General features: G+C 39.7%; 1 protein-coding gene and 1 long non-coding RNA gene across 2 annotated transcripts in view; both read left to right on the forward strand.

Moving 5' to 3' along the window:
• Positions 1-29,117: 29,117 nt before the first annotated feature.
• On the forward strand, positions 29,118-40,811 carry LOC309392641 (scavenger receptor cysteine-rich domain-containing protein DMBT1-like; the record flags this gene model as incomplete). Its single annotated transcript, XM_081954071.1, has 5 exons — positions 29,118-29,397; positions 33,546-33,617; positions 34,788-35,099; positions 39,248-39,319; positions 40,489-40,811. The coding sequence occupies 5 exons, from the start codon at positions 29,118-29,120 to the stop codon at positions 40,809-40,811; spliced, it is 1,059 nt and encodes a 352-aa protein (XP_081810197.1).
• Positions 40,812-65,064: 24,253 nt separating this feature from the next.
• Positions 65,065-72,089, forward strand: part of LOC309393433 — a 13,895-nt gene continuing 6,870 nt past the window's right edge. Inside the window, exon 1 of the long non-coding RNA XR_014175587.1 lies at positions 65,065-65,089. This is a non-coding gene — a long non-coding RNA (uncharacterized lncRNA). The remainder of the gene's footprint in view (positions 65,090-72,089) is intronic.

Genomic DNA, 72,089 nt, shown 5'->3' on the forward strand with positions numbered 1-72,089 from the left:
TCATATTTCAGTCACAAATATGAAGATACATCAGTAAAGAAAATGGACTTCATGAGTAATGTTAAAAGGTTATGTGCTAATATTAGTTCTGCAAATACTAGTATAGAAATATCGTTAGAAATGTCCAGAGATTCAATGTTTTTTCTCTGGATATTTTGCCCCTGCAGCTTTATACTGTGGGGGAAAGAAAATTTCACTAAGTACCAGTATATATCATTTTTAGTGATGAACTATAGTACTGTTACCCCAAAACTGGGAGTAATTATGCTCCACTATAATTAACCTAATTATAGATTTTATGCCATATTTCTTTTCTTTAAAGTAACTATTTCACATGATGCTATTTCACACTCAGAAAAGTTGCCTGGTAAGTCTGCATAAGAATTCTAAAGTTGAATACTATGAACTATGAATACTAGGAAGTAACATATATTATGTTTTTCATAAAAGAAGTTTATACTAATCCTAATTAATTGGCAACATTTTGAAAAATTGTTTGCTCATCTTTAGAGCATCAAATGCCTCATTATTTCCAGTTTCACATTCAAAAACATGGATTCTGACTCATCTTTCTCAGATAAATCTATAAGACTGGTCAATGGAAAAAATATGTGTGAGGGACGTGTTGAAATCTTACGCGATGGATTGTGGGGGACCGTCTGTGATGACTCCTGGGATATAAAGGATGCAAAGGTCGTGTGCAAGCAGCTCGGTTGTGGACGTGCTAACAAAGCATTTCAAGGAGCTTACTTTGGTCAAGGCTCAGGAAAAATAACTATGGATGATGTGAATTGTAAAGGGACTGAAGACAGATTGGAGAAATGTTCTCATAGTGGATGGTTCCGTCATAATTGCAACCATGGAGAAGATGCTGGTGTCACGTGCTCAGGTATCTTCTGAAACATAAGGACACAACAGGAAAGAAAATGCAATGTGTTTACATATTTTTCTTCCAATGGAACAGGTTTAATGTTTTGAATATAGGTATGTATGTATTTGTGTTACAACCCCTGGTATGCCCAAATATGGGAGGGAGCTCACTACTCCCCCTTTCTGTCCTTCGGCTCATTAAAGAAGACCATCCAGGCAGAAAACCATATTTTTATTTTTAATGTTGCCTTTACAACACACACACACACACACACACACACACACACACGTTTTGTAATAACAGACAATCCATTTAATTCAATTCTTATTAATAATTGCAAAGAACCACCTGTTGACACTGGAGAAACAAAGCAGAAGCAATGAATGTTACCTAAAGAAAACTGCCCTTCAGGCTCCGGAAACAGCAAAAGCCTGAGAAAGAAGCTCAGACTGACTTCCTCGTAACTTTCTTCTGATAGCATCTGAAGGAAGGAAAGAGAGCAAAGTTGTTCAGTCAGGCCTTGAAGACTGATATCAGCCCTATAGGATGAAACAGATTAAGAAACCACCTGGTACTGTAGTGCTATAGCTACATACACAGATTCTTGAAAGCCTGACGAGAATGTGTCTCCTCTTCCTTATTATACTGAATTAGGGAGGAATCAGTGCAGGGGTGGGTTCCTGCCAGTTCAAATCTACCATGCCGTTTAGTACTGGTTCCAGCTCCCTCCCCCTGCCCATCCGCACCACGCTTGCCCCGCCCACCACTCAGTGAAAACAACAAATTGGAAGGACCTTCTATGGCTATTGGTAGAAAAGCAATTGAAAAGCAGAGAAAACAACTGAGATTTGTTTATTTATTTGTATCCCACCTTCATTATTTTTCCAAATAACTCATAACTACTATCTAAGGGTATTGGGCAAAGACTGATATATATTTTTTTCTTATCAGAGGCTTTCACAACTCCATTGCCAAGAGCTGACCTCACAAGTAAGTTTATACACTCAATCTATAATTTTTCCAAGAAGTTCAAAAATTATTGTTTGCAAGTAATAAGTAAACTAAACTAAATAATCAACTAAATAATAATAGAATGACTATGGGAAAAGAAAGCAAATGTAGTAAGCAACAGTGGTGGGTTCCTACCAGTTTGGACCGGTTTGGCTGAATTGGTAGTGATTTGGCAGACTGGGTCACCGGAACCAGCAGCGACCCAGGCCTGCCACGCCCCCGAACTGGTTCTCCGGGTGCCGCCGTATGCGTGGCCATCTTGTTTTTTGCTTCTGCGCATGCACAGAGCAATTTTTATTGCACTGTGCATGCACGCATAGCGTGCATCAAGTACATGTGTGCGTGCTGCACGGCCATTAGCAAACCAGCAGTAGCAACTGCCAGAACCCACCCCCGGTAACCAATAGTAATACATCGATTGGATGCAATCCCAAACCAACTGGAGCAAATTCATCATCAGTCAACTACAAAAGACAACTTTACTTGGAACAGCGTATATCCTGCGACAATATCTGCAACACAATCGAACATCCACATCTGCCTATGCCAAGTCCTTGGAAAGGACTCAAAAGATAGACAAAAATGCCAAATTCACGCTGACTGTGTGATGAATCAAAAATTGTCAGGTTTACTTTTTGTTCAGTAATTAAGAACAATGTATACAATTCAAGAGGGCTACATTAAATAGAACAGGCTCTCAAGCATGACCCTTAGTCCAGAGATTTCAACAATATTACAGAACTCTGGGTTTATCTTGCTTCTGGGAACTTCAGCCCTATTCCATTTGGGGAAATCCATGTTAGGAAAGCCTGCCATTTTACTCTGAGGAGTAAATGAGTTTTAACTGCCAATCATTCAGATGCACATTACTGAGATGTCTATTTCAGGACCACTCCTCCTTCATTCTTCCAATCCCAAAACAAAATCACATATGGAAAATATAGGGCATTGGATTCCTATTTTGTGGGAATGTTCTAAATTGGGAAATGTGACCATATTTCTGCCTTTGTTATTTTATTTTTCTCTCTTTCCTTCCTTCCATTCTGTCTTTACATTGACCCTCATGATGTTTTTGACAAAATTCAGTTCACTATCACACTTTAGTTGTAATCATACCAGATTTTAGTGACTGTTTATAATAGTATTGACAATTAATACAAGTGATATTATTTACATATAATTGTATTTAATTTTATTTTCTGAACAGCTCGTCCTGAAGAAACAAGTGGTAAGTTTAATAACCCCTTTTTCATGTCTTAAAACCAATTCTTTCTGGTTAGTTACTCTGTTTAAATGATACCTTTAGTCATTTAAATAACTGATTTAAAAAACCCTCATTGAAGAAATATTTTTTTGGCAGAAAAAGTCCAAGAGTATCTCTTTCCTCAAAATTAGGAATAGTTAGTTGGATATTAAACCACAGACTGTTAATGCAATATTCAGTAGTAAAAAATTACTTCTTTCTTTAGCAATAGCACTTAGACTTATATTCTGCCCCATAGTGTTTTACAGCACTCTCTGTAAAACACTACAAAGTCAGCATTATTTACATATTGGCCGAAAAAATCTGGATCCTCATTTTACTGATCTCAAAAGGATGGAAGGCTGAGTCAATCTTCATTTTACTTTTCTTTATTGTTTGTTGGATATGAATTGCGTTTGTTCCTCTTGTTATGTAAATGCATGGCTGGATTTGGAGGGGCATCAAACCTTGCTTCCATGTGAAGGTACCTATTGTTGGTTTGGAATTTTCCTGGAAGCAACCAAGTGGCAAATGTGTGGCACATTCATTTCTCATTTTTTAACTTCTCTTTATACCAAAGCAGTTCATCTGATACCTAAGAAAATATACTCTACAGACAGCTTAATTCTCTGTTATATCTAGAATCTGTAGCAGTTTGTCTCATGGTATGCATAAGGCTTTGCTGTTTTAAATCCTGGTTCTACTCAAGCATCAATAATGAATCTATAACCCCCCCATGACCCTTCTGGATAATCTTCAATCATCCTGAAGGAATGGCATTATCTGGTCTTAGATGCTGTCCTTCCTTACTGCAATATTTGATCTGATTTGCTTATTAAAAATGAAGTAGTGTATCTTTAATATTGATCTTCTAAAAGATCTTAGCACATCTTCTTCCCCCATCCCACCCCTTTTTTAATGATATTGATTCTTCAGATAATTATTCACACCACCTTCCCATCAACTAACGCAATGTCTGAGTAGCACATGGGGAACTTTGTTTTGCCATGCGTGTTAAGGAAGACGTAAATGACTGCAATATGAAATTGCCTCTTCCTTGTGGAAGAAATAGCCACATATGTCTTATTATGCTGCCCATTCTAAATGACTTGATGATTGGCCATTTGATATTTGCCTAGTTAACGATTGTCAAATTCCATCAATAGATCAGAATCGGAGAAAGCTCTCCTGGGGGGCACACTTGTTGCCAGAAATTTATAGAAATATACAGTAGAATACACATTGCTTTTCAGGAATTAATAGTAAAGGTTTCATTTTTAAAACAGACTTTAAAAGTATGTGGGTGCATCTCAGTGGTGGGTTCCGGATCCCGTTGCAATGGAGCCCGGTATCCTCCACATGAACGCATGTGGCACAGCGCGTGCATGTGTCTTACTTTCCAGCAACGCCTCCGCAAGCCTCCACGATGCTCCACCTGCTCGGCGGAGTGTCGCACAGGCGCTGTTTTGTATTATAAATGTTAGATACTTGTTCTAACTATAGTGGTTTCCACCAAGGTCCCGTTGGAACAGAGGTTTAATCCTATTGGTCGAAGGGTCTGACAGCTCCCTATAGAAAGGCTGGTGTCTGACTCAACCTTCGCTGGATTGTTCTCACTTGTACTTAATAAAGAGGTGTTGTTACCGTTGAGCCTGTGTGTGCCTATCCATTACCTCATCTAACAATAAACATTGTAAATGTCTAGCATGCAAAATCCTTCCTTAGTAAGTGCTTATATATAAGCCCTTTATATCCTTAGTAAGTGAACATATATAAGCCCTTTACTACTAAAGATATCATCCACAGTCTCATACTGGGGAGTAAGGCAATTTCACGTACTGTATACAATTTATTTCGTGCCTGTATTCATTGTTATTATCTCATAAATATGTTCTGGGTTTTTTGGGTGCATTTTTAGCTCCAGATACTCCACCATCACCTCCTATCAAAACAACTATCAAAACTGTCATCACGCCAGAAGTGGCCCCTAGTAAGAAAATTCACACTTTTATTTTCTATAAGAATGCACTGATGAGTGATCAAAAATGTAGTCTAGTAATAATTGTTATATTCACATCACTTATTGCACTTCAAGTGACAAGGATCAAAGGAAGGAACATGTAGGAAGTCTTGGGGGGGGGAGTTATAAGCCACTTGGAGAGGTAATTCTCAATCAAATGAGAGAAGATTAACAATATTCTATGAAACAAATAACTAAAGTTATATCTGACAACACACGTTTTGTATCTTCCCATACTTTTTCAGCACTAATTTATTGTCAAATTATAAAATAAACATAAGCTATCTTATTTTTTTTTCAAATAAGAATGTTATATACAAAAGGATATATTAAAATAGATGCATGAAAGCTGACCATTCTTCATGACAGAGAACTATATACTTGCCATATGAACCTTCTTTAATTAATTTTGAATACAAACACAGAGACAGACATATATACACACATACATGTATACACATACATATATTTACACACACACGTGCACACATACAGGGAAATTTCCTTTTCCACAGTATAACATTGAAGGAAAAGTTTATACGTATGTAAACTTAGTACAAGATCATATTTCAGTCACAAATATGAAGATACATCAGTAAAGAAAATGGACTTCATGAGTAATGTTAAAAGGTTATGTGCTAATATTAGTTCTGCAAATACTAGTATAGAAATATCGTTAGAAATGTCCAGAGGTTCAATGTTTTTTCTCTGGATATTTTGCCCCTGCAGCTTTATACTGTGGGGGAAAGAAAATTTCACTAAGTACCAGTATATATCATTTTTAGTGATGAACTATAGTACTGTTACCCCAAAACTGGGAGTAATTATGCTCCACTATAATTAACCTAATTATAGATTTTATGCCATATTTCTTTTCTTTAATGTAACTATTTCACATGATGCTATTTCACACTCAGAAAAGTTGCCTGGTAAGTCTGCATAAGAATTCTAAAGTTGAATACTATGAACTATGAATACTAGGAAGTAACATATATTATGTTTTTCATAAAAGAAGTTTATACTAATCCTAATTAATTGGCAACATTTTGAAAAATTGTTTGCTCATCTTTAGAGCATCAAATGCCTCATTATTTCCAGTTTCACATTCAAAAACATGGATTCTGACTCATCTTTCTCAGATAAATCTATAAGACTGGTCAATGGAAAAAATATGTGTGAGGGACGTGTTGAAATCTTACGCGATGGATTGTGGGGGACCGTCTGTGATGACTCCTGGGATATAAAGGATGCAAAGGTCGTGTGCAAGCAGCTCGGTTGTGGACGTGCTAACAAAGCATTTCAAGGAGCTTACTTTGGTCAAGGCTCAGGAAAAATAACTATGGATGATGTGAATTGTAAAGGGACTGAAGACAGATTGGAGAAATGTTCTCATAGTGGATGGTTCCGTCATAATTGCAACCATGGAGAAGATGCTGGTGTCACGTGCTCAGGTATCTTCTGAAACATAAGGACACAACAGGAAAGAAAATGCAATGTGTTTACATATTTTTCTTCCAATGGAACAGGTTTAATGTTTTGAATATAGGTATGTATGTATTTGTGTTACAACCCCTGGTATGCCCAAATATGGGAGGGAGCTCACTACTCCCCCTTTCTGTCCTTCGGCTCATTAAAGAAGACCATCCAGGCAGAAAACCATATTTTTATTTTTAATGTTGCCTTTACAACACACACACACACACACACACACACACACGTTTTGTAATAACAGACAATCCATTTAATTCAATTCTTATTAATAATTGCAAAGAACCACCTGTTGACACTGGAGAAACAAAGCAGAAGCAATGAATGTTACCTAAAGAAAACTGCCCTTCAGGCTCCGGAAACAGCAAAAGCCTGAGAAAGAAGCTCAGACTGACTTCCTCGTAACTTTCTTCTGATAGCATCTGAAGGAAGGAAAGAGAGCAAAGTTGTTCAGTCAGGCCTTGAAGACTGATATCAGCCCTATAGGATGAAACAGATTAAGAAACCACCTGGTACTGTAGTGCTATAGCTACATACACAGATTCTTGAAAGCCTGACGAGAATGTGTCTCCTCTTCCTTATTATACTGAATTAGGGAGGAATCAGTGCAGGGGTGGGTTCCTGCCAGTTCAAATCTACCATGCCGTTTAGTACTGGTTCCAGCTCCCTCCCCCTGCCCATCCGCACCACGCTTGCCCCGCCCACCACTCAGTGAAAACAACAAATTGGAAGGACCTTCTATGGCTATTGGTAGAAAAGCAATTGAAAAGCAGAGAAAACAACTGAGATTTGTTTATTTATTTGTATCCCACCTTCATTATTTTTCCAAATAACTCATAACTACTATCTAAGGGTATTGGGCAAAGACTGATATATATTTTTTTTCTTATCAGAGGCTTTCACAACTCCATTGCCAAGAGCTGACCTCACAAGTAAGTTTATACACTCAATCTATAATTTTTCCAAGAAGTTCAAAAATTATTGTTTGCAAGTAATAAGTAAACTAAACTAAATAATCAACTAAATAATAATAGAATGACTATGGGAAAAGAAAGCAAATGTAGTAAGCAACAGTGGTGGGTTCCTACCAGTTTGGACCGGTTTGGCTGAATTGGTAGTGATTTGGCAGACTGGGTCACCGGAACCAGCAGCGACCCAGGCCTGCCACGCCCCCGAACTGGTTCTCCGGGTGCCGCCGTATGCGTGGCCATCTTGTTTTTTGCTTCTGCGCATGCACAGAGCAATTTTTATTGCACTGTGCATGCACGCATAGCGTGCATCAAGTACATGTGTGCGTGCTGCACGGCCATTAGCAAACCAGCAGTAGCAACTGCCAGAACCCACCCCCGGTAACCAATAGTAATACATCGATTGGATGCAATCCCAAACCAACTGGAGCAAATTCATCATCAGTCAACTACAAAAGACAACTTTACTTGGAACAGCGTATATCCTGCGACAATATCTGCAACACAATCGAACATCCACATCTGCCTATGCCAAGTCCTTGGAAAGGACTCAAAAGATAGACAAAAATGCCAAATTCACGCTGACTGTGTGATGAATCAAAAATTGTCAGGTTTACTTTTTGTTCAGTAATTAAGAACAATGTATACAATTCAAGAGGGCTACATTAAATAGAACAGGCTCTCAAGCATGACCCTTAGTCCAGAGATTTCAACAATATTACAGAACTCTGGGTTTATCTTGCTTCTGGGAACTTCAGCCCTATTCCATTTGGGGAAATCCATGTTAGGAAAGCCTGCCATTTTACTCTGAGGAGTAAATGAGTTTTAACTGCCAATCATTCAGATGCACATTACTGAGATGTCTATTTCAGGACCACTCCTCCTTCATTCTTCCAATCCCAAAACAAAATCACATATGGAAAATATAGGGCATTGGATTCCTATTTTGTGGGAATGTTCTAAATTGGGAAATGTGACCATATTTCTGCCTTTGTTATTTTATTTTTTTCTCTTTCCTTCCTTCCATTCTGTCTTTACATTGACCCTCATGATGTTTTTGACAAAATTCAGTTCACTATCACACATTAGTTGTAATCATACCAGATTTTAGTGACTGTTTATAATAGTATTGACAATTAATACAAGTGATATTATTTACATATAATTGTATTTAATTTTATTTTCTGAACAGCTCGTCCTGAAGAAACAAGTGGTAAGTTTAATAACCCCTTTTTCATGTCTTAAAACCAATTCTTTCTGGTTAGTTACTCTGTTTAAATGATACCTTTAGTCATTTAAATAACTGATTTAAAAAACCCTCATTGAAGAAATATTTTTTTGGCAGAAAAAGTCCAAGAGTATCTCTTTCCTCAAAATTAGGAATAGTTAGTTGGATATTAAACCACAGACTGTTAATGCAATATTCAGTAGTAAAAAATTACTTCTTTCTTTAGCAATAGCACTTAGACTTATATTCTGCCCCATAGTGTTTTACAGCACTCTCTGTAAAACACTACAAAGTCAGCATTATTTACATATTGGCCAAAAAAATCTGGATCCTCATTTTACTGATCTCAAAAGGATGGAAGGCTGAGTCAATCTTCATTTTACTTTTCTTTATTGTTTGTTGGATATGAATTGCGTTTGTTCCTCTTGTTATGTAAATGCATGGCTGGATTTGGAGGGGCATCAAACCTTGCTTCCATGTGAAGGTACCTATTGTTGGTTTGGAATTTTCCTGGAAGCAACCAAGTGGCAAATGTGTGGCACATTCATTTCTCATTTTTTAACTTCTCTTTATACCAAAGCAGTTCATCTGATACCTAAGAAAATATACTCTACAGACAGCTTAATTCTCTGTTATATCTAGAATCTGTAGCAGTTTGTCTCATGGTATGCATAAGGCTTTGCTGTTTTAAATCCTGGTTCTACTCAAGCATCAATAATGAATCTATAACCCCCCCATGACCCTTCTGGATAATCTTCAATCATCCTGAAGGAATGGCATTATCTGGTCTTAGATGCTGTCCTTCCTTACTGCAATATTTGATCTGATTTGCTTATTAAAAATGAAGTAGTGTATATTTAATATTGATCTTCTAAAAGATCTTAGCACATCCTCTTCCCCCATCCCACCCCTTTTTTAATGATATTGATTCTTCAGATAATTATTCACACCACCTTCCCATCAACTAACGCAATGTCTGAGTAGCACATGGGGAACTTTGTTTTGCCATGCGTGTTAAGGAAGACGTAAATGACTGCAATATGAAATTGCCTCTTCCTTGTGGAAGAAATAGCCACATATGTCTTATTATGCTGCCCATTCTAAATGACTTGATGATTGGCCATTTGATATTTGCCTAGTTAACGATTGTCAAATTCCATCAATAGATCAGAATCGGAGAAAGCTCTCCTGGGGGGCACACTTGTTGCCAGAAATTTATAGAAATATACAGTAGAATACACATTGCTTTTCAGGAATTAATAGTAAAGGTTTCATTTTTAAAACAGACTTTAAAAGTATGTGGGTGCATCTCAGTGGTGGGTTGCAATGGAGCCCGGTATCCTCCACATGAACACATGTGGCACAGCGCGTGCATGTGTCTTACTTTCCAGCAACGCCTCCGCAAGCCTCCACGATGCTCCACCTGCTCGGCGGAGTGTCGCACAGGCGCTGTTTTGTATTATAAATGTTAGATACTTGTTCTAACTATAGTGGTTTCCACCAAGGTCCCGTTGGAACAGAGGTTTAATCCTATTGGTCGAAGGGTCTGACAGCTCCCTATAGAAAGGCTGGTGTCTGACTCAACCTTCGCTGGATTGTTCTCACTTGTACTTAATAAAGAGGTGTTGTTACCGTTGAGCCTGTGTGTGCCTATCCATTACCTCATCTAACAATAAACATTGTAAATGTCTAGCATGCAAAATCCTTCCTTAGTAAGTGCTTATATATAAGCCCTTTATATCCTTAGTAAGTGAACATATATAAGCCCTTTACTACTAAAGATATCATCCACAGTCTCATACTGGGGAGTAAGGCAATTTCACGTACTGTATACAATTTATTTCGTGCCTGTATTCATTGTTATTATCTCATAAATATGTTCTGGGTTTTTTGGGTGCATTTTTAGCTCCAGATACTCCACCATCACCTCCTATCAAAACAACTATCAAAACTGTCATCACGCCAGAAGTGGCCCCTAGTAAGAAAATTCACACTTTTATTTTCTATAAGAATGCACTGATGAGTGATCAAAAATGTAGTCTAGTAATAATTGTTATATTCACATCACTTATTGCACTTCAAGTGACAAGGATCAAAGGAAGGAACATGTAGGAAGTCTTGGGGGGGGGGGAGTTATAAGCCACTTGGAGAGGTAATTCTCAATCAAATGAGAGAAGATTAACAATATTCTATGAAACAAATAACTAAAGTTATATCTGACAACACACGTTTTGTATCTTCCCATACTTTTTCAGCACTAATTTATTGTCAAATTATAAAATAAACATAAGCTATCTTATTTTTTTTTCAAATAAGAATGTTATATACAAAAGGATATATTAAAATAGATGCATGAAAGCTGACCATTCTTCATGACAGAGAACTATATACTTGCCATATGAACCTTCTTTAATTAATTTTGAATACAAACACAGAGCCAGACATATATACACACATACATGTATACACATACATATATTTACACACACACGTGCACACATACAGGGAAATTTCCTTTTCCACAGTATAACATTGAAGGAAAAGTTTATACGTATGTAAACTTAGTACAAGATCATATTTCAGTCACAAATATGAAGATACATCAGTAAAGAAAATGGACTTCATGAGTAATGTTAAAAGGTTATGTGCTAATATTAGTTCTGCAAATACTAGTATAGAAATATCGTTAGAAATGTCCAGAGGTTCAATGTTTTTTCTCTGGATATTTTGCCCCTGCAGCTTTATACTGTGGGGGAAAGAAAATTTCACTAAGTACCAGTATATATCATTTTTAGTGATGAACTATAGTACTGTTACCCCAAAACTGGGAGTAATTATGCTCCACTATAATTAACCTAATTATAGATTTTATGCCATATTTCTTTTCTTTAATGTAACTATTTCACATGATGCTATTTCACACTCAGAAAAGTTGCCTGGTAAGTCTGCATAAGAATTCTAAAGTTGAATACTATGAACTATGAATACTAGGAAGTAACATATATTATGTTTTTCATAAAAGAAGTTTATACTAATCCTAATTAATTGGCAACATTTTGAAAAATTGTTTGCTCATCTTTAGAGCATCAAATGCCTCATTATTTCCAGTTTCACATTCAAAAACATGGATTCTGACTCATCTTTCTCAGATAAATCTATAAGACTGGTCAATGGAAAAAATATGTGTGAGGGACGTGTTGAAATCTTACGCGATGGATTGTGGGGGACCGTCTGTGATGACTCCTGGGATATAAAGGATGCAAAGGTCGTGTGCAAGCAGCTCGGTTGTGGACGTGCTAACAAAGCATTTCAAGGAGCTTACTTTGGTCAAGGCTCAGGAAAAATAACTATGGATGATGTGAATTGTAAAGGGACTGAAGACAGATTGGAGAAATGTTCTCATAGTGGATGGTTCCGTCATAATTGCAACCATGGAGAAGATGCTGGTGTCACGTGCTCAGGTATCTTCTGAAACATAAGGACACAACAGGAAAGAAAATGCAATGTGTTTACATATTTTTCTTCCAATGGAACAGGTTTAATGTTTTGAATATAGGTATGTATGTATTTGTGTTACAACCCCTGGTATGCCCAAATATGGGAGGGAGCTCACTACTCCCCCTTTCTGTCCTTCGGCTCATTAAAGAAGACCATCCAGGCAGAAAACCATATTTTTATTTTTAATGTTGCCTTTACAACACACACACACACACACACACACACACACGTTTTGTAATAACAGACAATCCATTTAATTCAATTCTTATTAATAATTGCAAAGAACCACCTGTTGACACTGGAGAAACAAAGCAGAAGCAATGAATGTTACCTAAAGAAAACTGCCCTTCAGGCTCCGGAAACAGCAAAAGCCTGAGAAAGAAGCTCAGACTGACTTCCTCGTAACTTTCTTCTGATAGCATCTGAAGGAAGGAAAGAGAGCAAAGTTGTTCAGTCAGGCCTTGAAGACTGATATCAGCCCTATAGGATGAAACAGATTAAGAAATCACCTGGTATTGTAGTGCTATAGCTACATACACAGATTCTTGAAAGCCTGACGAGAATGTGTCTCCTCTTCCTTATTATACTGAATTAGGGAGGAATCAGTGCAGGGGTGGGTTCCTGCCAGTTCAAATCTACCATGCCGTTTAGTACTGGTTCCAGCTCCCTCCCCCTGCCCATCCGCACCACGCTTGCCCCGCCCACCACTCAGTGAAAACAACAAATTGGAAGGACCTTCTATGGCTATTGGTAGAAAAGCAATTGAAAAGCAGAGAAAACAACTGAGATTTGTTTATTTATTTGTATCCCACCTTCATTATTTTTCCAAATAACTCATAACTACTATCTAAGGGTATTGGGCAAAGACTGATATATATTTTTTTCTTATCAGAGGCTTTCACAACTCCATTGCCAAGAGCTGACCTCACAAGTAAGTTTATACACTCAATCTATAATTTTTCCAAGAAGTTCAAAAATTATTGTTTGCAAGTAATAAGTAAACTAAACTAAATAATCAACTAAATAATAATAGAATGACTATGGGAAAAGAAAGCAAATGTAGTAAGCAACAGTGGTGGGTTCCTACCAGTTTGGACCGGTTTGGCTGAATTGGTAGTGATTTGGCAGACTGGGTCACCGGAACCAGCAGCGACCCAGGCCTGCCACGCCCCCGAACTGGTTCTCCGGGTGCCGCCGTATGCGTGGCCATCTTGTTTTTTGCTTCTGCGCATGCACAGAGCAATTTTTATTGCACTGTGCATGCACGCATAGCGTGCATCAAGTACATGTGTGCGTGCTGCACGGCCATTAGCAAACCTGCAGTAGCAACTGCCAGAACCCACCCCCGGTAACCAATAGTAATACATCGATTGGATGCAATCCCAAACCAACTGGAGCAAATTCATCATCAGTCAACTACAAAAGACAACTTTACTTGGAACAGCGTATATCCTGCGACAATATCTGCAACACAATCGAACATCCACATCTGCCTATGCCAAGTCCTTGGAAAGGACTCAAAAGATAGACAAAAATGCCAAATTCACGCTGACTGTGTGATGAATCAAAAATTGTCAGGTTTACTTTTTGTTCAGTAATTAAGAACAATGTATACAATTCAAGAGGGCTACATTAAATAGAACAGGCTCTCAAGCATGACCCTTAGTCCAGAGATTTCAACAATATTACAGAACTCTGGGTTTATCTTGCTTCTGGGAACTTCAGCCCTATTCCATTTGGGGAAATCCATGTTAGGAAAGCCTGCCATTTTACTCTGAGGAGTAAATGAGTTTTAACTGCCAATCATTCAGATGTACATTACTGAGATGTCTATTTCAGGACCACTCCTCCTTCATTCTTCCAATCCCAAAACAAAATCACATATGGAAAATATAGGGCATTGGATTCCTATTTTGTGGGAATGTTCTAAATTGGGAAATGTGACCATATTTCTGCCTTTGTTATTTTATTTTTCTCTCTTTCCTTCCTTCCATTCTGTCTTTACATTGACCCTCATGATGTTTTTGACAAAATTCAGTTCACTATCACACTTTAGTTGTAATCATACCAGATTTTAGTGACTGTTTATAATAGTATTGACAATTAATACAAGTGATATTATTTACATATAATTGTATTTAATTTTATTTTCTGAACAGCTCGTCCTGAAGAAACAAGTGGTAAGTTTAATAACCCCTTTTTCATGTCTTAAAACCAATTCTTTCTGGTTAGTTACTCTGTTTAAATGATACCTTTAGTCATTTAAATAACTGATTTAAAAAACCCTCATTGAAGAAATATTTTTTTGGCAGAAAAAGTCCAAGAGTATCTCTTTCCTCAAAATTAGGAATAGTTAGTTGGATATTAAACCACAGACTGTTAATGCAATATTCAGTAGTAAAAAATTACTTCTTTCTTTAGCAATAGCACTTAGACTTATATTCTGCCCCATAGTGTTTTACAGCACTCTCTGTAAAACACTACAAAGTCAGCATTATTTACATATTGGCCGAAAAAATGTGGATCCTCATTTTACTGATCTCAAAAGGATGGAAGGCTGAGTCAATCTTCATTTTACTTTTCTTTATTGTTTGTTGGATATGAATTGCGTTTGTTCCTCTTGTTATGTAAATGCATGGCTGGATTTGGAGGGGCATCAAACCTTGCTTCCATGTGAAGGTACCTATTGTTGGTTTGGAATTTTCCTGGAAGCAACCAAGTGGCAAATGTGTGGCACATTCATTTCTCATTTTTTAACTTCTCTTTATACCAAAGTAGTTCATCTGATACCTAAGAAAATATACTCTACAGACAGCTTAATTCTCTGTTATATCTAGAATCTGTAGCAGTTTGTCTCATGGTATGCATAAGGCTTTGCTGTTTTAAATCCTGGTTCTACTCAAGCATCAATAATGAATCTATAACCCCCCCATGACCCTTCTGGATAATCTTCAATCATCCTGAAGGAATGGCATTATCTGGTCTTAGATGCTGTCCTTCCTTACTGCAATATTTGATCTGATTTGCTTATTAAAAATGAAGTAGTGTATATTTAATATTGATCTTCTAAAAGATCTTAGCACATCCTCTTCCCCCATCCCACCCCTTTTTTAATGATATTGATTCTTCAGATAATTATTCACACCACCTTCCCATCAACTAACGCAATGTCTGAGTAGCACATGGGGAACTTTGTTTTGCCATGCGTGTTAAGGAAGACGTAAATGACTGCAATATGAAATTGCCTCTTCCTTGTGGAAGAAATAGCCACATATGTCTTATTATGCTGCCCATTCTAAATGACTTGATGATTGGCCATTTGATATTTGCCTAGTTAACGATTGTCAAATTCCATCAATAGATCAGAATCGGAGAAAGCTCTCCTGGGGGGCACACTTGTTGCCAGAAATTTATAGAAATATACAGTAGAATACACATTGCTTTTCAGGAATTAATAGTAAAGGTTTCATTTTTAAAACAGACTTTAAAAGTATGTGGGTGCATCTCAGTGGTGGGTTCCGGATCCCGTTGCAATGGAGCCTGGTATCCTCCACATGAACGCATGTGGCACAGCGCGTGCATGTGTCTTACTTTCCAGCAACGCCTCCGCAAGCCTCCACGATGCTCCACCTGCTCGGCGGAGTGTCGCACAGGCGCTGTTTTGTATTATAAATGTTAGATACTTGTTCTAACTATAGTGGTTTCCACCAAGGTCCCGTTGGAACAGAGGTTTAATCCTATTGGTCGAAGGGTCTGACAGCTCCCTATAGAAAGGCTGGTGTCTGACTCAACCTTCGCTGGATTGTTCTCACTTGTACTTAATAAAGAGGTGTTGTTACCGTTGAGCCTGTGTGTGCCTATCCATTACCTCATCTAACAATAAACATTGTAAATGTCTAGCATGCAAAATCCTTCCTTAGTAAGTGCTTATATATAAGCCCTTTATATCCTTAGTAAGTGAACATATATAAGCCCTTTACTACTAAAGATATCATCCACAGTCTCATACTGGGGAGTAAGGCAATTTCACGTACTGTATACAATTTATTTCGTGCCTGTATTCATTGTTATTATCTCATAAATATGTTCTGGGTTTTTTGGGTGCATTTTTAGCTCCAGATACTCCACCATCACCTCCTATCAAAACAACTATCAAAACTGTCATCACGCCAGAAGTGGCCCCTAGTAAGAAAATTCACACTTTTATTTTCTATAAGAATGCACTGATGAGTGATCAAAAATGTAGTCTAGTAATAATTGTTATATTCACATCACTTATTGCACTTCAAGTGACAAGGATCAAAGGAAGGAACATGTAGGAAGTCTTGGGGGGGGGGGAGTTATAAGCCACTTGGAGAGGTAATTCTCAATCAAATGAGAGAAGATTAACAATATTCTATGAAACAAATAACTAAAGTTATATCTGACAACACACGTTTTGTATCTTCCCATACTTTTTCAGCACTAATTTATTGTCAAATTATAAAATAAACATAAGCTATCTTATTTTTTTTTCAAATAAGAATGTTATATACAAAAGGATATATTAAAATAGATGCATGAAAGCTGACCATTCTTCATGACAGAGAACTATATACTTGCCATATGAACCTTCTTTAATTAATTTTGAATACAAACACAGAGCCAGACATATATACACACATACATGTATACACATACATATATTTACACACACACGTGCACACATACAGGGAAATTTCCTTTTCCACAGTATAACATTGAAGGAAAAGTTTATACGTATGTAAACTTAGTACAAGATCATATTTCAGTCACAAATATGAAGATACATCAGTAAAGAAAATGGACTTCATGAGTAATGTTAAAAGGTTATGTGCTAATATTAGTTCTGCAAATACTAGTATAGAAATATCGTTAGAAATGTCCAGAGGTTCAATGTTTTTTCTCTGGATATTTTGCCCCTGCAGCTTTATACTGTGGGGGAAAGAAAATTTCACTAAGTACCAGTATATATCATTTTTAGTGATGAACTATAGTACTGTTACCCCAAAACTGGGAATAATTATGCTCCACTATAATTAACCTAATTATAGATTTTATGCCATATTTCTTTTCTTTAATGTAACTATTTCACATGATGCTATTTCACACTCAGAAAAGTTGCCTGGTAAGTCTGCATAAGAATTCTAAAGTTGAATACTATGAACTATGAATACTAGGAAGTAACATATATTATGTTTTTCATAAAAGATGTTTATACTAATCCTAATTAATTGGCAACATTTTGAAAAATTGTTTGCTCATCTTTAGAGCATCAAATGCCTCATTATTTCCAGTTTCACATTCAAAAACATGGATTCTGACTCATCTTTCTCAGATAAATCTATAAGACTGGTCAATGGAAAAAATATGTGTGAGGGACGTGTTGAAATCTTACGCGATGGATTGTGGGGGACCGTCTGTGATGACTCCTGGGATATAAAGGATGCAAAGGTCGTGTGCAAGCAGCTCGGTTGTGGACGTGCTAACAAAGCATTTCAAGGAGCTTACTTTGGTCAAGGCTCAGGAAAAATAACTATGGATGATGTGAATTGTAAAGGGACTGAAGACAGATTGGAGAAATGTTCTCATAGTGGATGGTTCCGTCATAATTGCAACCATGGAGAAGATGCTGGTGTCACGTGCTCAGGTATCTTCTGAAACATAAGGACACAACAGGAAAGAAAATGCAATGTGTTTACATATTTTTCTTCCAATGGAACAGGTTTAATGTTTTGAATATAGGTATGTATGTATTTGTGTTACAACCCCTGGTATGCCCAAATATGGGAGGGAGCTCACTACTCCCCCTTTCTGTCCTTCGGCTCATTAAAGAAGACCATCCAGGCAGAAAACCATATTTTTATTTTTAATGTTGCCTTTACAACACACACACACACACACACACACACACGTTTTGTAATAACAGACAATCCATTTAATTCAATTCTTATTAATAATTGCAAAGAACCACCTGTTGACACTGGAGAAACAAAGCAGAAGCAATGAATGTTACCTAAAGAAAACTGCCCTTCAGGCTCCGGAAACAGCAAAAGCCTGAGAAAGAAGCTCAGACTGACTTCCTCGTAACTTTCTTCTGATAGCATCTGAAGGAAGGAAAGAGAGCAAAGTTGTTCAGTCAGGCCTTGAAGACTGATATCAGCCCTATAGGATGAAACAGATTAAGAAACCACCTGGTACTGTAGTGCTATAGCTACATACACAGATTCTTGAAAGCCTGACGAGAATGTGTCTCCTCTTCCTTATTATACTGAATTAGGGAGGAATCAGTGCAGGGGTGGGTTCCTGCCAGTTCAAATCTACCATGCCGTTTAGTACTGGTTCCAGCTCCCTCCCCCTGCCCATCCGCACCACGCTTGCCCCGCCCACCACTCAGTGAAAACAACAAATTGGAAGGACCTTCTATGGCTATTGGTAGAAAAGCAATTGAAAAGCAGAGAAAACAACTGAGATTTGTTTATTTATTTGTATCCCACCTTCATTATTTTTCCAAATAACTCATAACTACTATCTAAGGGTATTGGGCAAAGACTGATATATATTTTTTTCTTATCAGAGGCTTTCACAACTCCATTGCCAAGAGCTGACCTCACAAGTAAGTTTATACACTCAATCTATAATTTTTCCAAGAAGTTCAAAAATTATTGTTTGCAAGTAATAAGTAAACTAAACTAAATAATCAACTAAATAATAATAGAATGACTATGGGAAAAGAAAGCAAATGTAGTAAGCAACAGTGGTGGGTTCCTACCAGTTTGGACCGGTTTGGCTGAATTGGTAGTGATTTGGCAGACTGGGTCACCGGAACCAGCAGCGACCCAGGCCTGCCACGCCCCCGAACTGGTTCTCCGGGTGCCGCCGTATGCGTGGCCATCTTGTTTTTTGCTTCTGCGCATGCACAGAGCAATTTTTATTGCACTGTGCATGCACGCATAGCGTGCATCAAGTACATGTGTGCGTGCTGCACGGCCATTAGCAAACCAGCAGTAGCAACTGCCAGAACCCACCCCCGGTAACCAATAGTAATACATCGATTGGATGCAATCCCAAACCAACTGGAGCAAATTCATCATCAGTCAACTACAAAAGACAACTTTACTTGGAACAGCGTATATCCTGCGACAATATCTGCAACACAATCGAACATCCACATCTGCCTATGCCAAGTCCTTGGAAAGGACTCAAAAGATAGACAAAAATGCCAAATTCACGCTGACTGTGTGATGAATCAAAAATTGTCAGGTTTACTTTTTGTTCAGTAATTAAGAACAATGTATACAATTCAAGAGGGCTACATTAAATAGAACAGGCTCTCAAGCATGACCCTTAGTCCAGAGATTTCAACAATATTACAGAACTCTGGGTTTATCTTGCTTCTGGGAACTTCAGCCCTATTCCATTTGGGGAAATCCATGTTAGGAAAGCCTGCCATTTTACTCTGAGGAGTAAATGAGTTTTAACTGCCAATCATTCAGATGCACATTACTGAGATGTCTATTTCAGGACCACTCCTCCTTCATTCTTCCAATCCCAAAACAAAATCACATATGGAAAATATAGGGCATTGGATTCCTATTTTGTGGGAATGTTCTAAATTGGGAAATGTGACCATATTTCTGCCTTTGTTATTTTATTTTTCTCTCTTTCCTTCCTTCCATTCTGTCTTTACATTGACCCTCATGATGTTTTTGACAAAATTCAGTTCACTATCACACATTAGTTGTAATCATACCAGATTTTAGTGACTGTTTATAATAGTATTGACAATTAATACAAGTGATATTATTTACATATAATTGTATTTAATTTTATTTTCTGAACAGCTCGTCCTGAAGAAACAAGTGGTAAGTTTAATAACCCCTTTTTCATGTCTTAAAACCAATTCTTTCTGGTTAGTTACTCTGTTTAAATGATACCTTTAGTCATTTAAATAACTGATTTAAAAAACCCTCATTGAAGAAATATTTTTTTGGCAGAAAAAGTCCAAGAGTATCTCTTTCCTCAAAATTAGGAATAGTTAGTTGGATATTAAACCACAGACTGTTAATGCAATATTCAGTAGTAAAAAATTACTTCTTTCTTTAGCAATAGCACTTAGACTTATATTCTGCCCCATAGTGTTTTACAGCACTCTCTGTAAAACACTACAAAGTCAGCATTATTTACATATTGGCCGAAAAAATCTGGATCCTCATTTTACTGATCTCAAAAGGATGGAAGGCTGAGTCAATCTTCATTTTACTTTTCTTTATTGTTTGTTGGATATGAATTGCGTTTGTTCCTCTTGTTATGTAAATGCATGGCTGGATTTGGAGGGGCATCAAACCTTGCTTCCATGTGAAGGTACCTATTGTTGGTTTGGAATTTTCCTGGAAGCAACCAAGTGGCAAATGTGTGGCACATTCATTTCTCATTTTTTAACTTCTCTTTATACCAAAGCAGTTCATCTGATACCTAAGAAAATATACTCTACAGACAGCTTAATTCTCTGTTATATCTAGAATCTGTAGCAGTTTGTCTCATGGTATGCATAAGGCTTTGCTGTTTTAAATCCTGGTTCTACTCAAGCATCAATAATGAATCTATAACCCCCCCATGACCCTTCTGGATAATCTTCAATCATCCTGAAGGAATGGCATTATCTGGTCTTAGATGCTGTCCTTCCTTACTGCAATATTTGATCTGATTTGCTTATTAAAAATGAAGTAGTGTATATTTAATATTGATCTTCTAAAAGATCTTAGCACATCCTCTTCCCCCATCCCACCCCTTTTTTAATGATATTGATTCTTCAGATAATTATTCACACCACCTTCCCATCAACTAACGCAATGTCTGAGTAGCACATGGGGAACTTTGTTTTGCCATGCGTGTTAAGGAAGACGTAAATGACTGCAATATGAAATTGCCTCTTCCTTGTGGAAGAAATAGCCACATATGTCTTATTATGCTGCCCATTCTAAATGACTTGATGATTGGCCATTTGATATTTGCCTAGTTAACGATTGTCAAATTCCATCAATAGATCAGAATCGGAGAAAGCTCTCCTGGGGGGCACACTTGTTGCCAGAAATTTATAGAAATATACAGTAGAATACACATTGCTTTTCAGGAATTAATAGTAAAGGTTTCATTTTTAAAACAGACTTTAAAAGTATGTGGGTGCATCTCAGTGGTGGGTTCCGGATCCCGTTGCAATGGAGCCCGGTATCCTCCACATGAACGCATGTGGCACAGCGCGTGCATGTGTCTTACTTTCCAGCAACGCCTCCGCAAGCCTCCACGATGCTCCACCTGCTCGGCGGAGTGTCGCACAGGCGCTGTTTTGTATTATAAATGTTAGATACTTGTTCTAACTATAGTGGTTTCCACCAAGGTCCCGTTGGAACAGAGGTTTAATCCTATTGGTCGAAGGGTCTGACAGCTCCCTATAGAAAGGCTGGTGTCTGACTCAACCTTCGCTGGATTGTTCTCACTTGTACTTAATAAAGAGGTGTTGTTACCGTTGAGCCTGTGTGTGCCTATCCATTACCTCATCTAACAATAAACATTGTAAATGTCTAGCATGCAAAATCCTTCCTTAGTAAGTGCTTATATATAAGCCCTTTATATCCTTAGTAAGTGAACATATATAAGCCCTTTACTACTAAAGATATCATCCACAGTCTCATACTGGGGAGTAAGGCAATTTCACGTACTGTATACAATTTATTTCGTGCCTGTATTCATTGTTATTATCTCATAAATATGTTCTGGGTTTTTTGGGTGCATTTTTAGCTTCAGATACTCCACCATCACCTCCTATCAAAACAACTATCAAAACTGTCATCACGCCAGAAGTGGCCCCTAGTAAGAAAATTCACACTTTTATTTTCTATAAGAATGCACTGATGAGTGATCAAAAATGTAGTCTAGTAATAATTGTTATATTCACATCACTTATTGCACTTCAAGTGACAAGGATCAAAGGAAGGAACATGTAGGAAGTCTTGGGGGGGGGAGTTATAAGCCACTTGGAGAGGTAATTCTCAATCAAATGAGAGAAGATTAACAATATTCTATGAAACAAATAACTAAAGTTATATCTGACAACACACGTTTTGTATCTTCCCATACTTTTTCAGCACTAATTTATTGTCAAATTATAAAATAAACATAAGCTATCTTATTTTTTTTTCAAATAAGAATGTTATATACAAAAGGATATATTAAAATAGATGCATGAAAGCTGACCATTCTTCATGACAGAGAACTATATACTTGCCATATGAACCTTCTTTAATTAATTTTGAATACAAACACAGAGCCAGACATATATACACACATACATGTATACACATACATATATTTACACACACACGTGCACACATACAGGGAAATTTCCTTTTCCACAGTATAACATTGAAGGAAAAGTTTATACGTATGTAAACTTAGTACAAGATCATATTTCAGTCACAAATATGAAGATACATCAGTAAAGAAAATGGACTTCATGAGTAATGTTAAAAGGTTATGTGCTAATATTAGTTCTGCAAATACTAGTATAGAAATATCGTTAGAAATGTCCAGAGGTTCAATGTTTTTTCTCTGGATATTTTGCCCCTGCAGCTTTATACTGTGGGGGAAAGAAAATTTCACTAAGTACCAGTATATATCATTTTTAGTGATGAACTATAGTACTGTTACCCCAAAACTGGGAGTAATTATGCTCCACTATAATTAACCTAATTATAGATTTTATGCCATATTTCTTTTCTTTAATGTAACTATTTCACATGATGCTATTTCACACTCAGAAAAGTTGCCTGGTAAGTCTGCATAAGAATTCTAAAGTTGAATACTATGAACTATGAATACTAGGAAGTAACATATATTATGTTTTTCATAAAAGAAGTTTATACTAATCCTAATTAATTGGCAACATTTTGAAAAATTGTTTGCTCATCTTTAGAGCATCAAATGCCTCATTATTTCCAGTTTCACATTCAAAAACATGGATTCTGACTCATCTTTCTCAGATAAATCTATAAGACTGGTCAATGGAAAAAATATGTGTGAGGGACGTGTTGAAATCTTACGCGATGGATTGTGGGGGACCGTCTGTGATGACTCCTGGGATATAAAGGATGCAAAGGTCGTGTGCAAGCAGCTCGGTTGTGGACGTGCTAACAAAGCATTTCAAGGAGCTTACTTTGGTCAAGGCTCAGGAAAAATAACTATGGATGATGTGAATTGTAAAGGGACTGAAGACAGATTGGAGAAATGTTCTCATAGTGGATGGTTCCGTCATAATTGCAACCATGGAGAAGATGCTGGTGTCACGTGCTCAGGTATCTTCTGAAACATAAGGACACAACAGGAAAGAAAATGCAATGTGTTTACATATTTTTCTTCCAATGGAACAGGTTTAATGTTTTGAATATAGGTATGTATGTATTTGTGTTACAACCCCTGGTATGCCCAAATATGGGAGGGAGCTCACTACTCCCCCTTTCTGTCCTTCGGCTCATTAAAGAAGACCATCCAGGCAGAAAACCATATTTTTATTTTTAATGTTGCCTTTACAACACACACACACACACACACACACACACGTTTTGTAATAACAGACAATCCATTTAATTCAATTCTTATTAATAATTGCAAAGAACCACCTGTTGACACTGGAGAAACAAAGCAGAAGCAATGAATGTTACCTAAAGAAAACTGCCCTTCAGGCTCCGGAAACAGCAAAAGCCTGAGAAAGAAGCTCAGACTGACTTCCTCGTAACTTTCTTCTGATAGCATCTGAAGGAAGGAAAGAGAGCAAAGTTGTTCAGTCAGGCCTTGAAGACTGATATCAGCCCTATAGGATGAAACAGATTAAGAAACCACCTGGTACTGTAGTGCTATAGCTACATACACAGATTCTTGAAAGCCTGACGAGAATGTGTCTCCTCTTCCTTATTATACTGAATTAGGGAGGAATCAGTGCAGGGGTGGGTTCCTGCCAGTTCAAATCTACCATGCCGTTTAGTACTGGTTCCAGCTCCCTCCCCCTGCCCATCCGCACCACGCTTGCCCCGCCCACCACTCAGTGAAAACAACAAATTGGAAGGACCTTCTATGGCTATTGGTAGAAAAGCAATTGAAAAGCAGAGAAAACAACTGAGATTTGTTTATTTATTTGTATCCCACCTTCATTATTTTTCCAAATAACTCATAACTACTATCTAAGGGTATTGGGCAAAGACTGATATATATTTTTTTCTTATCAGAGGCTTTCACAACTCCATTGCCAAGAGCTGACCTCACAAGTAAGTTTATACACTCAATCTATAATTTTTCCAAGAAGTTCAAAAATTATTGTTTGCAAGTAATAAGTAAACTAAACTAAATAATCAACTAAATAATAATAGAATGACTATGGGAAAAGAAAGCAAATGTAGTAAGCAACAGTGGTGGGTTCCTACCAGTTTGGACCGGTTTGGCTGAATTGGTAGTGATTTGGCAGACTGGGTCACCGGAACCAGCAGCGACCCAGGCCTGCCACGCCCCCGAACTGGTTCTCCGGGTGCCGCCGTATGCGTGGCCATCTTGTTTTTTGCTTCTGCGCATGCACAGAGCAATTTTTATTGCACTGTGCATGCACGCATAGCGTGCATCAAGTACATGTGTGCGTGCTGCACGGCCATTAGCAAACCAGCAGTAGCAACTGCCAGAACCCACCCCCGGTAACCAATAGTAATACATCGATTGGATGCAATCCCAAACCAACTGGAGCAAATTCATCATCAGTCAACTACAAAAGACAACTTTACTTGGAACAGCGTATATCCTGCGACAATATCTGCAACACAATCGAACATCCACATCTGCCTATGCCAAGTCCTTGGAAAGGACTCAAAAGATAGACAAAAATGCCAAATTCACGCTGACTGTGTGATGAATCAAAAATTGTCAGGTTTACTTTTTGTTCAGTAATTAAGAACAATGTATACAATTCAAGAGGGCTACATTAAATAGAACAGGCTCTCAAGCATGACCCTTAGTCCAGAGATTTCAACAATATTACAGAACTCTGGGTTTATCTTGCTTCTGGGAACTTCAGCCCTATTCCATTTGGGGAAATCCATGTTAGGAAAGCCTGCCATTTTACTCTGAGGAGTAAATGAGTTTTAACTGCCAATCATTCAGATGCACATTACTGAGATGTCTATTTCAGGACCACTCCTCCTTCATTCTTCCAATCCCAAAACAAAATCACATATGGAAAATATAGGGCATTGGATTCCTATTTTGTGGGAATGTTCTAAATTGGGAAATGTGACCATATTTCTGCCTTTGTTATTTTATTTTTCTCTCTTTCCTTCCTTCCATTCTGTCTTTACATTGACCCTCATGATGTTTTTGACGAAATTCAGTTCACTATCACACATTAGTTGTAATCATACCAGATTTTAGTGACTGTTTATAATAGTATTGACAATTAATACAAGTGATATTATTTACATATAATTGTATTTAATTTTATTTTCTGAACAGCTCGTCCTGAAGAAACAAGTGGTAAGTTTAATAACCCCTTTTTCATGTCTTAAAACCAATTCTTTCTGGTTAGTTACTCTGTTTAAATGATACCTTTAGTCATTTAAATAATTGATTTAAAAAACCCTCATTGAAGAAATATTTTTTTGGCAGAAAAAGTCCAAGAGTATCTCTTTCCTCAAAATTAGGAATAGTTAGTTGGATATTAAACCACAGACTGTTAATGCAATATTCAGTAGTAAAAAATTACTTCTTTCTTTAGCAATAGCACTTAGACTTATATTCTGCCCCATAGTGTTTTACAGCACTCTCTGTAAAACACTACAAAGTCAGCATTATTTACATATTGGCCGAAAAAATCTGGATCCTCATTTTACTGATCTCAAAAGGATGGAAGGCTGAGTCAATCTTCATTTTACTTTTCTTTATTGTTTGTTGGATATGAATTGCGTTTGTTCCTCTTGTTATGTAAATGCATGGCTGGATTTGGAGGGGCATCAAACCTTGCTTCCATGTGAAGGTACCTATTGTTGGTTTGGAATTTTCCTGGAAGCAACCAAGTGGCAAATGTGTGGCACATTCATTTCTCATTTTTTAACTTCTCTTTATACCAAAGCAGTTCATCTGATACCTAAGAAAATATACTCTACAGACAGCTTAATTCTCTGTTATATCTAGAATCTGTAGCAGTTTGTCTCATGGTATGCATAAGGCTTTGCTGTTTTAAATCCTGGTTCTACTCAAGCATCAATAATGAATCTATAACCCCCCCATGACCCTTCTGGATAATCTTCAATCATCCTGAAGGAATGGCATTATCTGGTCTTAGATGCTGTCCTTCCTTACTGCAATATTTGATCTGATTTGCTTATTAAAAATGAAGTAGTGTATATTTAATATTGATCTTCTAAAAGATCTTAGCACATCCTCTTCCCCCATCCCACCCCTTTTTTAATGATATTGATTCTTCAGATAATTATTCACACCACCTTACCATCAACTAACGCAATGTCTGAGTAGCACATGGGGAACTTTGTTTTGCCATGCGTGTTAAGGAAGACGTAAATGACTGCAATATGAAATTGCCTCTTCCTTGTGGAAGAAATAGCCACATATGTCTTATTATGCTGCCCATTCTAAATGACTTGATGATTGGCCATTTGATATTTGCCTAGTTAACGATTGTCAAATTCCATCAATAGATCAGAATCGGAGAAAGCTCTCCTGGGGGGCACACTTGTTGCCAGAAATTTATAGAAATATACAGTAGAATACACATTGCTTTTCAGGAATTAATAGTAAAGGTTTCATTTTTAAAACAGACTTTAAAAGTATGTGGGTGCATCTCAGTGGTGGGTTCCGGATCCCGTTGCAATGGAGCCTGGTATCCTCCACATGAACGCATGTGGCACAGCGCGTGCATGTGTCTTACTTTCCAGCAACGCCTCCGCAAGCCTCCACGATGCTCCACCTGCTCGGCGGAGTGTCGCACAGGCGCTGTTTTGTATTATAAATGTTAGATACTTGTTCTAACTATAGTGGTTTCCACCAAGGTCCCGTTGGAACAGAGGTTTAATCCTATTGGTCGAAGGGTCTGACAGCTCCCTATAGAAAGGCTGGTGTCTGACTCAACCTTCGCTGGATTGTTCTCACTTGTACTTAATAAAGAGGTGTTGTTACCGTTGAGCCTGTGTGTGCCTATCCATTACCTCATCTAACAATAAACATTGTAAATGTCTAGCATGCAAAATCCTTCCTTAGTAAGTGCTTATATATAAGCCCTTTATATCCTTAGTAAGTGAACATATATAAGCCCTTTACTACTAAAGATATCATCCACAGTCTCATACTGGGGAGTAAGGCAATTTCACGTACTGTATACAATTTATTTCGTGCCTGTATTCATTGTTATTATCTCATAAATATGTTCTGGGTTTTTTGGGTGCATTTTTAGCTCCAGATACTCCACCATCACCTCCTATCAAAACAACTATCAAAACTGTCATCACGCCAGAAGTGGCCCCTAGTAAGAAAATTCACACTTTTATTTTCTATAAGAATGCACTGATGAGTGATCAAAAATGTAGTCTAGTAATAATTGTTATATTCACATCACTTATTGCACTTCAAGTGACAAGGATCAAAGGAAGGAACATGTAGGAAGTCTTGGGGGGGGGAGTTATAAGCCACTTGGAGAGGTAATTCTCAATCAAATGAGAGAAGATTAACAATATTCTATGAAACAAATAACTAAAGTTATATCTGACAACACACGTTTTGTATCTTCCCATACTTTTTCAGCACTAATTTATTGTCAAATTATAAAATAAACATAAGCTATCTTATTTTTTTTTCAAATAAGAATGTTATATACAAAAGGATATATTAAAATAGATGCATGAAAGCTGACCATTCTTCATGACAGAGAACTATATACTTGCCATATGAACCTTCTTTAATTAATTTTGAATACAAACACAGAGCCAGACATATATACACACATACATGTATACACATACATATATTTACACACACACGTGCACACATACAGGGAAATTTCCTTTTCCACAGTATAACATTGAAGGAAAAGTTTATACGTATGTAAACTTAGTACAAGATCATATTTCAGTCACAAATATGAAGATACATCAGTAAAGAAAATGGACTTCATGAGTAATGTTAAAAGGTTATGTGCTAATATTAGTTCTGCAAATACTAGTATAGAAATATCGTTAGAAATGTCCAGAGGTTCAATGTTTTTTCTCTGGATATTTTGCCCCTGCAGCTTTATACTGTGGGGGAAAGAAAATTTCACTAAGTACCAGTATATATCATTTTTAGTGATGAACTATAGTACTGTTACCCCAAAACTGGGAATAATTATGCTCCACTATAATTAACCTAATTATAGATTTTATGCCATATTTCTTTTCTTTAATGTAACTATTTCACATGATGCTATTTCACACTCAGAAAAGTTGCCTGGTAAGTCTGCATAAGAATTCTAAAGTTGAATACTATGAACTATGAATACTAGGAAGTAACATATATTATGTTTTTCATAAAAGAAGTTTATACTAATCCTAATTAATTGGCAACATTTTGAAAAATTGTTTGCTCATCTTTAGAGCATCAAATGCCTCATTATTTCCAGTTTCACATTCAAAAACATGGATTCTGACTCATCTTTCTCAGATAAATCTATAAGACTGGTCAATGGAAAAAATATGTGTGAGGGACGTGTTGAAATCTTACGCGATGGATTGTGGGGGACCGTCTGTGATGACTCCTGGGATATAAAGGATGCAAAGGTCGTGTGCAAGCAGCTCGGTTGTGGACGTGCTAACAAAGCATTTCAAGGAGCTTACTTTGGTCAAGGCTCAGGAAAAATAACTATGGATGATGTGAATTGTAAAGGGACTGAAGACAGATTGGAGAAATGTTCTCATAGTGGATGGTTCCGTCATAATTGCAACCATGGAGAAGATGCTGGTGTCACGTGCTCAGGTATCTTCTGAAACATAAGGACACAACAGGAAAGAAAATGCAATGTGTTTACATATTTTTCTTCCAATGGAACAGGTTTAATGTTTTGAATATAGGTATGTATGTATTTGTGTTACAACCCCTGGTATGCCCAAATATGGGAGGGAGCTCACTACTCCCCCTTTCTGTCCTTCGGCTCATTAAAGAAGACCATCCAGGCAGAAAACCATATTTTTATTTTTAATGTTGCCTTTACAACACACACACACACACACACACACACACGTTTTGTAATAACAGACAATCCATTTAATTCAATTCTTATTAATAATTGCAAAGAACCACCTGTTGACACTGGAGAAACAAAGCAGAAGCAATGAATGTTACCTAAAGAAAACTGCCCTTCAGGCTCCGGAAACAGCAAAAGCCTGAGAAAGAAGCTCAGACTGACTTCCTCGTAACTTTCTTCTGATAGCATCTGAAGGAAGGAAAGAGAGCAAAGTTGTTCAGTCAGGCCTTGAAGACTGATATCAGCCCTATAGGATGAAACAGATTAAGAAACCACCTGGTACTGTAGTGCTATAGCTACATACACAGATTCTTGAAAGCCTGACGAGAATGTGTCTCCTCTTCCTTATTATACTGAATTAGGGAGGAATCAGTGCAGGGGTGGGTTCCTGCCAGTTCAAATCTACCATGCCGTTTAGTACTGGTTCCAGCTCCCTCCCCCTGCCCATCCGCACCACGCTTGCCCCGCCCACCACTCAGTGAAAACAACAAATTGGAAGGACCTTCTATGGCTATTGGTAGAAAAGCAATTGAAAAGCAGAGAAAACAACTGAGATTTGTTTATTTATTTGTATCCCACCTTCATTATTTTTCCAAATAACTCATAACTACTATCTAAGGGTATTGGGCAAAGACTGATATATATTTTTTTCTTATCAGAGGCTTTCACAACTCCATTGCCAAGAGCTGACCTCACAAGTAAGTTTATACACTCAATCTATAATTTTTCCAAGAAGTTCAAAAATTATTGTTTGCAAGTAATAAGTAAACTAAACTAAATAATCAACTAAATAATAATAGAATGACTATGGGAAAAGAAAGCAAATGTAGTAAGCAACAGTGGTGGGTTCCTACCAGTTTGGACCGGTTTGGCTGAATTGGTAGTGATTTGGCAGACTGGGTCACCGGAACCAGCAGCGACCCAGGCCTGCCACGCCCCCGAACTGGTTCTCCGGGTGCCGCCGTATGCGTGGCCATCTTGTTTTTTGCTTTTGCGCATGCACAGAGCAATTTTTATTGCACTGTGCATGCACGCATAGCGTGCATCAAGTACATGTGTGCGTGCTGCACGGCCATTAGCAAACCAGCAGTAGCAACTGCCAGAACCTACCCCCGGTAACCAATAGTAATACATCGATTGGATGCAATCCCAAACCAACTGGAGCAAATTCATCATCAGTCAACTACAAAAGACAACTTTACTTGGAACAGCGTATATCCTGCGACAATATCTGCAACACAATCGAACATCCACATCTGCCTATGCCAAGTCCTTGGAAAGGACTCAAAAGATAGACAAAAATGCCAAATTCACGCTGACTGTGTGATGAATCAAAAATTGTCAGGTTTACTTTTTGTTCAGTAATTAAGAACAATGTATACAATTCAAGAGGGCTACATTAAATAGAACAGGCTCTCAAGCATGACCCTTAGTCCAGAGATTTCAACAATATTACAGAACTCTGGGTTTATCTTGCTTCTGGGAACTTCAGCCCTATTCCATTTGGGGAAATCCATGTTAGGAAAGCCTGCCATTTTACTCTGAGGAGTAAATGAGTTTTAACTGCCAATCATTCAGATGCACATTACTGAGATGTCTATTTCAGGACCACTCCTCCTTCATTCTTCCAATCCCAAAACAAAATCACATATGGAAAATATAGGGCATTGGATTCCTATTTTGTGGGAATGTTCTAAATTGGGAAATGTGACCATATTTCTGCCTTTGTTATTTTATTTTTCTCTCTTTCCTTCCTTCCATTCTGTCTTTACATTGACCCTCATGATGTTTTTGACGAAATTCAGTTCACTATCACACATTAGTTGTAATCATACCAGATTTTAGTGACTGTTTATAATAGTATTGACAATTAATACAAGTGATATTATTTACATATAATTGTATTTAATTTTATTTTCTGAACAGCTCGTCCTGAAGAAACAAGTGGTAAGTTTAATAACCCCTTTTTCATGTCTTAAAACCAATTCTTTCTGGTTAGTTACTCTGTTTAAATGATACCTTTAGTCATTTAAATAACTGATTTAAAAAACCCTCATTGAAGAAATATTTTTTTGGCAGAAAAAGTCCAAGAGTATCTCTTTCCTCAAAATTAGGAATAGTTAGTTGGATATTAAACCACAGACTGTTAATGCAATATTCAGTAGTAAAAAATTACTTCTTTCTTTAGCAATAGCACTTAGACTTATATTCTGCCCCATAGTGTTTTACAGCACTCTCTGTAAAACACTACAAAGTCAGCATTATTTACATATTGGCCGAAAAAATGTGGATCCTCATTTTACTGATCTCAAAAGGATGGAAGGCTGAGTCAATCTTCATTTTACTTTTCTTTATTGTTTGTTGGATATGAATTGCGTTTGTTCCTCTTGTTATGTAAATGCATGGCTGGATTTGGAGGGGCATCAAACCTTGCTTCCATGTGAAGGTACCTATTGTTGGTTTGGAATTTTCCTGGAAGCAACCAAGTGGCAAATGTGTGGCACATTCATTTCTCATTTTTTAACTTCTCTTTATACCAAAGCAGTTCATCTGATACCTAAGAAAATATACTCTACAGACAGCTTAATTCTCTGTTATATCTAGAATCTGTAGCAGTTTGTCTCATGGTATGCATAAGGCTTTGCTGTTTTAAATCCTGGTTCTACTCAAGCATCAATAATGAATCTATAACCCCCCCATGACCCTTCTGGATAATCTTCAATCATCCTGAAGGAATGGCATTATCTGGTCTTAGATGCTGTCCTTCCTTACTGCAATATTTGATCTGATTTGCTTATTAAAAATGAAGTAGTGTATATTTAATATTGATCTTCTAAAAGATCTTAGCACATCCTCTTCCCCCATCCCACCCCTTTTTTAATGATATTGATTCTTCAGATAATTATTCACACCACCTTACCATCAACTAACGCAATGTCTGAGTAGCACATGGGGAACTTTGTTTTGCCATGCGTGTTAAGGAAGACGTAAATGACTGCAATATGAAATTGCCTCTTCCTTGTGGAAGAAATAGCCACATATGTCTTATTATGCTGCCCATTCTAAATGACTTGATGATTGGCCATTTGATATTTGCCTAGTTAACGATTGTCAAATTCCATCAATAGATCAGAATCGGAGAAAGCTCTCCTGGGGGGCACACTTGTTGCCAGAAATTTATAGAAATATACAGTAGAATACACATTGCTTTTCAGGAATTAATAGTAAAGGTTTCATTTTTAAAACAGACTTTAAAAGTATGTGGGTGCATCTCAGTGGTGGGTTCCGGATCCCGTTGCAATGGAGCCTGGTATCCTCCACATGAACGCATGTGGCACAGCGCGTGCATGTGTCTTACTTTCCAGCAACGCCTCCGCAAGCCTCCACGATGCTCCACCTGCTCGGCGGAGTGTCGCACAGGCGCTGTTTTGTATTATAAATGTTAGATACTTGTTCTAACTATAGTGGTTTCCACCAAGGTCCCGTTGGAACAGAGGTTTAATCCTATTGGTCGAAGGGTCTGACAGCTCCCTATAGAAAGGCTGGTGTCTGACTCAACCTTCGCTGGATTGTTCTCACTTGTACTTAATAAAGAGGTGTTGTTACCGTTGAGCCTGTGTGTGCCTATCCATTACCTCATCTAACAATAAACATTGTAAATGTCTAGCATGCAAAATCCTTCCTTAGTAAGTGCTTATATATAAGCCCTTTATATCCTTAGTAAGTGAACATATATAAGCCCTTTACTACTAAAGATATCATCCACAGTCTCATACTGGGGAGTAAGGCAATTTCACGTACTGTATACAATTTATTTCGTGCCTGTATTCATTGTTATTATCTCATAAATATGTTCTGGGTTTTTTGGGTGCATTTTTAGCTCCAGATACTCCACCATCACCTCCTATCAAAACAACTATCAAAACTGTCATCACGCCAGAAGTGGCCCCTAGTAAGAAAATTCACACTTTTATTTTCTATAAGAATGCACTGATGAGTGATCAAAAATGTAGTCTAGTAATAATTGTTATATTCACATCACTTATTGCACTTCAAGTGACAAGGATCAAAGGAAGGAACATGTAGGAAGTCTTGGGGGGGGGGAGTTATAAGCCACTTGGAGAGGTAATTCTCAATCAAATGAGAGAAGATTAACAATATTCTATGAAACAAATAACTAAAGTTATATCTGACAACACACGTTTTGTATCTTCCCATACTTTTTCAGCACTAATTTATTGTCAAATTATAAAATAAACATAAGCTATCTTATTTTTTTTTCAAATAAGAATGTTATATACAAAAGGATATATTAAAATAGATGCATGAAAGCTGACCATTCTTCATGACAGAGAACTATATACTTGCCATATGAACCTTCTTTAATTAATTTTGAATACAAACACAGAGCCAGACATATATACACACATACATGTATACACATACATATATTTACACACACACGTGCACACATACAGGGAAATTTCCTTTTCCACAGTATAACATTGAAGGAAAAGTTTATACGTATGTAAACTTAGTACAAGATCATATTTCAGTCACAAATATGAAGATACATCAGTAAAGAAAATGGACTTCATGAGTAATGTTAAAAGGTTATGTGCTAATATTAGTTCTGCAAATACTAGTATAGAAATATCGTTAGAAATGTCCAGAGGTTCAATGTTTTTTCTCTGGATATTTTGCCCCTGCAGCTTTATACTGTGGGGGAAAGAAAATTTCACTAAGTACCAGTATATATCATTTTTAGTGATGAACTATAGTACTGTTACCCCAAAACTGGGAATAATTATGCTCCACTATAATTAACCTAATTATAGATTTTATGCCATATTTCTTTTCTTTAATGTAACTATTTCACATGATGCTATTTCACACTCAGAAAAGTTGCCTGGTAAGTCTGCATAAGAATTCTAAAGTTGAATACTATGAACTATGAATACTAGGAAGTAACATATATTATGTTTTTCATAAAAGAAGTTTATACTAATCCTAATTAATTGGCAACATTTTGAAAAATTGTTTGCTCATCTTTAGAGCATCAAATGCCTCATTATTTCCAGTTTCACATTCAAAAACATGGATTCTGACTCATCTTTCTCAGATAAATCTATAAGACTGGTCAATGGAAAAAATATGTGTGAGGGACGTGTTGAAATCTTACGCGATGGATTGTGGGGGACCGTCTGTGATGACTCCTGGGATATAAAGGATGCAAAGGTCGTGTGCAAGCAGCTCGGTTGTGGACGTGCTAACAAAGCATTTCAAGGAGCTTACTTTGGTCAAGGCTCAGGAAAAATAACTATGGATGATGTGAATTGTAAAGGGACTGAAGACAGATTGGAGAAATGTTCTCATAGTGGATGGTTCCGTCATAATTGCAACCATGGAGAAGATGCTGGTGTCACGTGCTCAGGTATCTTCTGAAACATAAGGACACAACAGGAAAGAAAATGCAATGTGTTTACATATTTTTCTTCCAATGGAACAGGTTTAATGTTTTGAATATAGGTATGTATGTATTTGTGTTACAACCCCTGGTATGCCCAAATATGGGAGGGAGCTCACTACTCCCCCTTTCTGTCCTTCGGCTCATTAAAGAAGACCATCCAGGCAGAAAACCATATTTTTATTTTTAATGTTGCCTTTACAACACACACACACACACACACACACACACGTTTTGTAATAACAGACAATCCATTTAATTCAATTCTTATTAATAATTGCAAAGAACCACCTGTTGACACTGGAGAAACAAAGCAGAAGCAATGAATGTTACCTAAAGAAAACTGCCCTTCAGGCTCCGGAAACAGCAAAAGCCTGAGAAAGAAGCTCAGACTGACTTCCTCGTAACTTTCTTCTGATAGCATCTGAAGGAAGGAAAGAGAGCAAAGTTGTTCAGTCAGGCCTTGAAGACTGATATCAGCCCTATAGGATGAAACAGATTAAGAAACCACCTGGTACTGTAGTGCTATAGCTACATACACAGATTCTTGAAAGCCTGACGAGAATGTGTCTCCTCTTCCTTATTATACTGAATTAGGGAGGAATCAGTGCAGGGGTGGGTTCCTGCCAGTTCAAATCTACCATGCCGTTTAGTACTGGTTCCAGCTCCCTCCCCCTGCCCATCCGCACCACGCTTGCCCCGCCCACCACTCAGTGAAAACAACAAATTGGAAGGACCTTCTATGGCTATTGGTAGAAAAGCAATTGAAAAGCAGAGAAAACAACTGAGATTTGTTTATTTATTTGTATCCCACCTTCATTATTTTTCCAAATAACTCATAACTACTATCTAAGGGTATTGGGCAAAGACTGATATATATTTTTTTCTTATCAGAGGCTTTCACAACTCAATTGCCAAGAGCTGACCTCACAAGTAAGTTTATACACTCAATCTATAATTTTTCCAAGAAGTTCAAAAATTATTGTTTGCAAGTAATAAGTAAACTAAACTAAATAATCAACTAAATAATAATAGAATGACTATGGGAAAAGAAAGCAAATGTAGTAAGCAACAGTGGTGGGTTCCTACCAGTTTGGACCGGTTTGGCTGAATTGGTAGTGATTTGGCAGACTGGGTCACCGGAACCAGCAGCGACCCAGGCCTGCCACGCCCCCGAACTGGTTCTCCGGGTGCCGCCGTATGCGTGGCCATCTTGTTTTTTGCTTTTGCGCATGCACAGAGCAATTTTTATTGCACTGTGCATGCACGCATAGCGTGCATCAAGTACATGTGTGCGTGCTGCACGGCCATTAGCAAACCAGCAGTAGCAACTGCCAGAACCTACCCCCGGTAACCAATAGTAATACATCGATTGGATGCAATCCCAAACCAACTGGAGCAAATTCATCATCAGTCAACTACAAAAGACAACTTTACTTGGAACAGCGTATATCCTGCGACAATATCTGCAACACAATCGAACATCCACATCTGCCTATGCCAAGTCCTTGGAAAGGACTCAAAAGATAGACAAAAATGCCAAATTCACGCTGACTGTGTGATGAATCAAAAATTGTCAGGTTTACTTTTTGTTCAGTAATTAAGAACAATGTATACAATTCAAGAGGGCTACATTAAATAGAACAGGCTCTCAAGCATGACCCTTAGTCCAGAGATTTCAACAATATTACAGAACTCTGGGTTTATCTTGCTTCTGGGAACTTCAGCCCTATTCCATTTGGGGAAATCCATGTTAGGAAAGCCTGCCATTTTACTCTGAGGAGTAAATGAGTTTTAACTGCCAATCATTCAGATGCACATTACTGAGATGTCTATTTCAGGACCACTCCTCCTTCATTCTTCCAATCCCAAAACAAAATCACATATGGAAAATATAGGGCATTGGATTCCTATTTTGTGGGAATGTTCTAAATTGGGAAATGTGACCATATTTCTGCCTTTGTTATTTTATTTTTCTCTCTTTCCTTCCTTCCATTCTGTCTTTACATTGACCCTCATGATGTTTTTGACGAAATTCAGTTCACTATCACACATTAGTTGTAATCATACCAGATTTTAGTGACTGTTTATAATAGTATTGACAATTAATACAAGTGATATTATTTACATATAATTGTATTTAATTTTATTTTCTGAACAGCTCGTCCTGAAGAAACAAGTGGTAAGTTTAATAACCCCTTTTTCATGTCTTAAAACCAATTCTTTCTGGTTAGTTACTCTGTTTAAATGATACCTTTAGTCATTTAAATAACTGATTTAAAAAACCCTCATTGAAGAAATATTTTTTTGGCAGAAAAAGTCCAAGAGTATCTCTTTCCTCAAAATTAGGAATAGTTAGTTGGATATTAAACCACAGACTGTTAATGCAATATTCAGTAGTAAAAAATTACTTCTTTCTTTAGCAATAGCACTTAGACTTATATTCTGCCCCATAGTGTTTTACAGCACTCTCTGTAAAACACTACAAAGTCAGCATTATTTACATATTGGCCGAAAAAATCTGGATCCTCATTTTACTGATCTCAAAAGGATGGAAGGCTGAGTCAATCTTCATTTTACTTTTCTTTATTGTTTGTTGGATATGAATTGCGTTTGTTCCTCTTGTTATGTAAATGCATGGCTGGATTTGGAGGGGCATCAAACCTTGCTTCCATGTGAAGGTACCTATTGTTGGTTTGGAATTTTCCTGGAAGCAACCAAGTGGCAAATGTGTGGCACATTCATTTCTCATTTTTTAACTTCTCTTTATACCAAAGCAGTTCATCTGATACCTAAGAAAATATACTCTACAGACAGCTTAATTCTCTGTTATATCTAGAATCTGTAGCAGTTTGTCTCATGGTATGCATAAGGCTTTGCTGTTTTAAATCCTGGTTCTACTCAAGCATCAATAATGAATCTATAACCCCCCCATGACCCTTCTGGATAATCTTCAATCATCCTGAAGGAATGGCATTATCTGGTCTTAGATGCTGTCCTTCCTTACTGCAATATTTGATCTGATTTGCTTATTAAAAATGAAGTAGTGTATCTTTAATATTGATCTTCTAAAAGATCTTAGCACATCCTCTTCCCCCATCCCACCCCTTTTTTAATGATATTGATTCTTCAGATAATTATTCACACCACCTTCCCATCAACTAACGCAATGTCTGAGTAGCACATGGGGAACTTTGTTTTGCCATGCGTGTTAAGGAAGACGTAAATGACTGCAATATGAAATTGCCTCTTCCTTGTGGAAGAAATAGCCACATATGTCTTATTATGCTGCCCATTCTAAATGACTTGATGATTGGCCATTTGATATTTGCCTAGTTAACGATTGTCAAATTCCATCAATAGATCAGAATCGGAGAAAGCTCTCCTGGGGGGCACACTTGTTGCCAGAAATTTATAGAAATATACAGTAGAATACACATTGCTTTTCAGGAATTAATAGTAAAGGTTTCATTTTTAAAACAGACTTTAAAAGTATGTGGGTGCATCTCAGTGGTGGGTTCCGGATCCCGTTGCAATGGAGCCCGGTATCCTCCACATGAACGCATGTGGCACAGCGCGTGCATGTGTCTTACTTTCCAGCAACGCCTCCGCAAGCCTCCACGATGCTCCACCTGCTCGGCGGAGTGTCGCACAGGCGCTGTTTTGTATTATAAATGTTAGATACTTGTTCTAACTATAGTGGTTTCCACCAAGGTCCCGTTGGAACAGAGGTTTAATCCTATTGGTCGAAGGGTCTGACAGCTCCCTATAGAAAGGCTGGTGTCTGACTCAACCTTCGCTGGATTGTTCTCACTTGTACTTAATAAAGAGGTGTTGTTACCGTTGAGCCTGTGTGTGCCTATCCATTACCTCATCTAACAATAAACATTGTAAATGTCTAGCATGCAAAATCCTTCCTTAGTAAGTGCTTATATATAAGCCCTTTATATCCTTAGTAAGTGAACATATATAAGCCCTTTACTACTAAAGATATCATCCACAGTCTCATACTGGGGAGTAAGGCAATTTCACGTACTGTATACAATTTATTTCGTGCCTGTATTCATTGTTATTATCTCATAAATATGTTCTGGGTTTTTTGGGTGCATTTTTAGCTCCAGATACTCCACCATCACCTCCTATCAAAACAACTATCAAAACTGTCATCACGCCAGAAGTGGCCCCTAGTAAGAAAATTCACACTTTTATTTTCTATAAGAATGCACTGATGAGTGATCAAAAATGTAGTCTAGTAATAATTGTTATATTCACATCACTTATTGCACTTCAAGTGACAAGGATCAAAGGAAGGAACATGTAGGAAGTCTTGGGGGGGGGAGTTATAAGCCACTTGGAGAGGTAATTCTCAATCAAATGAGAGAAGATTAACAATATTCTATGAAACAAATAACTAAAGTTATATCTGACAACACACGTTTTGTATCTTCCCATACTTTTTCAGCACTAATTTATTGTCAAATTATAAAATAAACATAAGCTATCTTATTTTTTTTTCAAATAAGAATGTTATATACAAAAGGATATATTAAAATAGATGCATGAAAGCTGACCATTCTTCATGACAGAGAACTATATACTTGCCATATGAACCTTCTTTAATTAATTTTGAATACAAACACAGAGCCAGACATATATACACACATACATGTATACACATACATATATTTACACACACACGTGCACACATACAGGGAAATTTCCTTTTCCACAGTATAACATTGAAGGAAAAGTTTATACGTATGTAAACTTAGTACAAGATCATATTTCAGTCACAAATATGAAGATACATCAGTAAAGAAAATGGACTTCATGAGTAATGTTAAAAGGTTATGTGCTAATATTAGTTCTGCAAATACTAGTATAGAAATATCGTTAGAAATGTCCAGAGGTTCAATGTTTTTTCTCTGGATATTTTGCCCCTGCAGCTTTATACTGTGGGGGAAAGAAAATTTCACTAAGTACCAGTATATATCATTTTTAGTGATGAACTATAGTACTGTTACCCCAAAACTGGGAGTAATTATGCTCCACTATAATTAACCTAATTATAGATTTTATGCCATATTTCTTTTCTTTAATGTAACTATTTCACATGATGCTATTTCACACTCAGAAAAGTTGCCTGGTAAGTCTGCATAAGAATTCTAAAGTTGAATACTATGAACTATGAATACTAGGAAGTAACATATATTATGTTTTTCATAAAAGAAGTTTATACTAATCCTAATTAATTGGCAACATTTTGAAAAATTGTTTGCTCATCTTTAGAGCATCAAATGCCTCATTATTTCCAGTTTCACATTCAAAAACATGGATTCTGACTCATCTTTCTCAGATAAATCTATAAGACTGGTCAATGGAAAAAATATGTGTGAGGGACGTGTTGAAATCTTACGCGATGGATTGTGGGGGACCGTCTGTGATGACTCCTGGGATATAAAGGATGCAAAGGTCGTGTGCAAGCAGCTCGGTTGTGGACGTGCTAACAAAGCATTTCAAGGAGCTTACTTTGGTCAAGGCTCAGGAAAAATAACTATGGATGATGTGAATTGTAAAGGGACTGAAGACAGATTGGAGAAATGTTCTCATAGTGGATGGTTCCGTCATAATTGCAACCATGGAGAAGATGCTGGTGTCACGTGCTCAGGTATCTTCTGAAACATAAGGACACAACAGGAAAGAAAATGCAATGTGTTTACATATTTTTCTTCCAATGGAACAGGTTTAATGTTTTGAATATAGGTATGTATGTATTTGTGTTACAACCCCTGGTATGCCCAAATATGGGAGGGAGCTCACTACTCCCCCTTTCTGTCCTTCGGCTCATTAAAGAAGACCATCCAGGCAGAAAACCATATTTTTATTTTTAATGTTGCCTTTACAACACACACACACACACACACACACACACGTTTTGTAATAACAGACAATCCATTTAATTCAATTCTTATTAATAATTGCAAAGAACCACCTGTTGACACTGGAGAAACAAAGCAGAAGCAATGAATGTTACCTAAAGAAAACTGCCCTTCAGGCTCCGGAAACAGCAAAAGCCTGAGAAAGAAGCTCAGACTGACTTCCTCGTAACTTTCTTCTGATAGCATCTGAAGGAAGGAAAGAGAGCAAAGTTGTTCAGTCAGGCCTTGAAGACTGATATCAGCCCTATAGGATGAAACAGATTAAGAAACCACCTGGTACTGTAGTGCTATAGCTACATACACAGATTCTTGAAAGCCTGACGAGAATGTGTCTCCTCTTCCTTATTATACTGAATTAGGGAGGAATCAGTGCAGGGGTGGGTTCCTGCCAGTTCAAATCTACCATGCCGTTTAGTACTGGTTCCAGCTCCCTCCCCCTGCCCATCCGCACCACGCTTGCCCCGCCCACCACTCAGTGAAAACAACAAATTGGAAGGACCTTCTATGGCTATTGGTAGAAAAGCAATTGAAAAGCAGAGAAAACAACTGAGATTTGTTTATTTATTTGTATCCCACCTTCATTATTTTTCCAAATAACTCATAACTACTATCTAAGGGTATTGGGCAAAGACTGATATATATTTTTTTCTTATCAGAGGCTTTCACAACTCCATTGCCAAGAGCTGACCTCACAAGTAAGTTTATACACTCAATCTATAATTTTTCCAAGAAGTTCAAAAATTATTGTTTGCAAGTAATAAGTAAACTAAACTAAATAATCAACTAAATAATAATAGAATGACTATGGGAAAAGAAAGCAAATGTAGTAAGCAACAGTGGTGGGTTCCTACCAGTTTGGACCGGTTTGGCTGAATTGGTAGTGATTTGGCAGACTGGGTCACCGGAACCAGCAGCGACCCAGGCCTGCCACGCCCCCGAACTGGTTCTCCGGGTGCCGCCGTATGCGTGGCCATCTTGTTTTTTGCTTCTGCGCATGCACAGAGCAATTTTTATTGCACTGTGCATGCACGCATAGCGTGCATCAAGTACATGTGTGCGTGCTGCACGGCCATTAGCAAACCAGCAGTAGCAACTGCCAGAACCCACCCCCGGTAACCAATAGTAATACATCGATTGGATGCAATCCCAAACCAACTGGAGCAAATTCATCATCAGTCAACTACAAAAGACAACTTTACTTGGAACAGCGTATATCCTGCGACAATATCTGCAACACAATCGAACATCCACATCTGCCTATGCCAAGTCCTTGGAAAAGACTCAAAAGATAGACAAAAATGCCAAATTCACGCTGACTGTGTGATGAATCAAAAATTGTCAGGTTTACTTTTTGTTCAGTAATTAAGAACAATGTATACAATTCAAGAGGGCTACATTAAATAGAACAGGCTCTCAAGCATGACCCTTAGTCCAGAGATTTCAACAATATTACAGAACTCTGGGTTTATCTTGCTTCTGGGAACTTCAGCCCTATTCCATTTGGGGAAATCCATGTTAGGAAAGCCTGCCATTTTACTCTGAGGAGTAAATGAGTTTTAACTGCCAATCATTCAGATGCACATTACTGAGATGTCTATTTCAGGACCACTCCTCCTTCATTCTTCCAATCCCAAAACAAAATCACATATGGAAAATATAGGGCATTGGATTCCTATTTTGTGGGAATGTTCTAAATTGGGAAATGTGACCATATTTCTGCCTTTGTTATTTTATTTTTCTCTCTTTCCTTCCTTCCATTCTGTCTTTACATTGACCCTCATGATGTTTTTGACGAAATTCAGTTCACTATCACACATTAGTTGTAATCATACCAGATTTTAGTGACTGTTTATAATAGTATTGACAATTAATACAAGTGATATTATTTACATATAATTGTATTTAATTTTATTTTCTGAACAGCTCGTCCTGAAGAAACAAGTGGTAAGTTTAATAACCCCTTTTTCATGTCTTAAAACCAATTCTTTCTGGTTAGTTACTCTGTTTAAATGATACCTTTAGTCATTTAAATAACTGATTTAAAAAACCCTCATTGAAGAAATATTTTTTTGGCAGAAAAAGTCCAAGAGTATCTCTTTCCTCAAAATTAGGAATAGTTAGTTGGATATTAAACCACAGACTGTTAATGCAATATTCAGTAGTAAAAAATTACTTCTTTCTTTAGCAATAGCACTTAGACTTATATTCTGCCCCATAGTGTTTTACAGCACTCTCTGTAAAACACTACAAAGTCAGCATTATTTACATATTGGCCGAAAAAATCTGGATCCTCATTTTACTGATCTCAAAAGGATGGAAGGCTGAGTCAATCTTCATTTTACTTTTCTTTATTGTTTGTTGGATATGAATTGCGTTTGTTCCTCTTGTTATGTAAATGCATGGCTGGATTTGGAGGGGCATCAAACCTTGCTTCCATGTGAAGGTACCTATTGTTGGTTTGGAATTTTCCTGGAAGCAACCAAGTGGCAAATGTGTGGCACATTCATTTCTCATTTTTTAACTTCTCTTTATACCAAAGCAGTTCATCTGATACCTAAGAAAATATACTCTACAGACAGCTTAATTCTCTGTTATATCTAGAATCTGTAGCAGTTTGTCTCATGGTATGCATAAGGCTTTGCTGTTTTAAATCCTGGTTCTACTCAAGCATCAATAATGAATCTATAACCCCCCCATGACCCTTCTGGATAATCTTCAATCATCCTGAAGGAATGGCATTATCTGGTCTTAGATGCTGTCCTTCCTTACTGCAATATTTGATCTGATTTGCTTATTAAAAATGAAGTAGTGTATATTTAATATTGATCTTCTAAAAGATCTTAGCACATCCTCTTCCCCCATCCCACCCCTTTTTTAATGATATTGATTCTTCAGATAATTATTCACACCACTTTCCCATCAACTAACGCAATGTCTGAGTAGCACATGGGGAACTTTGTTTTGCCATGCGTGTTAAGGAAGACGTAAATGACTGCAATATGAAATTGCCTCTTCCTTGTGGAAGAAATAGCCACATATGTCTTATTATGCTGCCCATTCTAAATGACTTGATGATTGGCCATTTGATATTTGCCTAGTTAACGATTGTCAAATTCCATCAATAGATCAGAATCGGAGAAAGCTCTCCTGGGGGGCACACTTGTTGCCAGAAATTTATAGAAATATACAGTAGAATACACATTGCTTTTCAGGAATTAATAGTAAAGGTTTCATTTTTAAAACAGACTTTAAAAGTATGTGGGTGCATCTCAGTGGTGGGTTCCGGATCCCGTTGCAATGGAGCCCGGTATCCTCCACATGAACACATGTGGCACAGCGCGTGCATGTGTCTTACTTTCCAGCAACGCCTCCGCAAGCCTCCACGATGCTCCACCTGCTCGGCGGAGTGTCGCACAGGCGCTGTTTTGTATTATAAATGTTAGATACTTGTTCTAACTATAGTGGTTTCCACCAAGGTCCCGTTGGAACAGAGGTTTAATCCTATTGGTCGAAGGGTCTGACAGCTCCCTATAGAAAGGCTGGTGTCTGACTCAACCTTCGCTGGATTGTTCTCACTTGTACTTAATAAAGAGGTGTTGTTACCGTTGAGCCTGTGTGTGCCTATCCATTACCTCATCTAACAATAAACATTGTAAATGTCTAGCATGCAAAATCCTTCCTTAGTAAGTGCTTATATATAAGCCCTTTATATCCTTAGTAAGTGAACATATATAAGCCCTTTACTACTAAAGATATCATCCACAGTCTCATACTGGGGAGTAAGGCAATTTCACGTACTGTATACAATTTATTTCGTGCCTGTATTCATTGTTATTATCTCATAAATATGTTCTGGGTTTTTTGGGTGCATTTTTAGCTCCAGATACTCCACCATCACCTCCTATCAAAACAACTATCAAAACTGTCATCACGCCAGAAGTGGCCCCTAGTAAGAAAATTCACACTTTTATTTTCTATAAGAATGCACTGATGAGTGATCAAAAATGTAGTCTAGTAATAATTGTTATATTCACATCACTTATTGCACTTCAAGTGACAAGGATCAAAGGAAGGAACATGTAGGAAGTCTTGGGGGGGGGGAGTTATAAGCCACTTGGAGAGGTAATTCTCAATCAAATGAGAGAAGATTAACAATATTCTATGAAACAAATAACTAAAGTTATATCTGACAACACACGTTTTGTATCTTCCCATACTTTTTCAGCACTAATTTATTGTCAAATTATAAAATAAACATAAGCTATCTTATTTTTTTTTCAAATAAGAATGTTATATACAAAAGGATATATTAAAATAGATGCATGAAAGCTGACCATTCTTCATGACAGAGAACTATATACTTGCCATATGAACCTTCTTTAATTAATTTTGAATACAAACACAGAGCCAGACATATATACACACATACATGTATACACATACATATATTTACACACACACGTGCACACATACAGGGAAATTTCCTTTTCCACAGTATAACATTGAAGGAAAAGTTTATACGTATGTAAACTTAGTACAAGATCATATTTCAGTCACAAATATGAAGATACATCAGTAAAGAAAATGGACTTCATGAGTAATGTTAAAAGGTTATGTGCTAATATTAGTTCTGCAAATACTAGTATAGAAATATCGTTAGAAATGTCCAGAGGTTCAATGTTTTTTCTCTGGATATTTTGCCCCTGCAGCTTTATACTGTGGGGGAAAGAAAATTTCACTAAGTACCAGTATATATCATTTTTAGTGATGAACTATAGTACTGTTACCCCAAAACTGGGAGTAATTATGCTCCACTATAATTAACCTAATTATAGATTTTATGCCATATTTCTTTTCTTTAATGTAACTATTTCACATGATGCTATTTCACACTCAGAAAAGTTGCCTGGTAAGTCTGCATAAGAATTCTAAAGTTGAATACTATGAACTATGAATACTAGGAAGTAACATATATTATGTTTTTCATAAAAGAAGTTTATACTAATCCTAATTAATTGGCAACATTTTGAAAAATTGTTTGCTCATCTTTAGAGCATCAAATGCCTCATTATTTCCAGTTTCACATTCAAAAACATGGATTCTGACTCATCTTTCTCAGATAAATCTATAAGACTGGTCAATGGAAAAAATATGTGTGAGGGACGTGTTGAAATCTTACGCGATGGATTGTGGGGGACCGTCTGTGATGACTCCTGGGATATAAAGGATGCAAAGGTCGTGTGCAAGCAGCTCGGTTGTGGACGTGCTAACAAAGCATTTCAAGGAGCTTACTTTGGTCAAGGCTCAGGAAAAATAACTATGGATGATGTGAATTGTAAAGGGACTGAAGACAGATTGGAGAAATGTTCTCATAGTGGATGGTTCCGTCATAATTGCAACCATGGAGAAGATGCTGGTGTCACGTGCTCAGGTATCTTCTGAAACATAAGGACACAACAGGAAAGAAAATGCAATGTGTTTACATATTTTTCTTCCAATGGAACAGGTTTAATGTTTTGAATATAGGTATGTATGTATTTGTGTTACAACCCCTGGTATGCCCAAATATGGGAGGGAGCTCACTACTCCCCCTTTCTGTCCTTCGGCTCATTAAAGAAGACCATCCAGGCAGAAAACCATATTTTTATTTTTAATGTTGCCTTTACAACACACACACACACACACACACACACACACACACACACGTTTTGTAATAACAGACAATCCATTTAATTCAATTCTTATTAATAATTGCAAAGAACCACCTGTTGACACTGGAGAAACAAAGCAGAAGCAATGAATGTTACCTAAAGAAAACTGCCCTTCAGGCTCCGGAAACAGCAAAAGCCTGAGAAAGAAGCTCAGACTGACTTCCTCGTAACTTTCTTCTGATAGCATCTGAAGGAAGGAAAGAGAGCAAAGTTGTTCAGTCAGGCCTTGAAGACTGATATCAGCCCTATAGGATGAAACAGATTAAGAAACCACCTGGTACTGTAGTGCTATAGCTACATACACAGATTCTTGAAAGCCTGACGAGAATGTGTCTCCTCTTCCTTATTATACTGAATTAGGGAGGAATCAGTGCAGGGGTGGGTTCCTGCCAGTTCAAATCTACCATGCCGTTTAGTACTGGTTCCAGCTCCCTCCCACTGCCCATCCGCACCACGCTTGCCCCGCCCACCACTCAGTGAAAGCAACAAATTGGAAGGACCTTCTATGGCTATTGGTAGAAAAGCAATTGAAAAGCAGAGAAAACAACTGAGATTTGTTTATTTATTTGTATCCCACCTTCATTATTTTTCCAAATAACTCATAACTACTATCTAAGGGTATTGGGCAAAGACTGATATATATTTTTTTCTTATCAGAGGCTTTCACAACTCCATTGCCAAGAGCTGACCTCACAAGTAAGTTTATACACTCAATCTATAATTTTTCCAAGAAGTTCAAAAATTATTGTTTGCAAGTAATAAGTAAACTAAACTAAATAATCAACTAAATAATAATAGAATGACTATGGGAAAAGAAAGCAAATGTAGTAAGCAACAGTGGTGGGTTCCTACCAGTTTGGACCGGTTTGGCTGAATTGGTAGTGATTTGGCAGACTGGGTCACCGGAACCAGCAGCGACCCAGGCCTGCCACGCCCCCGAACTGGTTCTCCGGGTGCCGCCGTATGCGTGGCCATCTTGTTTTTTGCTTCTGCGCATGCACAGAGCAATTTTTATTGCACTGTGCATGCACGCATAGCGTGCATCAAGTACATGTGTGCGTGCTGCACGGCCATTAGCAAACCAGCAGTAGCAACTGCCAGAATCCACCCCCGGTAACCAATAGTAATACATCGATTGGATGCAATCCCAAACCAACTGGAGCAAATTCATCATCAGTCAACTACAAAAGACAACTTTACTTGGAACAGCGTATATCCTGCGACAATATCTGCAACACAATCGAACATCCACATCTGCCTATGCCAAGTCCTTGGAAAGGACTCAAAAGATAGACAAAAATGCCAAATTCACGCTGACTGTGTGATGAATCAAAAATTGTCAGGTTTACTTTTTGTTCAGTAATTAAGAACAATGTATACAATTCAAGAGGGCTACATTAAATAGAACAGGCTCTCAAGCATGACCCTTAGTCCAGAGATTTCAACAATATTACAGAACTCTGGGTTTATCTTGCTTCTGGGAACTTCAGCCCTATTCCATTTGGGGAAATCCATGTTAGGAAAGCCTGCCATTTTACTCTGAGGAGTAAATGAGTTTTAACTGCCAATCATTCAGATGCACATTACTGAGATGTCTATTTCAGGACCACTCCTCCTTCATTCTTCCAATCCCAAAACAAAATCACATATGGAAAATATAGGGCATTGGATTCCTATTTTGTGGGAATGTTCTAAATTGGGAAATGTGACCATATTTCTGCCTTTGTTATTTTATTTTTCTCTCTTTCCTTCCTTCCATTCTGTCTTTACATTGACCCTCATGATGTTTTTGACAAAATTCAGTTCACTATCACACTTTAGTTGTAATCATACCAGATTTTAGTGACTGTTTATAATAGTATTGACAATTAATACAAGTGATATTATTTACATATAATTGTATTTAATTTTATTTTCTGAACAGCTCGTCCTGAAGAAACAAGTGGTAAGTTTAATAACCCCTTTTTCATGTCTTAAAACCAATTCTTTCTGGTTAGTTACTCTGTTTAAATGATACCTTTAGTCATTTAAATAACTGATTTAAAAAACCCTCATTGAAGAAATATTTTTTTGGCAGAAAAAGTCCAAGAGTATCTCTTTCCTCAAAATTAGGAATAGTTAGTTGGATATTAAACCACAGACTGTTAATGCAATATTCAGTAGTAAAAAATTACTTCTTTCTTTAGCAATAGCACTTAGACTTATATTCTGCCCCATAGTGTTTTACAGCACTCTCTGTAAAACACTACAAAGTCAGCATTATTTACATATTGGCCGAAAAAATGTGGATCCTCATTTTACTGATCTCAAAAGGATGGAAGGCTGAGTCAATCTTCATTTTACTTTTCTTTATTGTTTGTTGGATATGAATTGCGTTTGTTCCTCTTGTTATGTAAATGCATGGCTGGATTTGGAGGGGCATCAAACCTTGCTTCCATGTGAAGGTACCTATTGTTGGTTTGGAATTTTCCTGGAAGCAACCAAGTGGCAAATGTGTGGCACATTCATTTCTCATTTTTTTACTTCTCTTTATACCAAAGCAGTTCATCTGATAGCTGAGAAAATATACTCTACAGACAGCTTAATTCTCTGTTATATCTGGAATCTGTAGCACTTTGTCTCATGTTATGCAAAAGGCTTTGCTGTTTTAAATCCTGCTTCTAGTCAAGCATCAATAATGGATCTAAAACCCCCCATGACGCTTCTGGATAATCTTCAATCATGAAGGAATGGCATTATCTGGTCTTAGATGCTGTCCCTCCTTACTGCAATATTTGATCTGATTTGATTATTAAAAATGAAGTAGTGTATCTTTAATATTGATCTTCTAAAAGATCTTAGCACATCCTCTTCCCCCATCCCACCCCTTTTTTAATGATATTGATTCTTCAGATAATTATTCACACCACCTTCCCATCAACTAACGCAATGTCTGAGTAGCACATGGGGAACTTTGTTTTGCCATGCGTGTTAAGGAAGACGTAAATGACTGCAATATGAAATTGCCTCTTCCTTGTGGAAGAAATAGCCACATATGTCTTATTATGCTGCCCATTCTAAATGACTTGATGATTGGCCATTTGATATTTGCCTAGTTAATGATTGTCAAATTCCATCAATAGATCAGAATAGGAGAAAGCTCTCCTGGGGGGCACACTTGTCGCCAGAAATTTATAGAAATATACAGTAGAATACACATTGCTTTTCAGGAATTAATAGTAAAGGTTTCACTTTTAAAACAGACTTTAAAAGTATGTGGATGCATCTCAGTGGTGGGTTCCGGATCCCGTTGCAACGGAGCCCGGTATCCTCCACATGAACGCATGTGGCACAGCGCGTGCATGTGTCTTACTTTCCAGGGACGCCTCCGCAAGCCTCCACGATGCTCCAGCTGCTCGGCAGAGTGTTGCGCAGGCGCTGTTTTGTATTATAAATGTTAGATACTTGTTCTAACTATAGTGGTTTCCACCAAGGTCCTCTGTTCCAACGGGAACAGAGGTTTAATCCTATTGGTCGAAGGGTCTGACAGCTCCCTATAAAAGGGCTGGTGTCTGACTCAACCTTCGCTGGATTGTTCTCACTTGTACTTAATAAAGAGGTGTTGTTACCGTTGAGCCTGTGTGTGCCTATCCATTACCTCATCTAACAATAAACATTGTAAATGTCTAGCATGCAAAATCCTTCCTTAGTAAGTGATTATATATAAGCCCTTTATATCCTTAGTAAGTGAACATATATAAGCCCTTTACTACTAAAGATATCATCCACAGTCTCATACTGGGGAGTAAGGCAATTTCACATACTGGATAAAATTTATTTCGTGCCTGTATGCATTGTTATTATCTCATAAATATGTTCTGGGTTTTTTGGGTGCATTTTTAGCTCCAGATACTCCACCATCACCTCCTATCAAAACAACTATCAAAACTGTCATCACGCCAGAAGTGGCCCCTAGTAAGAAAATTCACACTTTTATTTTCTATAAGAATGCACTGATGAGTGATCAAAAATGTAGTCTAGTAATAATTGTTATATTCACATCACTTATTGCACTTCAAGTGACAAGGATCAAAGGAAGGAACATGTAGGAAGTCTTGGGGGGGGGGGAGTTATAAGCCACTTGGAGAGGTAATTCTCAATCAAATGAGAGAAGATTAACAATATTCTATGAAACAAATAACTAAAGTTATATCTGACAACACACGTTTTGTATCTTCCCATACTTTTTCAGCACTAATTTATTGTCAAATTATAAAATAAACATAAGCTATCTTATTTTTTTTTCAAATAAGAATGTTATATACAAAAGGATATATTAAAATAGATGCATGAAAGCTGACCATTCTTCATGACAGAGAACTATATACTTGCCATATGAACCTTCTTTAATTAATTTTGAATACAAACACAGAGACAGACATATATACACACATACATGTATACACATACATATATTTACACACACACGTGCACACATACAGGGAAATTTCCCTTTCCACAGTATAACATTGAAGGAAAAGTTTATACGTATGTAAACTTAGTACAAGATCATATTTCAGTCACAAATATGAAGATACATCAGTAAAGAAAATGGACTTCATGAGTAATGTTAAAAGGTTATGTGCTAATATTAGTTCTGCAAATACTAGTATAGAAATATCGTTAGAAATGTCCAGAGGTTCAATGTTTTTTCTCTGGATATTTTGCCCCTGCAGCTTTATACTGTGGGGGAAAGAAAATTTCACTAAGTACCAGTATATATCATTTTTAGTGATGAACTATAGTACTGTTACCCCAAAACTGGGAGTAATTATGCTCCACTATAATTAACCTAATTATAGATTTTATGCCATATTTCTTTTCTTTAATGTAACTATTTCACATGATGCTATTTCACACTCAGAAAAGTTGCCTGGTAAGTCTGCATAAGAATTCTAAAGTTGAATACTATGAACTATGAATACTAGGAAGTAACATATATTATGTTTTTCATAAAAGAAGTTTATACTAATCCTAATTAATTGGCAACATTTTGAAAAATTGTTTGCTCATCTTTAGAGCATCAAATGCCTCATTATTTCCAGTTTCACATTCAAAAACATGGATTCTGACTCATCTTTCTCAGATAAATCTATAAGACTGGTCAATGGAAAAAATATGTGTGAGGGACGTGTTGAAATCTTACGCGATGGATTGTGGGGGACCGTCTGTGATGACTCCTGGGATATAAAGGATGCAAAGGTCGTGTGCAGGCAGCTCGGTTGTGGACGTGCTGACATCGCATTTCCAAGAGCTTACTTTGGTCAAGGCTCAGGAAACATAACTATGGATGATGTGAATTGTAAAGGGACTGAAGACAGATTGGAGAAATGTTCTCATAGTGGATGGTTCCGTCATAATTGCAACCATGGAGAAGATGCTGGTGTCACGTGCTCAGGTATCTTCTGAAACATAAGGACACAACAGGAAAGAAAATGCAATGTGTTTACATATTTTTCTTCCAATGGAACAGGTTTAATGTTTTGAATATAGGTATGTATGTATTTGTGTTACAACCCCTGGTATGCCCAAATATGGGAGGGAGCTCACTACTCCCCCTTTCTGTCCTTCGGCTCATTAAAGAAGACCATCCAGGCAGAAAACCATATTTTTATTTTTAATGTTGCCTTTACAACACACACACACACACACACACACACACGTTTTGTAATAACAGACAATCCATTTAATTCAATTCTTATTAATAATTGCAAAGAACCACCTGTTGACACTGGAGAAACAAAGCAGAAGCAATGAATGTTACCTAAAGAAAACTGCCCTTCAGGCCCCGGAAACAGCAAAAGCATGAGAAAGAAGCTCAGACTGACTTCCTCGTAACTTTCTTCTGATAGCATCTGAAGGAAGGAAAGAGAGCAAAGTTGTTCAGTCAGGCCTTGAAGACTGATATCAGCCCTATAGGATGAAACAGATTAAGAAACCACCTGGTACTGTAGTGCTATAGCTACATACACAGATTCTTGAAAGCCTGACGAGAATGTGTCTCCTCTTCCTTATTATACTGAATTAGGGAGGAATCAGTGCAGGGGTGGGTTCCTGCCAGTTCAAATCTACCATGCCGTTTAGTACTGGTTCCAGCTCCCTCCCCCTGCCCATCCGCACCACGCTTGCCCCGCCCACCACTCAGTGAAAACAACAAATTGGAAGGACCTTCTATGGCTATTGGTAGAAAAGCAATTGAAAAGCAGAGAAAACAACTGAGATTTGTTTATTTATTTGTATCCCACCTTCATTATTTTTCCAAATAACTCATAACTACTATCTAAGGGTATTGGGCAAAGACTGATATATATTTTTTTCTTATCAGAGGCTTTCACAACTCCATTGCCAAGAGCTGACCTCACAAGTAAGTTTATACACTCAATCTATAATTTTTCCAAGAAGTTCAAAAATTATTGTTTGCAAATAATAAGTAAACTAAACTAAATAATCAACTAAATAATAATAGAATGACTATGGGAAAAGAAAGCAAATGTAGTAAGCAACAGTGGTGGGTTCCTACCAGTTTGGACCGGTTTGGCTGAATTGGTAGTGATTTGGCAGACTGGGTCACCGGAACCAGCAGCGACCCAGGCCTGCCACGCCCCCGAACTGGTTCTCCGGGTGCCGCCGTATGCGTGGCCATCTTGTTTTTTGCTTCTGCGCATGCACAGAGCAATTTTTATTGCACTGTGCATGCACGCATAGCGTGCATCAAGTACATGTGTGCGTGCTGCACGGCCATTAGCAAACCAGCAGTAGCAACTGCCAGAACCCACCCCCGGTAACCAATAGTAATACATCGATTGGATGCAATCCCAAACCAACTGGAGCAAATTCATCATCAGTCAACTACAAAAGACAACTTTACTTGGAACAGCGTATATCCTGCGACAATATCTGCAACACAATCGAACATCCACATCTGCCTATGCCAAGTCCTTGGAAAGGACTCAAAAGATAGACAAAAATGCCAAATTCACGCTGACTGTGTGATGAATCAAAAATTGTCAGGTTTACTTTTTGTTCAGTAATTAAGAACAATGTATACAATTCAAGAGGGTTACATTAAAATAGAACAGGCTCTCAAGCATGACCCTTAGTCCAGAGATTTCAACAATATTACAGAACTCTGAGTTTATCTTGCTTCTAGGAACTTCAGCCCTATTCCATTTGGGGAAATCCATGTTAGGAAAGCCTGCCATTTTACTCTGAGGAGTAAATGAGTTTTAACTGCCAATCATTAAGATGCACATTACTGTGTAGATACTGTATGTGTACTGAGATGTCTTTTTCAGGACCACTCTTCCTTCATTCTTCCAATTCCAAAACAAAATCACAAATGGAAAATATAAGGCATTGGATTACTATTTTGTTGGATTGTTCTAAATTGGGAAATGTGAACATATTTCTGCCTTTGTTATTTTATTTTTCTCTCTTTCCTTCCTTCCATTCTGTCTTTACATTGACCCTCATGATGTTTTTGACAAAATTCAGTTCACTATCACACTTTAGTTGTAATCATACCAGATTTTAGTGACTGTTTATAATAGTATTGACAATTAATACAAGTGATATTATTTATATATAATTGTATTTAATTTTATTTTCTGAACAGCTCGTCCTGAAGAAACAAGTGGTAAGTTTAATAACCCCTTTTTCATGTCTTAAAACCAATTCTTTCTGGTTAGTTACTCTGTTTAAATGATACCTTTAGTCATTTAAATAACTGATTTAAAAAACCCTCATAGAAGAAATATTTTTTTGCCAGAAAAAGTCCAAGAGTATCTCTCTCCTCAAAATCAGAAATAGTTAGTTGGATATTAAACCACAGACTGTTAATGCAATATTCAGTAGTGAAAAATTACTTCTTTCTTTAGTGTTAGATATTAGCATATATCGTAGTAAGTCTCCCCTCTGGTCCGCTGCTACAGCGGGAAACAGGTATCGTTCTGATTGGTCGAGGGGCGTACCCGATCCCTATAAAAGGGGAACCCTCCGACCACAGTGCAAGCTGGATCATTACTACTACTAATAAAGAGCTGTTAAGTCACTACGTGTCCGCAGTCTGTCTCTCGTTGCCCAGATCTAACATTGGCGACGAAGGTGGGATTGAGGGGCAGATAGGACGAAGAACGCTACCTCCAGAATCTCCGGATTTGATCCAGCCCAGGAATTCGGCAGAAATTCCGGCAGCCATCTCAGATCACCGCAGCGCGGCAAATTCAAACAGAGAAGATGGCGATGCATGCTCCCCCCGCTCCTTTCGACCCAGCAAACGACGAATGGGAAGCCTTCATGATTCGTTTCGAGTGTTTCCTCGAAGCGAACGAATACACGGGGATCACCGACGCGAGGAAGAAAAACATCTTCCTCGGCTACTGTGGAAAGGAAGTCTTCAATACGGCCAGAGACCTCACCGCGCCTACTCCAATACAGGCAGTATCGTGGACGGCGTTGCAACAGGCCCTGCAAACTCATTACGTGCCAAAACCTTCCCGCCATGTCTGCCGCAAGGAATTCAACACGAGGAACCAGAAGGCGGGAGAATCCATCAATCAATATGTTGCAGCCCTACGAAAAGCAGCAACTCACTGCGAGTTCAGGGATCTGGACGAGCACATCTTAGCACAGCTCATCTGTGGGTTAAGAGACATTTCTCTACAAAAGAAGCTGTTGGCAAACCCGAATTTAACCCTACAGATAGCGCTGAACGAAGCAAGAGCGTCAGAGTCAGCAGAGAAATCATCGGTGACCATACAACGAGGGGCCAACGTAATCCAGCCAGCACCGAGGCAAACCAGAGTACACTACGAGGACACAAGCCCCGACTACGAGAATCCCGAGTTCGAGGACAGTCACATGATGCGGAGCAGTCACATGAGGCCTGGGGGGAGACCCGGATCCCGCTTGCCGCCCTGCGCAAGTTGCGGAGGGAATCACCCCAGGTCTACTTGTAGGTTCAGGAACGTTGTTTGTTCGCACTGCAACAAACTTGGGCACATCGCACGAGTGTGCCGGAGCGGAGTCCCTGCCTCATGGCAGCCACCCATGTACCGCCAACAGAAGCCCAACCCAGGGGCTTGGCGGAATCAGAAAGGGCGCCCAGAGAGAAATCCACAAGTGTATACCCAGAGAGAAAATTCCCAAAGAGCTGAGCGAGCGTATCCCCAGAGAGATTACTCACAAGGAGCTGAGCGAGCGTATCCCCAGAGAGAATACACACAAAGAGCTGAAAGAGCATTCTATCAAGACGCTCAACGAGAGTATTTTCAGGATGAAGACGATGAGATAGAGTTGACCCAGAGAGAGGAGTTGCGAACGTATCTCACCACAATACATCAGGTCCGCCCTAAGCGACCAAAAAGGCTGAGAGTCACAGTCCTCTTGGAGGGCTCACCCTGCGAGCTAGAAGTTGACACAGGATCAACCCTGACGATTATTTCATGGGCATCCATGAAACAGGCTATCCCTAGCCTCAGAAAGAGCCAACTCCGCGCTCCAGACGTCCTACTGCGAGACTACCAGGGGAACCAAGTCCCCATCGTGGGCCAAGGCACATTCCACATCCGTTTCAAGGACATCGAAGCCCAGCTGCCCGTGACCATCGCCAGCGCGCCATTACAGAACCTTCTGGGGCTTGATTGGTTTGAAGCCTTGGGGTTAGAAGTCACCGGAATCAACGCCATGAGAAACAGCAGCGCTGATCAGATTTTTAAGGAGTTCGAGGACGTGTTCAGCCCCGGTCTTGGTAAGTATGTGCGTAAACCAATATCATTCAATTTAGACCCCAAAGTGGCGCCAATCCAACTTAAACCGAGGCGAGTGCCTTTTGCACTCCGCCCAAAAATAGATAAGGAAATAGATAAGTTAGTGGAGCAAGGAATCCTTGAGCCGGTGGATCACGCGCGTTGGGAAACACCCATCGTGACCCCAGTCAAACCAGACGGATCAGTCCGCATCTGCGCGGACTATAAATGCACAATTAATGTCGCGCTACAACAGAGCGCATATCCTGTGCCTGTAGTACAGCACTTATTGCACTCGTTGGGGCCAGGAAAGGTATTTGCTAAGTTAGACATGGCACAAGCTTACCAGCAACTGCCAGTTGATAGCGCCACAGCGGAGGCCCAAACTATAGTGACGCATAGAGGAGCATTCAAATGCAACCGGCTACAATTCGGCGTGAGCATTGCCCCAGGATTGTTCCAGAGCGTCATGGAACGACTTTTGCAAGGGATACCGGGAGTCGTCCCCTATTTTGACGACATCTTGGTGTCCGCTGCAAACGAGGAGCAATTAAATAAAAGAGTCAGAACTGTTTTGGCCAGAATCAGAGAAAAGGGTCTCCGCCTTAAAAAAGAAAAATGCCAAATTAACGTGCCTAGCGTAGAATTCCTGGGTTATAGAATCGATGGTCAGGGAATACACCCCACTTCAAAGAAAATTAAGGCGATCCAGGACGCCCCCACACCACGAAATCAGACCGAGTTGCAGGCCTTCCTCGGATTACTTAATTTCTACAGCGTTTTTCTGAGGCAGAAGGCGACCGTTGCTGAGCCACTACACCGTCTACTCCAGAGGAACGCACCATGGAAATGGGGACGATCCGAAGCTGCAGCTTTCGCCGGGGTAAAGCGCCTGCTCACCACTGACTCACTGCTTGTCCAATACAGCCAGACCCTACCGCTGGTATTGACCTGCGACGCATCACCCTTCGGAGTTGGAGCAGTCCTCAGCCACAGGATGCCCGACGGAAAAGAAGCACCCATCGCCTTCTACTCCAGAACTCTTTCATCGGCCGAAAGGAATTACAGCCAAATGGACCGGGAAGCGCTGGCTGCTGTAGCTGGAGTAAAGCGTTTCCACGAATACCTCTACGGCCGCGATTTTGAACTAATTACAGATCACAAACCGTTGTTGGGACTTTTGGCGGGAAACCGCCCCACCCCGATCTCCCTTTCTCCACGCATGACCAGGTGGACTGTTTTCCTGGCTGCGTATTCATACAAATTGATTCATCGACCGGGCTCCACTCTCGGACATGCAGACGCACTCAGCCGTTGCCCATTACCTGACATTCTGCCAGACCCCACTCCAGAAGTACCGGTATTGCTCATTGACTGTTTGGACTCTGGACCGGTTTCTTCATACGACGTTGCAAGATTCTCCTCTAAAGACAATGTAATAAAGCAAGTTCAAACTTGGGTTTGGAGGGGGTGGCCGAAAGGAAACGTGGGCCCGGAATTCAAAATGTTTTGGTCAAAACGGGACGAACTCTCAGTGTTACAAGGTTGTTTATTGTGGGGGGATCGAGTTGTTATTCCGTATGTTTTACGTAGAAATGTATTAGAGGCTTTACATGTGGGTCATCCGGGGATTGTTAGAATGAAGGCGTTAGCAAGAAGTTACATTTGGTGGCCAAACATGGACAAAGAAATAGAGGAGTGGGTGGCCACTTGCGACCCATGCCAGGAATCGAGACCAGCACCCCCGGAAGCGCCCGCCACAGAATGGGAGAAACCTAAAGCACCCTGGTCGCGAATACACATCGACTTCGCAGGGTCATTCCAAGGTCAGACTTTCCTTATAGTTGTGGATGCATACTCAAAATGGCTAGATGTAGTCCTAATGACTTCAACCACGGCAGAGGCAGTCATTAAGGTTCTACGGTGACTTTTCGCCACTCATGGCCTGCCCGACCTCCTAGTCTCCGATAACGGGCCCCAATTCACGGCCATGCATTTCGAAACGTTTTTAGCAGGACAGGGAATTCGGCATGCCCTCGTCGCGCCATTCCATCCGGCATCAAACGGACAGGCGGAGAGAATGGTGCGATTCGCAAAAGAGGCCCTCGCTAGGATGGGTCCAGGTGATTGGCAAACACGCATTGACCATTACCTCCTAATTCAGCATATTACCCCAAGCGCAACGAAGGGTAGGAGTCCTGCTGAACTACTCATGGGCCGCCGTCTACGGTCTCACCTGGACCGTCTTCACCCAAATTACTCTGCCACAGCTCCCCCAGACTCCACAAGTAAAATTCGGTCTTTCAGCATAGGGGATTCAGTATACGCCCACAACTATGCAGGGGGAACATTGTGGATGCCGGCAAAGGTCATTGGCATCACGGGTCCACGATCGTATTTGCTGGAACTAGAAGATGGGCGGAACTGGAAAAGGCACATCGATCAACTTCGGGGTCGCCTAGCACACTCAGACCTTCGAAACGAAGACGAGATTTCCCTGCCTACAGAAAGTCAACCACGCGAGAGCCCCATCATAGAAAACTACGACACCTGCGAACCAAACTACGACACCTACGAACCAAGCTTGGAACAAGAAAACACGCACGAAGCAGAGCGAACCCCAGACAACGCAACCGAGCAGACTCCAGAACGCCTTAGCAACGAAGGCACAAAACCTCCCGAACGTGAAACAGGAAAAGCACCCGATCCTGCAACCACTTCTAACCAGCCCGAACTACGACGCTCCTCCCGAGCAAGACAAACACCCACATACCTAAAAGACTATGTTACCTACCGCAACGTTCCATCAAGGAGGGGAGGGGTGTTAGATATTAGCATATATCGTAGTAAGTCTCCCCTCTGGTCCGCTGCTACAGCGGGAAACAGGTATCGTTCTGATTGATCGAGGGGCGTACCCGATCCCTATAAAAGGGGAACCCTCCGACCACAGAGCAAGCTGGATCATTACTACTACTAATAAAGAGCTGTTAAGTCACTACGTGTCCGCAGTCTGTCTCTCGTTGCCCAGATCTAACATTTAGCAATAGCATTTAGACTTATATACTGCCCCATAGTGTTTTACAGCACTCTCTGGGTGGTTTACAAAGTCAGCATTATTTACATATTGGCCGAAAAAATCTGGATCCTCATTTTACTGATCTCAAAAGGATGGAAGGCTGAGTCAATCTTCATTTTACTTTTCTTTATTGTTTGTTGGATATGAATTGCGTTTGTTCCTCTTGTAATGTAAATGCATAGCTGGATTTGGAGGGGCATCAAACCTTGCTTCTATGTGAAGGTACCTCTTGTTGGTTTGGAATTTTCCTGGAAGCAACCAAGTGGCAAATGTGTGGCACATTCATTTCTCATTTTTTTACTTCTCTTTATACCAAAGCAGTTCATCTGATAGCTGAGAAAATATACTCTACAGACAGCTTAATTCTCTGTTATATCTGGAATCTGTAGCACTTTGTCTCATGTTATGCAAAAGGCTTTGCTGTTTTAAATCCTGCTTCTAGTCAAGCATCAATAATGGATCTAAAACCCCCCATGACGCTTCTGGATAATCTTCAATCATGAAGGAATGGCATTATCTGGTCTTAGATGCTGTCCCTCCTTACTGCAATATTTGATCTGATTTGATTATTAAAAATGAAGTAGTGTATCTTTAATATTGATCTTCTAAAAGATCTTAGCACACCCTCTTCCCCCATCCCACCCCTTTTTTAATGATATTGATTCTTCAGATAATTATTCACACCACCTTCCCATCAACTAACGCAATGTCTGAGTAGCACATGGGGAACTTTGTTTTGCCATGTGTGTTAAGGAAGACGTAAATGACTGCAATATGAAATTGCCTCTTCCTTGTGGAAGAAATAGCCACATATGTCTTATTATGCTGCCCATTCTAAATGACTTGATGATTGGCCATTTGATATTTGCCTAGTTAATGATTGTCAAATTCCATCAATAGATCAGAATAGGAGAAAGCTCTCCTGGGGGGCACACTTGTCGCCAGAAATTTATAGAAATATACAGTAGAATACACATTGCTTTTCAGGAATTAATAGTAAAGGTTTCACTTTTAAAACAGACTTTAAAAGTATGTGGATGCATCTCAGTGGTGGGTTCCGGATCCCGTTGCAACGGAGCCCGGTATCCTCCACATGAACGCATGTGGCACAGCGCGTGCATGTGTCTTACTTTCCAGGGACGCCTCCGCAAGCCTCCACGATGCTCCAGCTGCTCGGCGGAGTGTTGCGCAGGCGCTGTTTTGTATTATAAATGTTAGATACTTGTTCTAACTATAGTGGTTTCCACCAAGGTCCTCTGTTCCAACGGGAACAGAGGTTTAATCCTATTGGTCGAAGGGTCTGACAGCTCCCTATAAAAGGGCTGGTGTCTGACTCAACCTTCGCTGGATTGTTCTCACTTGTACTTAATAAAGAGGTGTTGTTACCGTTGAGCCTGTGTGTGCCTATCCATTACCTCATCTAACAATAAACATTGTAAATGTCTAGCATGCAAAATCCTTCCTTAGTAAGTGATTATATATAAGCCCTTTATATCCTTAGTAAGTGAACATATATAAGCCCTTTACTACTAAAGATATCATCCACAGTCTCATACTGGGGAGTAAGGCAATTTCACATACTGGATAAAATTTATTTCGTGCCTGTATGCATTGTTATTATCTCATAAATATGTTCTGGGTTTTTTGGGTGCATTTTTAGCTCCAGATACTCCACCATCACCTCCTATCAAAACAACTATCAAAACTGTCATCACGCCAGAAGTGGCCCCTAGTAAGAAAATTCACACTTTTATTTTCTATAAGAATGCACTGATGAGTGATCAAAAATGTAGTCTAGTAATAATTGTTATATTCACATCACTTATTGCACTTCAAGTGACAAGGATCAAAGGAAGGAACATGTAGGAAGTCTTCGGGGGGGGGGGAGTTATAAGCCACTTGGAGAGGTAATTCTCAATCAAATGAGAGAAGATTAACAATATTCTATGAAACAAATAACTAAAGTTATATCTGACAACACACGTTTTGTATCTTCCCATACTTTTTCAGCACTAATTTATTGTCAAATTATAAAATAAACATAAGCTATCTTATTTTTTTTTCAAATAAGAATGTTATATACAAAAGGATATATTAAAATAGATGCATGAAAGCTGACCATTCTTCATGACAGAGAACTATATACTTGCCATATGAACCTTCTTTAATTAATTTTGAATACAAACACAGAGACAGACATATATACACACATACATGTATACACATACATATATTTACACACACACGTGCACACATACAGGGAAATTTCCCTTTCCACAGTATAACATTGAAGGAAAAGTTTATACGTATGTAAACTTAGTACAAGATCATATTTCAGTCACAAATATGAAGATACATCAGTAAAGAAAATGGACTTCATGAGTAATGTTAAAAGGTTATGTGCTAATATTAGTTCTGCAAATACTAGTATAGAAATATCGTTAGAAATGTCCAGAGGTTCAATGTTTTTTCTCTGGATATTTTGCCCCTGCAGCTTTATACTGTGGGGGAAAGAAAATTTCACTAAGTACCAGTATATATCATTTTTAGTGATGAACTTTAGTACTGTTACCCCAAAACTGGGAGTAATTATGCTCCACTATAATTAACCTAATTATAGATTTTATGCCATATTTCTTTTCTTTAATGTAACTATTTCACATGATGCTATTTCACACTCAGAAAAGTTACCTGGTAAGTCTGCATAAGAATTCTAAAGTTGAATACTATGAACTATGAATACTAGGAAGTAACATATATTATGTTTTTCATAAAAGAAGTTTATACTAATCCTAATTAATTGGCAACATTTTGAAAAATTGTTTGCTCATCTTTAGAGCATCAAATGCCTCATTATTTCCAGTTTCACATTCAAAAACATGGATTCTGACTCATCTTTCTCAGATAAATCTATAAGACTGGTAAATGGAAACAATATGTGTGAGGGACGTGTTGAAATCTTACGCGATGGATTGTGGGGGACCGTCTGTGATGACTCCTGGGATATAAAGGATGCAAAGGTCGTGTGCAAGCAGCTCGGTTGTGGACGTGCTAACAAAGCACTTCAAGGAGCTTACTTTGGTCAAGGCTCAGGAAAAATAACTATGGATGATGTGAATTGTAAAGGGACTGAAGACAGATTGGAGAAATGTTCTCATAGTGGATGGTTCCGTCATAATTGCAACCATGGAGAAGATGCTGGTGTCACGTGCTCAGGTATCTTCTGAAACATAAGGACACAACAGGAAAGAAAATGCAATGTGTTTACATATTTTTCTTCCAATGGAACAGGTTTAATGTTTTCAATATATGTATATATGTATTTGTGTTACAACCCCTGGTATGCCCAAATATGGGAGGGAGCTCACTACTCCCCCTTTCTGTCCTTCGGCTCATTAAGGAAGACCATCCAGGCAGAAAACCATATTTTTATTTTTAATGTTGCCTTTACAACACACACACACACACACACACACACACGTTTTGTAATAACAGACAATCCATTTAATTCAATTCTTATTAATAATTGCAAAGAACCACCTGTTGACAGTGGAGAAACAAAGCAGAAGCAATGAATGTTACCTAAAGAAAACTGCCCTTCAGGCCCCGGAAACAGCAAAAGCATGAGAAAGAAGCTCAGACTGGCTTCCTCGTAACTTTCTTCAGATAGCATCTGAAGGAAGGAAAGAGAGTAAAGTTCAGTCAGGCCTTGAAGACTGATATCAGCCCTATAGGATGAAACAGATTAAGAAACCAACTGGGAGTGTAGTGCTATAGCTACATACACAGATTCTTGAAAGCCTGACGAGAATGTGTCTCCTCTTCCTTATTATCCTGAATTAGGGAGGAATCAGTGCAGGGGTGGGTTCCTGCCAGTTCAAATCTACCATGCCGTTTAGTACTGGTTCCAGCTCCCTCTCCCTGCCCGTACGCACCACGCTTGCCCCGCCCACCACTCAGTGAAAACAACAAATTGGAAGGACCTTCTATGGCTATTGGTAGAAAAGCAATTGAAAAGCAGAGAAAACAACGGATTTGTTTATTTATTTGTATCCCACCTTCATTATTTTTCCAAATAACTCATAACTACTATCTAAGGGTATTGGGCAAAGACTGATATTTTTTTTTCTTATCAGAGGCTTTCACAACTCCATTGCCAAGAGCTGACCTCACAAGTAAGTTTATACACTCAATCTGTAATTTTTCCAAGAAGTTCAAAAATTATTGTTTGCAAATAATAAGTAAACTAAACTAAATAATCAACTAAATAATAATAGAATGACTATGGGAAAAGAAAGCAAATGTAGTAAGCAACAGTGGTGGGTTCCTACCAGTTTGGACCGGTTTGGCTGAATTGGTAGTGATTTGGCAGCCTGGGTCACCGGAACCAGCAGCGACCCAGGCCTGCCACGCCCCCGAACTGGTTCTCCGGGTGCCGCCGTATGCATGGCCATCTTGTTTTTTGCTTCTGCGCATGCACAGAGCAATTTTTATTGCACTGTGCATGCACGCATAGCGTGCATCAAGTACATGTGTGCGTGCTGCACGGCCATTAGCAAACCAGCAGTAGCAACTGCCACAACCCACCCCTGGTAACCAATAGTAATAGATCGATTGGATGCAATCCAAACCAACTGGAGCAAATTCATCATCAGTCAGCTACAAAAGACAACTTTACTTGGAACAGCGTATATCCTGCGAGAATATCTGCAACACAATCGAACATCCACATCTGCCTATGCCAAGTCCTTGGAAAGGACTTAAAAGATAGACAAAAATGCCAAATTCAGGCTGACTGTGTGATGAATCATAAATTGTCAGGTTTACTTTTTGTTCAGTAATTAAGAACAATGTATACAATTCAAGAGGGTTACATTAAAATAGAACAGGCTCTCAAGCATGACCCTTAGTCCAGAGATTTCAACAATATTACAGAACTCTGAGTTTATCTTGCTTCTAGGAACTTCAGCCCTATTCCATTTGGGGAAATCCATGTTAGGAAAGCCTGCCATTTTACTCTGAGGAGTAAATGAGTTTTAACTGCCAATCATTAAGATGCACATTACTGTGTAGATACTGTATGTGTACTGAGATGTCTTTTTCAGGACCACTCTTCCTTCATTCTTCCAATTCCAAAACAAAATCACAAATGGAAAATATAAGGCATTGGATTACTATTTTGTTGGATTGTTCTAAATTGGGAAATGTGAACATATTTCTGCCTTTGTTATTTTATTTTTCTCTCTTTCCTTCCTTCCATTCTGTCTTTACATTGACCCTCATGATGTTTTTGACAAAATTCAGTTCACTATCACACTTTAGTTGTAATCATACCAGATTTTAGTGACTGTTTATAATAGTATTGACAATTAATACAAGTGATATTATTTATATATAATTGTATTTAATTTTATTTTCTGAACAGCTCGTCCTGAAGAAACAAGTGGTAAGTTTAATAACCCCTTTTTCATGTCTTAAAACCAATTCTTTCTGGTTAGTTACTCTGTTTAAATGATACCTTTAGTCATTTAAATAACTGATTTAAAAAACCCTCATTGAAGAAATATTTTTTTGGCAGAAAAAGTCCAAGAGTATCTCTTTCCTCAAAATCAGGAATAGTTAGTTGGATATTAAACCACAGACTGTTAATGCAATATTCAGTAGTAAAAAATTACTTCTTTCTTTAGCAATAGCACTTAGACTTATATACTGCCCCATAGTGTTTTACAGCACTCTCTGTAAAACACTACAAAGTCAGCATTATTTACATATTGGCTGAAAAAATCTGGATCCTCATTTTACTGATCTCAGAAGGATGGAAGGCTGAGTCAATCTTCATTTTACTTTTCTTTATTGTTTGTTGGATATGAATTGCGTTTGTTCCTCTTGTTATGTAAATGCATGGCTGGATTTGGAGGGGCATCAAACCTTGCTTCTATGTGAAGGTACCTCTTGTTGGTTTGGAATTTTCCTGGAAGCAACCAAGTGGCAAATGTGTGGCACATTCATTTCTCATTTTTTAACTTCTCTTTATAGCAAAGCAGTTCATCTGATAGCTAAGAAAATATACTCTACAGACATATTAATTCTCTGTTATATCTAGAATCTGTAGCAGTTTGTCTCATGGTATGCATAAGGCTTTGCTGTTTTAAATCCTGGTTCTACTCAAGCATCAATAATGAATCTATAACCCCCCATGACCCTTCTGGATAATCTTCAATCATCCTGAAGGAATGGCATTATCTGGTCTTAGATGCTGTCCTTCCTTACTGCAATATTTGATCTGATTTGATTATTAAAAATGAAGTAGTGTATCTTTAATATTGATCTTCTAAAAGATCTTAGCACATCCTCTTCCCCCATCCCACCCCTTTTTTAATGATATTGATTCTTCAGAAAATTATTCACACCACCTTCCCATCAACTAACGCAATGTCTGAGTAGCACATGGGGAACTTTGTTTTGCCATGCGTGTTAAGGAAGACGTAAATGACTGCAATATGAAATTGCCTCTTCCTTGTGGAAGAAATAGCCACATATGTCTTATTATACAGTAGAATACACATTGCTTTTCAGGAATTAATAGTAAAGGTTTCATTTTTAAAACAGACTTTAAAAGTATGTGGGTGCAACTCAGCGGTGGGTTCCGGATTCCGTTGCAACGGGGCCCGGTATCTTCCACATGAACGCACGTGGCACAGCGCGTTCATGTGTCTTACTTTCCAGTGACGCCTCCGCAAGTCTCCACGATGCTCCAGCTGCTCGGCGGAGTGTCGCGTAGGTGCTGTATGCACCATGTGCATGCACAGAAATGCCAAAGGTTTTAAAGGATAGGTAAGGAGCAGGCGGGCCCTCCGAAGCACTGTACCGGAATGGTACCCGGTGCTCCTGGCAGGCTCTGGAATGCCCGTACCGGGGCGTACCGCCTGTAATTCACCACTGATGCATCTATAGGAACAGTTAATTCAATCAGAAAAAATGGATTCATTCATTACCTTTTTGGTGTTCTTTGTAGTTTATGTATTATCGACAGAGAGCTATTTTCTGACTGTAAATAGACAATGAGGATTATTATTATTTTATTATTTATTTTACTGTGCTTCTAGACTGCCCCCTCTCCCAAAAGGGACTCGGGGCGGTGTACAGTCCATGCAAAGAATATCAAAATACAATAAATAGAAGAGTTAAATATGTACAGTTAAATATGGAGGAGGTTAAAATAGAATTAAAAAGAACTGTACAGTTAGCCAGTATATATAAATATAATTTTAAAACCCCTAAGACACACACAAATTTAAAACAAATACCCCTAAAATAACCAGTTAGTACGTCTACCAGGTGGTAACAGTTGTAGTTATGCCAGGCCCGCTAATCGGAACAGGTGAGTCTTCAATTTTTGCCGGAAGGAGCGGAGGTCAGTGGTGGTTCTGATGTCGGGGGAGAGGTCATTCCAGAGGGTTGGGCCCATCACAGAGAAGGTCCTACTCCTTGGTGTCGCCCGTTGGCATTGCCTAGTGGACGGCACCAGGAGAAGCCCCTCCCTGTGTGAGCAAATTGGCCGCAGGGATTTGTGTGGGAGGATGCGATCCCGCAAGTAACTAGGTCCTGTGCTATGGAGCGCTTTAAAGATAGTAATCAGAACCTTGAAACGCACCCGAAAAACCACAGGCAGCCAGTGCAGCTCGCGCAGGAGAGGTCTTACGTGGGAGTACCTAGTACTCCCCATCACAGCCCGCGCGGCTGTGTTCTGAACTAACTGCAGTCTCCGGGTGCGTCCCAAGGGCAGCCCCATGTAGAGAGCGTTGCAGTAGTCCAGGCGGGACATCACCAGCGCATGAGTGACCGTGCGTAGGGCATCCCGGTCCAGTAGGGGGCGCAATTGGCGCACCAGGAGAACCTGGTGGAACGCCCCCCTTGCCACGGCTGCCACATGGTCATCTATTGACAGCCGGGCATCAAGGAGGATGCCCAAATTGCGCGCCCGTTCCACAGGGGGCAATTGTTCGCCCCCTATGACCAGCGATGGAATCAGCTGGCTGAACCGAGGTGCCGGTAGCCACAGCCACTCAGTCTTGGAGGGGTTTAGCTTGAGTCTGTTGTCCCCCATCCAGACCCCGACGGCTTCCAAACACTGGGACATCACTTCGACAGCCTCGTTGGGGTGGTTTGGGGTTGAAATGTACAGCTGAGTATCATCAGCGTACAGGTGGTACTCAACCCCAAAACCACGGATGATCTCACCCAGCAGCTTCACATATGTGTTGAACAGGAGAGGCGAGAGGACCGACCCCTGTGGCACCCCACAAGTGAGTGGCCTCAGGGTCGACTCTGCCCCCCTGTCAACACACATTGCTTCCGGTCGGAGAGGTAGGAGCCGAACCACCGCAAAACGGTACCTCCGACTCCTATCCCCTCCAACCGGCGCAATAGGATACCATGGTCGATGGTATCAAAAGCCGCCGAGAGGTCTAATAGGACCAGGATAGAGGAACAACCTCTATCTCTGGCCCTCCAGAGATCATCGACCAACGCAACCAATGCTGTCTCCATGCTGTGCCCGGGTCGGAAGCCGGACTGGCGTGAGTCTAGATAATCGGATTCGTCAAGGTGTCGTGGAAACTGCTGCGCCACCACATTCTCAACAACCTTCGCTAGAAAGGGAAGGTTGGAGACTGGACGATAATTAGCTAGCTCCGTTGGGTCAAGTGAAGGCCTCTTAAGTAAGGGCCTCACCACCGCCTCCTTCAAGGCAGTTGGTAAGGATCCCTCACCCAATGAGGCATTCACCAGGCCCAGAAGCCAGCCTCGGGTCACCTCCCAAGATGCCAGTACCAACCAGGAGGGACACGGGTCCATTAAACATGTGGTGGGTCGCAGCCGTCCACGCAACCTGTCCAAATCCTCGGGGGCAACAGAATCAAACTCCTCCCAGGATGGTCTCACAAGACTCGCTGTTGGCGGCCCATCCGGTCCACTGAGGGGGGCCCATCCGCTCCAGATCTGAGCGACTTTGTCCTGCAGATATTCCCCAAACTCCTCTGCTCTGCCCTGCAAGGGCGCCCCCTGCGTCCTCTGTGATAAGAGGGAGCGGGTCACCCTAAACAGGGCGTCAGGGCGGTTATCAGCGGACGCAATAAGAGCGGCACAATATCTACGTTTGGCCGCTCTCAATGCCACAAGGTAGGTCCGTAAATAGGCTCTTACCTGTGTTCGATCAGATTCGGAGCGTGAGGACCTCCACCTGCTCTCTATTTATTTTTATTTTATTTATTTATTATTCGTATTTATAGACCGCCCCCCTCTCCCGAAAGGAACTCGGGGCGGTGTACAGTCACTAAAATGCGTTATAAAATACATACATAAAACAGTTAAATAATTAAATACGTAGGTGGAGGAGGTTGCAAGACTGTATATAGAATAATAAATATAGTACATTAAAAACTCTAATAAACCAGGAGTTAAAATATTACCCAAAATTACCCATTAAAATATATCCACCAGGAGGTAAAAACTAAGAATGTGCAAGGCCAGCTAATCGAAACAGGTGAGTCTTTAAATTTTGACGGAAGGAACGGAAGACAGTGGTAGTTCTAATGTCGGGGGGGAGGTCATTCCAGAGGGTTGGGCCCATCACAGAAAAGGTCCTACCCCTAGGCGTCGCCCGCTGGCACTGCCTAGTGGACGGCACCAGTAGTAGTCCCTCCCTGTGAGAGCGGATTGGTCGTAGGGATGTGTGCGGGAGGATACGATCCCGCAGGTAACTGGGTCCTGTGCCATGGAGCGCTTTAAAGATGGTAATCAATACCTTGAAACGCACCCGAAAAACCACAGGTAGCCAGTGCAGCTCGCGCAGGAGAGGTGTCACATGGGAGTATCTTGAGCTCCCCATAATCACCCGCGCGGCTGCGTTCTGGACTAGCTGTAGTCTTCGGATGCGTCCCAAGGGAAGCCCCATGTAGAGGGCATTGCAGTAGTCCAGGCGAGACGTCACCAGCGCATGAGTGACCGTGCGTAGGGCATCCCGGTCCAGTAGGGGGCGCAATTGACGCACCAGGCGAACCTGGTGGAACGCCCCCCTTGCCACGGCTGCCACATGGTCATCCATAGACAGCCGGGCATCTAGGAGGACGCCCAAATTGCGCGCCCGCTCCACAGAGGGGAGTTGTTCACCCCCTATGGCCAGCAATGGAGTTAGCTGGCTGAACCGGGGTGCCAGTAGCCACAGCCACTCAGTCTTGGAGGGGTTGAGTTTGAGTCTGTTGTCCCCCATCCAGACCCCGACGGCTTCCAAACATCGGGACATCACTTCGACAGCCTCGTTGGGGTGGTTTGGGGTTGAGATGTACAGCTGCGTATCATCAGCGTACAGATGGTATTCAACCCCAAAACCACGGATGATCTCCCCCAGCGGCTTCACATATGTGTTGAACAGGAGGGGCGAGAGGACCGACCCCTGCGGCACCCCACAAGAGAGTGGCCTCAGGGTCGACCTCTGCCCCCCTGTCAACACACATTGCGTCCGGTCAGAGAGGTAGGAGCCGAACCACCGTAGAACGGTGCCTCAGACTCCCATCCCCCCCAGCCGGCGCAATAGGATACCATGGTCGATGGTATCAAAAGCCGCTGAGAGGTCTAATAGGACCAGGATAGAGGAACAACCTCTATCTCTGGCCCTCCAGAGATCATCAACCAACGCGACCAAGGCTGTCTCCGTGCTGTGCCCGGGTCAGAAACCGGACTGGCGTGAGTCTAGATATTCGGATTCGTCGAAGTGTCGCGGAAATTGCTGCGCCACCACATTCTCAACAACCTTCGCCAAAAAGGGAAGGTTGGAGACTAGACGGTAATTAGCTAGTTCCGTTGGGTCCAGTGAAGGATTCTTGAGCAGGGGCCTCACCACCGCCTCTTTCAAGGCGGTTGGCAAGGATCCCTCACCCAACGAAGCATTCACCAGGCCCAGAAGCCAGCCTCGTGTCGTCTCCCAGGATGCCAGTACCAGCCAGGAGGGACACGGGTCCATTGAACATGTGGTGGGTCGCAGCCGTCCACGTAACCTGTCCAAATCCTCGGGGGCAACAGAGTCAAACTCCTCCCAGAGTGGTCTCACAAGACTCGCTCTTGACGGCTCGTCCGGTCCACTGAAGGGGGCCCATCCGCTCCGGATCTGAGCGACTTTGTCCTGTAGATATTCCCCAAACTCCTCTGCTCTTCCCTGCAGGGGTGCCCCCCGCGTCCTCTGTGATAGGAGGGAGCGGGTCACTGAAACAGGGCGGCAGGGCGGTTATCGGCGGACGCAATAAGGGTGGCACAATGTCTACGTTTGGCCGCCCTTAATGCCACAAGGTAAGCCCGCAAGTAGGCTCCTACCTGTGCTCGATCAGATTCAGAGCGTGAGGACCTCCACCTGCTCTCTAGACGTCTCCTGTGGCGTTTCATCACCCTCAGCTCCTCGGTAAACCAAGGAGCCCGGGTGGATCGCTGCCGCAGGAGATGTCGCAAAGGCGCAACCCGGTCCAAGGCCCCAGCCGCCGCCCTATTCCTGGCGGCCGCTAGGTCCTCCGACCGGGAGCGGGTCAAGGCTATAGGTATTGGCCCAAGCTCCGTCTGGAATCTATCCGGTTCCATCAGGTGCCTGGGGCGGTACCAGCTTAGACTGTCTGGTTCCGCCTCCTCGCGGTGGGAGGTAGCGCCAGGGAAGTTCAGCCAGAGAGATGAGTGATCAGACCATGACAGGGGCGTGATGACTAAATCCCCCATTCCCAGATCACTCGTCCACTGCTCAGATACGAAAACAAGGTCCAGTGTGTGACCACCTTCGTGAGTGGGGCCCTGAACTAATTGGGTCAGGTCCATGGCCGTCATGGAAGCCATGAACTCCCGAGCCACCTCAGAAGCCTCTCCCGTCGACGGCAAGTTGAAATCCCCCATAACCAGAAGCTTGGGGGTCTCAACTGCCATTTCCGAGATCAGCTCGAGGAGCTCGGGCAGGGCTGCTGATGCATTGTGAGGAGCCAAGTATACAATCAGCAAGCCCCACTGCCTCCCTGGGCCCCATTTCACACCAAGGGACTCACACCCGGGTATCTGAGGAACAGTGAACTCTCTAGGCTCCAAACATTCGCGAATAACTACCGCCACCCCACCACCCTTACCCAGGGCCTGGGGCTGATGAAATGCCCGGAAACCCGGTGGGCACATTTCCACGAGGGGCAAACCGCCCTCGTGGCCCAACCAGGTCTCCGTTATCCCTGCAAGGTCTAGCTCCCCCTCTGAGATCAACTCATTGATGAGGGGGGCCTTGTTAATCACAGACCTTGCATTGCAAAGCATCAGCCGCAGGCCCTCGCTCTGTAGCTCCTGACCACCCAGACTGCAGGGGTTGGTACAAACGACCGGGCGTAGCCAGCAGCCACGGTCTCCCAACCGACCTTGGGATCTGCTCCTGT

Source organism: Natrix helvetica (genome assembly GCF_964273705.1).
Source record: "Natrix helvetica genome assembly, chromosome: 5".
Classification (NCBI taxonomy): domain Eukaryota; kingdom Metazoa; phylum Chordata; class Lepidosauria; order Squamata; family Natricidae; genus Natrix; species Natrix helvetica.